General features: G+C 38.7%; 3 protein-coding genes and 1 long non-coding RNA gene across 4 annotated transcripts; all 4 read right to left on the bottom strand.

Annotated features, from left to right (window-relative positions):
* Positions 1-24,343: 24,343 nt before the first annotated feature.
* Positions 24,344-25,590, bottom strand: LOC132036852 (uncharacterized). Its single transcript, XR_009409690.1, has 2 exons — positions 25,195-25,590; positions 24,344-24,567 (listed from the first exon to the last, which is right to left on the bottom strand). It is a non-coding gene; the product is annotated as an uncharacterized LOC132036852 (long non-coding RNA).
* Positions 25,591-26,027: 437 nt separating this feature from the next.
* LOC132038576 (uncharacterized) lies at positions 26,028-26,411 on the bottom strand. The gene has a single exon (XM_059429229.1). The coding sequence runs from the start codon at positions 26,409-26,411 to the stop codon at positions 26,028-26,030; it is 384 nt and encodes a 127-aa protein (XP_059285212.1).
* Positions 26,412-26,428: 17 nt separating this feature from the next.
* Positions 26,429-28,382, bottom strand: LOC132038575 (uncharacterized). Its single transcript, XM_059429228.1, has 3 exons — positions 28,057-28,382; positions 27,393-27,753; positions 26,429-26,635 (listed from the first exon to the last, which is right to left on the bottom strand). The coding sequence occupies exons 1-3, from the start codon at positions 28,380-28,382 to the stop codon at positions 26,429-26,431; spliced, it is 894 nt and encodes a 297-aa protein (XP_059285211.1).
* Positions 28,383-56,562: 28,180 nt separating this feature from the next.
* Positions 56,563-57,210, bottom strand: LOC132038574 (uncharacterized). The gene has a single exon (XM_059429227.1). The coding sequence runs from the start codon at positions 57,208-57,210 to the stop codon at positions 56,563-56,565; it is 648 nt and encodes a 215-aa protein (XP_059285210.1).
* Between the last annotated feature and the right edge of the window lie 6,983 nt (positions 57,211-64,193).

The raw sequence follows: 64,193 nt of genomic DNA, 5'->3' as shown, positions 1-64,193 counted from the left end.
ATCAAGATTTGCGGTCGCTATCGCATGGTCTATTTCAAGTTAACGTAATCATGGTTCGGGGATAGTGGAAGTCATGAGAAAGGCTCCGCGATTGAATATGCATGGTTAACTTGAAAATTCGACCAAATGTTGTAATCCCTGGATACAGAGGTTAGTAGTCATCATGAAAGGAATATGATACTGCACTCTGCTGTGTAGTCTACATTTGGGTATTTTTGACTATAGGTGATGTTAGACCAACTGGTATACCGCGGTCACCGTATGCGGATAACGGGACATGCAACACTAGATTTGGACAGCCATCGCGATATGCAAACATGATGTGATGCCAAATTTTCGAGGGTAGCGGACGTCGTGAGAAACAAAAATGGCCCCGCACAAGAAAACATGGGTTTCATGATTGACATATCGACTTACGAAAATGACAACCGGATTGGGGTGTGTAGGTTCGCAGAAATGCGGTATAGCCCGACCCATATCCTAACAGAAGTTATCATTGAATGATGGAAACATCTGAAAATGACAAAAAAAGAAAAGCCGATCAAAGTATCGTGATTATTATCCATAGTAGATAAAAAAAACACATGAAAAGCACTCACTTACAGGAGAAACGAAAGAAGGCGGACAAGCATCTGCGAAAAGACGGACATAATGTCAGAAGATGACTTCAATATCAACAAAACGACAAAATACCGCTCAGGTATGACTACATTAAAATCAAAATTTTCAAAAAGACTAACACGCAGGACTCAGCATTTGGAAACGAGTTAGAAGCCAGCGAAGATGAAAGCAAAAGCTGGATTCAAAACATACGGAACATACGTGGAACTTTTTCTTGGGCAATGGGTCAAAAATCGTGTACCAGAGTCAAGCTGTCTACACCAGGGATTGGAGATCACTTCAAGCATCAACACTAATTAGTCCTTTCCAAAAACTGCCTCCGGTTCGGATTTTCAACCGGAAATATCCAAACGGGTTCCCACGTAAAGGGATATTCCTTTTCGGGCTATCGAGTCGAACTACAATTGTCCTGATTCCCAAAGCCAGGGATATGTAGCCTACTCAAAATTCGAGGCTCGGCCATATTCCTCTAATTATCTCGAGACATCTCGAGGTAGTTCAAAGAAAACTCTTTATTTTCATAGTCCTCATAGAGTCAGAACTATAAACGGCCTGAATTCTCATTTAGCCTGAGATATGTAGGAAGCCCAGGAACCGAGGTCCGGCCATACTTTCGAAATATTGCGCAAAAAGGGCTGTAATTTCTATTATTCGGTAAAAAATTAGGTTTGTCAAATTCGTAGCTCAAGGATGGCCTTTCCATCCTTGAACTTCAAAGGGGCAATTGTTGACACCTAATTTTCACCTCATAGAACACGCATTTTAATTTTTTAATTTCCCGAGTCCAAGACGGAGTAAGGATTCCCTTAAAAAATTTAAAAAATTAAAAAATCCTGAGAAAATTGCAAAGATTGATGTTTAATTATTATTTTTCTAAAATTTAACAATTACAAGAAATTACGAGTTATTTACTTTCATAAATGTAAGTCAAAAGGAAGATGCGTATCCCACTCCGTCTAAATTCGGGAATTTCAACAATTGAAACGACGTACAAATTACGGTTCATTTTTTACCGCATTTTTCACATCCCTGAAAATTATCCGGAACTATATCAATATTAGGCTCGTTTTGAAGCTAATATTTTAAATTTTTGAGTTTTGTTGACACCTATTTTGTACCTCATAATACACCTATTTTAATTCTCAAAATTCCCAAGCCAAGAAGGAATAAGCATACGCCTTCAAAATGTTAAAACTTTAAGGTCCCGAGAAAATTTGCAAAAACTGACGTTTAATTGTTGAAGTTATGAAATTGACGTTTAATTGTTTAAGTTATGAAACTGACATTTATGAGAAAGTGACGAGTTATTTACTTTAATTTGAAAATAAGATGCGTATCCCGCTCTGTCTAACTCGAAATTTTTTTTTAATTAAAACAACGTACGAATTACGGCTCATTTTGACCGCAATTTTCACATTTTTTAAATATTGCTTGGAACTATGTCAACATTGGGCTCGTTTTAAAGCTCGTATCTTTAAACTGCATATTACGAATTTTATTTCATACAAATAGCATTTCACGAGGGTGTCTTAAGTTAATACGACGGTTTGAAACTATGAATTATTTTAAAATAGAGTATACTACATTTTAAGAAGGGGGAGTTTAAGTTTTAATATCATACTTAAACCCCCCAAACCCTTCTCTTCACAAACAAAAGCATAGCCAAGTAGGCCCTTAACACTTACCCACCAAATGAACTTTCATCTTCTACAACAAAAACACCAAACGACCCTTCTGAATTGAAGAAAAAGATAGTACAACAGTGAACCCAATCGATTTGATTCCATTTTCAAACGTACGAATTCCCCCAACATATACTCCAGCTAGAAATTTCTTGCTGTCGTTGTGTACTATTTTTGCAAGGAATTATGGTTACAATGGGTACACTTCTATACGTTTTGTTGGAATCTTTTCTTTTTATTCATTTTGAATTCGAAATTTGGATAAGGTGGGGAATTTGGGGGGGAAAGAATTGAAAAACGAAAAGTCCCACCTCGTTGGGGGAAGATTTTGAATCATTCTTTTCGTTCTATAGATAGAAACCATATCCCTTCAACTTTAAAAAAAAAAAAAAAAAAAAAAAAAGCAACAATGGCTTTGGGACCAAAATCCTGATTCTCATACCATTAAATGGGTTTTTATAACCCTAAGAGTGAGAACACTCAATTTTGAGGACGCTCTCACTCAAGTATAATTTTTGGAAATCGCTTCCATTCGTCGGATTCAATTAAGGTGAAAGGTAAGTCGCCCCCGTTCGTTGCTCGACAAAAAGGTAATCTTCATCTCCTTTTTAATTTTTCTTGTTTTATTGTTTCCTTATGTATGTTCAATTCCTATTTGTTTGTTTTGGTTTCTTGTTTAGTATAGTGGTTACTATTTATTGGTATGATCTTACGTTAGCTGCTTAGTGGTTTGCCTCTATGTTTGGTTTAATGTTTAAGGTAGTTTGAAGTGTTAGTTTCATGTATGTTTAGGTGCTATTCTTTATCCCATTGTGTCTATGATTCAAATATAGTAGCATAGTTTAGAGCAGCTTGAAGTATTAATCTATTATTTGCTTAGCATGCCTAATTATCATTCTGCAATCTTGATATATGCCTTGAGTTTAATTCAATGATCACTTGGTTTGAGTGCTAGTATGGTGTTAGCTCTATTTATGTGTTAATCCGGTATCTTTGTTCTGACTTAAGTTCAGTATTAGCTTGGATTAGTCAGTGTTAACATGTACTTAACTTCATAGTTCTTCCTGAAATGAAGAGTATTAACCTATGCCTAGATAACTTGATTATTGACTGACTGCTTATGTTTATATAGCTTGTTTAAGGATAAAAATGATAAGTGTTAACTGCTTAAGCTAATTTTTCTTGATTTGTTAAGTGGATCTTGGCTTATCTGTTTCACAATGTGATTAAACGAAATGTCAACATGATTATTTGCCTAAGTTAGTTGTCAAATCGAGTGTTGTCAAAGGCGCGCTTAAGCCCTGAAGCGAGGCTCAAACCATGTTGAGTGCTTCGCCTCGCTTTATGTGCGCTTCAGCTGATCGATGACCGTCGAGTGGTGGCATCAAACTGCTTGATCAGAGCTGACTCTTTGATGGTGGTTTGATGGTGGGGATTGACGGACTGTCGACCATCTATGGTCCATCAAAATGGGCATCGAACTGCCCTGCTGTCACACTCAGTTTCTTTTAATTCAAATTATTCTCAAATCTTTCCGATACTTGTTAGACATAACTTAAACTCTCATACACATAGAGTGAACATGTAGAATCTCTTATGACTTTGACGAAAACTTCACTTTCTAAATCTTCGTCGGCTAACTCATGGCGAAACTCAACATATAAAGTACGGGGTATAACACTCCAATTGTTCAAATGTACCTTTTGGAGATTTCATAGCTGCTAATAAGTGAACTGGCATTGCCAGTAATACATGTTTGATCAAGATTATTCTGCCTCCCATTGATAAAAAAATTTGCATGCCAGGAATGGATTCTCCTTGTAATACCCTGTACCATTTTAAAGAAATAAATGATTTTCATTCTACCTACAAAGAGGGGAAAACCAAGATATTTTATAGGCCATTCTTTCCTCTTTATCTCAGCTAGATGAGTTACTCTACAGATTACTTCTATGCTAGCCTTTGGAGCAAATGCCACACAACTTTTATGCTTATTTATCAGCTGACCTGAAACATTCTCAAACACTATTAGTATCTTCATGACTTTTCTTAAATCAGCAGGTTTACCTGAAGTGAAGAGAATGACATAATCAGCAAATGCCAAGTGTGTGATGTCTAGTCCCTTTTTAGGTATGTAAAAACTTGTATAGTTCTCATCAACAGTAAGATTATTTAATAGTCTAGATAACAATTCTACGCATATTACAAACAAGGCAGGGGAGAAGGGTCTCCCTGTCTTAACCTCCTGTTGGATTTAAAGAAACCATTCCTAGTTCCATTTGGCACAATTGAGTACCAATTATTAGAAATAAGCTTATATATTAAGTCAATCCATACTTCATTGAAACCTAGTGTTCTCATAATCCTACATATATAGGGCCAACATACCCTATGCTTTCGCCATGTCCAATTTGAGAACAATGTTATCATGGAGGTTAGGTTTAGAAATATCTTGAACCAATTCTTATGCAAGCAGTATATTATTAGTTATGGATCTCCCTAGTATAAAACCACTTTGATTTAGGGATATGATATTAGGCAGAATCTTACCAATTCTATATGAAAGAATTTTGGCAATTATTTTACTAAGGATATTAGACAAGCTAATGGGTCTAATATCTAAATAGGGTTGGGGTTGGAGGAATTTTGGGAGCATAAACAAGCAAGTATGAGAGACATACCTGGGTACATGTGCACCTTCAAATAATTCATTCATAGCATTGTGAACATATGTAAAAATTATATCTATGCATACCTGGTAGAATTTTGCTCCAAACCCATCAGGGCCTGCAGCACTTTCAGGATCAATATTTTGAATATCATTTTTTACCTCTTGACTTGTGGGTTTGTCTATCAGCATAGAATTCATATCCTCAGTTACCACTTGGGGCAGATTGTCTAATATGTTAAAGTTTCCCTTGATTTCCTGATAATTGAAGAGATTCTCAAAGTGTTTTATAGTAGCTTTTGCAATATTCTGATGTCCCTCTATTCTGTGTCCTTCATTGTCCATTATGCTATGAAGTACTTTTTCTATCCACCATATACCTTGTATAATCAGCATCAGCATATCTAACTAGGTTGAAGGTTCTTCCTCGTGGGTACCATAGTCCTAATTCACTTGTTCCTTTCAAGTATCTCAAAATCCTTTTCACAACCTTTAGATGGGATTCTTTAGGATTGGATTGAAATATCGCACAAAGTCCCACACTAAATAATATGTCAGGTCTGCTAGCAGTGAGATAAAAGAGAGAGCCAATCATGCCTCTATATAGTTTTTGTTCAACAGCTGGACTGGGTTCATCTAGATCAAGCTTTGTGGCAGTAGCAATAGAAGTGTCAATTGCTTTTGCATCCTCCATTTTGAATCTTTTGAGTAGTTATTTGACATACTTTTGTTGATGGATCATTGTGCCAGTAGAGGTTTACTTAATTTGCAGTCCCAAGAAAAAATTTAGTTCTCGCATCATGCTTCCCATCAGTGCTGCAAATTCTTTGGACAGGGTCTCACTTGTTGCACCAAAAATGATATCATCAACATAGACCTGCATAATTAATAAGTGCTTTCCTTTCACCCTCAATAAAAGTGTGTTATCAATGTTACCTCTTGTGTGACTATGTGCCAGGAGAAACTTGGACAACCTCTCATATCAAGCTCTTGGAGCTTGTTTAAGCCCATAGAGAGCTTTATCCACTTTTGTATACATGATTAGGATATTCAATATCTTCAAATCATGAGGGTTGTTTTACATACACTTCCTCTTTTAAGAACCCATTGAAGAAGACACTTTTCACGTCCATTTGAATAGAGAGTAAACTCCATGTAAGTAGCAAAGGCTATGAGGAGTCTGATTGCTTCTAACCTTGCCACTGGAGCAAAGGTTTCATCATAGTCTATGCCTTCTTCTTGATTATACCCTTGAACCACCAATCGTGCCTTGTTCCATGTGACTATTTCATACTCATCCATCTTGTTCATGAACACCCATTTGGTTCGAATTATTGTTCTATTCTTCGGTCTTTGTTCAAGGCGTCAGACTTTATTTCTTTCAAACTGGTTGAGTTCCTCCTGCATTGCCACAAACCATTTTGTATCCTGCAAAGCTTCGTTAACCTTTTTCGGCTCAATAATAGATAGAAAAGCATTAAAAGCACATAGATTCTTCAAGCCAGATCTTGTTGTTACTTCGGAGTTTAGATCAATTAGGACATTTTCAACAGGATGTGATCCCTGATATTCTTATCCTTTTAGGACTATCCATTGAGCGTTTACAGCAGCTTCAGTTTGTGGATCACTTGGTAGATCAGGATTGTTTAGATTTTCATCAGGTGTTCCCCCTGTCTGTGTGACCAGCTCTTCCCTGGTTGATGAACCCGGTTCATCATGTGAGTTCCCTGTTATATTTTTATTTCTTAACTTCCTGTCTGACTCAGTAGTGTGGTCGAATATGGGATCCTCATCATCATCCTGTACCTATTTCTCATATAAGACACTAGATTCATCAAAAACGACATGCACACTTTCCTCTATTCACATAGTTCTTTGGTTTAGCACCATATAGGCTTTACGGTTGTCAGTATCCTTGTAGGAGTCTGAAGTATCTTGATAATTATGGAAAGAAATCCTGCAAGCTTGTCCGCCAAGTCTTTACCATAACCACAAATCCTACTCACCGTAGGACTCTAAGCTGGAACATGTTCTTGGACTTGGTTCAAGCTCCTGGTTCTTTCACCTCTGAATCTTCTCACTCTCTGAGATGGAACATGTCCATAAACCCGTTTCATTCACCTTTGTCCAGCATCTGTCTGCTCATCAAGCCTGTTTACTTGCCTTGTTTATTTACTTTGTCAATCATCAAAACTCACACGTGCTTATGCCAATAGAGACACATCTTCAGCTAGTTGGTTGTTGTGACTGGACAATAAGGGCGAGGACTGCTATGATCCAATGAGCTGGCACTCATATCCCAACAGGTGATGTCAAGCAAGCTTTGGAACAAATGAAAATGATGCATTGGAGACAATTGCAAAAAGAGGTGGTGTCAGTATTATGGGGGTTAGTGATATACCATGTTTGGAGGGCTACGAATTGAAAGTTGTTTAGAGGTCTTAATGTAAATACTGATACAGTAGTGACACATATTAAAAAGGAATTTGTTAATAGATTAGATTTAGTCAAACTGTCTAGGAAGGTTCAGAGGTGTAATAGATTGATGCCGAGATTTTTGTGTAACTAGAGCTCTGTTGGAAGCCTAACACTCCTTACTAACACCCTTCCTTGAAGGTGGTTATGAGATTAGGTGCTCTTTAGGTGTATTGATTTTTGTTGGTTAGTGGTAATATTTACATTAGTTACCAAAAAAAAGTCTCGTATTAATAAGTTTTAATCCTTAGCCACAAAACATTAAAGTGTGAATAGCTAATTAACTTTTAGCTATGCATGTCACGGAATTTTTTTATTAAGACTGAAGTGTTTAGGTGCGAAACTACTCATATTTAATTACAATGTATTTCATAGATGTATGTGCATAACATTGTATTAATGGCGTGGACAAATTATTAATCTATTTATATAATAATGTTGTGCAATAAGAGAGTGATGTGGCACTCTCTTAGGCCACGATTACCATTTATTTTCTTTCTTAAATTTTTGAGTTTTTTTCCCTTTCTTTTGGTCTAAAAAGTCTGCAAAAAATATTAAAAGTACCTTATTTATCTCTCTCCCCACTCTTATTACAATTTACGGAAAAGGGTCATATATACTGCTGTACTATTTCGAAATAGTTGTATCCATCATCCGTTTATTTTTTCGATGATATATACCCCCGTCGTTAGTATTTTTGAAATATACATCCCTATATCTAACGACCCATTTAACAGGGACACGTGGCAATATCATAACGGCCCAACATTTTTTTATTTTTTATTTAATTTCACTTGAACCCAGCTAACTAATTAAACCAAAAAAAAACCCAACTCTTCTCAGATCCGAGTCTTGACCTTCGACCAAGGAACTTCAATGGCAGCTTCATTTCTTCTTCAATGGAGTTCTATTTTTGGACTCCAAATAGGTAATAAAAAAACAGCAACTAATGGTGTTTCAGATTTCCAATCAAATTGCACAAGAAAAATACGAATAGAACAGTCAGCAACACACAACCAGCGGAACAGTAGGACACTAGAAAATAACACAGGTCACCGAAGTATTGAACGTCCACTTGAAAAAGCCAAAACAGTCATAAGGGAGCCAAAACAATCACAAAAGATCAGTCAAATGCAGAATGATAACAACGAAATGGAGCAACCGAACTGTGGTCACCAGAGAAACACAAATTCCGTCCAAGTAAAACAAAAAATAAAAGAAGCAAACAGAGCAGGTCGCCATTTAACAGTTTCTTCGGCCAAATTCGATGGTCTCCAGCGAGGGCCCAAAACATCAAAACAATCTGGGCTCGTTCTTGTCTCAATCAAGGAACAAGGGAAAGTACAAAAGATGGGAAGAGCAGAATGAAAGCACCAGCGACGTCGTCGGCCGGTGAAGCCACTATGACGACGAAAAGCTGGCGCCAACATTGGTGGCTTCAATTTTTGCTGACGAGTTTATTTTGGTATGGGGCTGGTCAGGTTTAATTAATTAACTGGGTTCAAGTGAAAATTAAATAAAAAATAAAAAAGGTTGGGCCAGCGGGGTATATATTATTAAAAAAGCAAACGGAGGATGGGTACAACTATTTTAAGATAGTACATGGGTATATATGACCCTTTTCCGTACAATTTATTACTTTTCCGTAAATTCCTCTTCCTTCCCTTGCTCCCAACGTTTTCTTCTTCCTATTATTATAACTAATCAACTTGACCACGCTTCGAGGAGTAATAACTGAACTTTAAAATAGTAAAATATTAAAATATATGTTAAAATCAAAAAAACTTGATATTCTTTTTATCTTCAAATTCTAAATAGATTAATATAGGTGAAATTGTTCTCTATTTTTTAATTTAAAAAGCATTTGGAAGGAAGAAGGTGATCTTTTATGTGCATATGTTAATAAATTTAAATACATTGATCTTTTAATTTGAACATTTGATATGTGCATAAAAGTACAAAAAGTTTTGCCGTATCATTAAGAATTAAATTTTATAGGTTTCAGAATTTTCTCTTAATTTAAAATTTAAAGATAAATAAGAATGAAATTTACATTTTTCTGTCCTTTTCCGCCTTCTTTCCTTTCTTACGTCCTCATATAGCCGTTCATTTCTTAATAAAAAATGGCTATTTTGAATTCCCTCTCCTCTTCATCCCTTATCTTCTTGTCACCTTTTCACGAACAACCACCTTTTACTCTAAAATAATTTTATATCATCCTGCATATCATTAAATATATTAAAATATTGCGATATACAAAAATGTACGTATTTCTCTTGAAAGCTCCTCCTAAGAATTCAATGCGCACATAAAAAATAAAAAAAAGGTGAAGAGAATCCACATAAGTTTAGAGAGAAATCTCAAGCTTCAAGCTCTTTAAAAAAATATCTTACTCGTTTATTCACCTAATTAATTTTAACATTAGAATCAGTTAAAAAAAAAAAATAACATAGCTGAGAAAAAAGAGAAAAAAAAAAAAAACAGCAAGAAAATAAAAGATTATGAAAAAATAGTTTATTGAGAAAGGACATAAGATGAGAGGTAGGTAATTAAAAGGCGCAACACAAGAACTATAAAATGGAATAAATTTTTAACTCAATATATACACTCAATTAAAGAAAACTGTTACCATTTTAAATTAACATCATATTGATTATACATTGAATTCAAATAATAGTTTAAGTTTTGTGTGTACAAAACTTTTTATACTATCAGGTAATTTTAAAGGAGGTAAATACAGTATTGAGAGAATAAAGGAAGCAATCATTGGGCTTTTTAATGAAGTTATTGGTAATAACTCAATATTGAGCACTTGTAAAGAAATAGGAGTATCTATTAAAACTACGTGATTGTTATAATTTGTTGTAGTAATTAATATAAATTGTGTGATTTTTTTCCAAAAAATAAAATTACTAACTTAACTTTGTATTAGTTTTTATTTAGTAGAAAACTTACATAAACAGGTATAGTTTCTAGGCTTCTAACCAATCATAGTTACTGTTCTTGTAATTACAATTTGTAGCTATGTTTTACCTGTTTTCGTGTCAGGTGTGTTGAAATACACATTTTCAAAATACAGTCAGCCAAATACATATGCATATAGATCAGTCAAACAACACATACAATCAAATACTCTAATTTGCTAAATTACAGTCAGCGAAATACAAATGTATATAGATCAGTCAAACAACACATATAGTCAAATACATCTAGTTTGCCCAAAAATACATTAAGCCAAATGCATCTACTTTATAGTTACGAGTTGTAAATACAAATACCTTATAGCTACGGCTTGTAATAAAATTAAAGTGTAGTTATTATACTTAAGTACCTCTTATATGTTAGCTGGAGCGGTCACCCTGCCGCTGGAGCGGTCCTGGCCATTTAGGCTTGACCGCTGGGGCGGCGCCGCTGAAGCGGTCTGAGTGACCGCTGAAGCGATGATAGGGCAGTGATTGGGGTATTTAAATGATATAAAACTCCAAGTCTTTTCATTCATTGTTATTCCGAAAGTGGTTTATATTGGGAGCACTTCTAGAGGATTATTGGTGAAGATTCTTCGTGGTAAGCTCTCCTAACCTTCTTACTATTTCATTGTTCCTAATCATCTTAAGGATTCCTCTTTCCCTGTTAGCCCTTAGTAATGGAAGATTAAAAGTGGATTTTGATGAATTTTATATTTAGGCGTATTAATGGCGAAATTGATGGTGTTTATGATAGATTATGATGAATCTAAGGTTGTTAATCATATATCTTCCATTATTAGTGTTGAATTCTTGAATCAAAGAGTTAGGGTTTATACCCAAAATTGGGGGTTTTGCTTGAAATTCGAAATTAGGTGAATCCTTGAGTTAATTTAGCAATTAGTTATTGGGTTTTGATCACCTAGTGCTTAATTTGATATTTTACACCCGAATTTCCCATTTTGACCTTGTGGGCCCCGTTTTTTCAAATTCTAGGGTTGGTTTTGACCTAATTTGAATGATAGTAATATGGGTATCGATTTTTATGATTTCTAATCTAGATTTAGAATATGCCTAGACTTCTTTGATCTTGAGGCTCAGCGGAAGGGCAAGGCTATAGAGTGATTGTTGGTGTTTGTTGTTCGGCCATCCAGGTAGGTTATGGCTTACCCTTGGTGAGACTTCGTGTAGCGAAGAATATATTTAGATGATATTATCGGAGAAAGAAAGTAAACCTTTGGGTATGAAATTGGGTTGGATATTGTCTTAGGTTGGGCCCTGTTACGTGATTAGGGCTAGCCACCCCATTGTGTTGTGACTTGATTGCTCTATTATGTTGGCTTGATGCCACGTATTGTTAGTAGATATTGGAACCTATTGTTCCATCTTGATTGTGATATTGTAGTATCTTACGGGTTGATGCTGATACAAGGATAGAGTTCTAAATAACTTCTGTAGTCTTTTCTGATATTGTTGGCGTACCCATGTTGGTACTTGTGACACTGATATTTTTGGCATACCCATGTTGGTACTTGTGACATTTATATATTATTGGCGTACCCATGTTGGTACCTGTGACATTGATATGTTGTTGGCGTACCCATGTTGGTACTTGTGATATTGATCAGATTATTGATGTTAACACATGCATTGCACGCATTCTCATCCATTCATGATACACTATTGATACTTTGATGATACTTGATGTATGATGGCCGGGCTCAATTTTTACTTGAGTGACGTGAGAGTCCGATATCCAATGTTCGTTCCAAAATCGTGGATTGAGTGAGTTGATACTTGATGAAACACTGTGATGAGCTGGGCTCGGTTTTTACTTGAGTGATGTGAGAGTTCGATATCCGATGTTCGTTCTGAAATCATTGATTGAGTGAGTGTATGGACTCCGCGGGTAGGTTATGGCTTACCCTTGGTGAGACTTCGTGTAGCGAAGAATATATTTAGATGATATTATCGGAGAAAGCAAGTAAACCTTTGGGTATGAAATTGGGTTGGATATTGTCTTAGGTTGGGCCCTGTTACGTGATTAGGGCTAGCCACCCCATTGTGTTGTGACTTGATTGCTCTATTATGTTGGCTTGATGCCACGTATTGTTAGTAGATATTGGAACCTATTGTTCCATCTTGATTGTGATATTGTAGTATCTTACGGGTTGATGCTGATACGAGGATAGAGTTCTAAATAACTTCTGTAGTCTTTTCTGATATTGTTGGCGTACCCATGTTGGTACTTGTGACGATATTTTTGGCATACCCATGTTGGTACTTGTGACATTTATATATTATTGGCGTACCCGTATGTTGGTACCTGTGACATTGATATGTTGTTGGCGTACCCATGTTGGTACTTGTGATATTGATCAGATTATTGATGTTAACACATGCATTGCACGCATTCTCATCCATTCATGATACACTATTGATACTTTGATGATACTTGATGTATGATGAGCTGGGCTCAATTTTTACTTGAGTGACGTGAGAGTCCGATATCCAATGTTCGTTCCAAAATCGTGGATTGAGTGAGTTGATCCTTGATGAAACACTGTGATGAGCTGGGCTCGGTTTTTACTTGAGTGATGTGAGAGTTCGATATCCGATGTTCGTTCCGAAATCATTGATTGAGTGAGTGTATGGACTCCGCGGGTCCCCGTGGTGGTTCCGGTGAGAACCCCCCGTGGGAAAAGATCCGGGGTCTCGTCTGTCAATTGGGCAAATATCCGGGACGAGTGGCACTTAGACTTCGCGAGTCACCTTGGGTTGTGCTACCGAGATATCGATATTTCCGTCCAGACTACATGTGTACATAGCATTACATGGCATTGCATTGCATTCATACATTATTGTGTTTCATTGCATCATGGCTTATATTGAGGTGATTTGGTGTTTTATTAGCGATGTTGGGTTCGGATTGGACATATTGAGACTTGGCACAATTGGGTTTAGATGCTCTACTTAGGTGATGACGTGTACTTGGTTCTGATTATGTTTGGCTTATACTTGTTGATTTATCTGCCTATCCTGCTTTATTGTCTGAATTATGTTAGCTATACTTTGTCGGCCTATGATACCTACCAGTACTGTGGTTTTGTACTAACCTGCACTTGCTGCATTCCTTTATGAATGCAGAGTTCCAGGTTGGGTCTGCTTCCATCTCCCGTGGCTAATAGTCGCCAGCAGCATAGCATCGAGTTTCTAGGGTGAGGACGAATCGTTCACTGCCTTGAAGACTCCTCTTATTATTATGTCTTACTTTCTACTCTGAGACATAGACAAATTGATGTATTATTATATTCCAGACTTGTATAATTTCACTTAGCTGCTCTTGTATGACTTAGACCTGACCCTGGGAGTATTTTCCTTATTTTCGCACTATTTCTATTTATATATTATTGTGAGACTTACGTAATTATTCTTTTCCGCTTGGTTTATTTATTTATTTATGTCTTTACTTATCGTTGGGTTGAGGGTTCGCTTACCGAGGTGAGAAAGGTAAGTGCCCGCACGACTTAGTCGAAATGGGTCGTGACATATGAATTCTTTATCCTTGAATTCTCATAGTGTGTCACGACCCAACCGGCTATGACCGGCACCCACACTAACTCCTAGTGGGCGAACCAACACATAAGTTATCTATTCATTCAAGTCCATTTTTATATTAACCAATTCAATCAGTTATTAACCATTCAAGCACAAGATAATATCAAATTAAGTCATGCCATAAAACAATGAAGTAAATGTGGAAGTCCTAACTATTACAAACCCCAAAAATTTGAAAGTCACCGTACAAGGACTCTAATCTAAAACGTGTCGAAGGAATGTAATCTCTCTAAATAAATAACCAACAATGTCCGGAATAGAAATAGACATCAGAAAAGAAGATCTTCGGGCGACCTGGCATGGAGGAAGCTCACCCTAAATCTGTCAGCAACGGATTCAACGCTAGATATGAGGTCGGATAGCAGTCTCTGGATCACAATCTGTACTCAAAGAATGCAGCAAGGTAGTATCAGTACAAACGCTATGTACCGGTAGATATCATAGGCCGACTAAGATTAGTCTCATGCATACATCATAAAATCAATAAAATAGACAAGCCAGCCAACAACACGAAATCAATAGCCCAACAACAAATCAACCAAGGATATTATGAATTAAGTCACCCAAAGATATCAAAAATCAAATCAACAGAAACACAAACGGGAACAAGTCCACCAACAATAACCATATACTCGTTGTACACACATGCTAATTGATGTCATTGCTTAGTAGTCATGACCTGCAGGAGACCCATGGTGTCCATTTACCACTCGTTCCGGATACTCATCGGACCCGAGCCATAAATCCTCCGCTTCAAAAAGAACCTCAGACACGGTCCACATCATGTACCACTCGTTTCTGGAATAAACCTCAGACCACGAGCCCATAATCTAGGTCACATCCTCACCTCGGTCAATGTGCCTGTTGATACCTAATTTTTACCTCATAAAATGTGTATTTTAATTTTCAAATTTCCTGAGTCCAAGACGAAGTAAGGATGCCCTTAAAAAATTAAAAATTTAAAAATTCCGAGAAAATTGCAAAAATTGACATTTAATTATTATTTTCATAAAAATTAACAATTACAAGAAATTACGAGTTATTTACTTTCACAAATGTGATTTGAAAAGAAGATACATATCCCACTCCGTCTAACTCGGCAAAATTGTTAATTAAAAATGACGTATGAATTACGGCTCATTTTGACCGCATTTTTTCACATTTTTAAATATTGCTCGGAAGTATATCAATATTGGGCCAAATTTTGAAGCTCATATTTTAAAATGACGTATTATAATTTTTATTTCGTCAAAATATTATTTTAGGAGGAGCGTATTAGACTAATTAACCTAAAACTATATAAAAACTATGCTACATTCTTATAAAAAATAAGAAGGGGATTTTATCCATTTGTACCTTTGTTGGTACTATTTGGATAAGGACTTTTTGGGGGGAAAAGTATGGCCAAGTATCCTATTTTTGTCCATAGAATTCTAAATGCTTAGTTGAATAAGGATTTTGGGGGGAAAAAGTATGGCCAAGTGGCCTATTTTTGTCCATAGTATTCTAAATGCTTAGTTGAATGATTTTGGAAATTTGAATAAGGATTTTTGGGGGGAAAAGTATGGCCAAGTGGCCTATTTTTGTCCATAAAATTCTAATTGCTTAGTTGGATGATTTTTGAAAATTTGAATAAGAATTTTGGGGGGAAAGCTATGGCCACATGGCCTATTTTTGTTCATTGAATTCTAAAGTGGAAAATAGAAGGGATGGACATTAAAAAAAGGGGGGATTTTTTTGGGAGGTCACGTTTTTGAGAGAAAAAAAAAAACAAAGGGAATCTTCTTTTTCTATTTTTGGAAAAAAGTGGGGGAAAAAAAAGAAGAAAAGAGAAAAACGAAAAAGAAAGAGTTCAAATTAGGCATCCTAAAAGCTAAAGTTTGATTTATATATTCAAAGCTTAGTAACAAAAGATAAAAATACAAGATATACATATAGAAAAAGAAAAAAAATAAAATAAAAAGGGGTTTAAAGATTTGTGAAGTGTTTGGTGCTTGAAGTAGAATGAACCAATCCTCATTTTGATCTTTAGGTTGCCCCATCAAAAGGTAACCTCTCATTCTATCTTTTATTTCATTTCTAGTTATGATTATATATTTATTATGATACTGGTGTTAGTTAAAAATAATTCTTTGCTAGCTTAGTCTTGTTTGATGATTAAGTGGATATTATGTGAATTTGATACCATTTGAAAAAATGAAAATAAATTAGAAGTTTGATTTAGACAATGTTAAGTGATTTTAGGTTAGTTAAAATTGATATCCTTTATTTCATTTCTAGTTATGATTATATATTTATTATGATATTTGTGTTAGTTAAAAATAATTCTTTGATAGCTTAGTCTTGCTTGATGATTAAGTGGATGTTATGTGAATTTGATTCCATTTGAAAAAAATGAAAATAAATTAGAAGTTTGATTTAGACAATGTTAAGTGATTTTAGGTTAGTTAAATTGATAAAAAAATAAGAAAAAATTCCATCCTTTATTTCATTTTAAGTTATGATTATATATTGTTTATGATGCTTGTGTAGTTGAAAAGGATTAGGTACTAGCCTAACTTTGTTTACATGATTAAGTGAGTATCCTATGGATTTATTACTATTTGAAAAAATGAAAATAAATTAGAAGTTGATTTAGACAACGTTAAGTGATTTTAGGTTAGTTAAATCGATAACAATAAGAAAAAGAGATTCCATCCCTTATTTCAATTTAAGTTATGATTATATGTTATTTATAATGCTTGTGTAGTTGAAAAGGACGATGTGCTAGCCTAACTTTGTTTACATGATTAAGTGAGTATCCTATGGATTTATTACTATTTTTGACAATGTTAAGTGATTTTAGGTTAATCGAAAATTGATAAAAATAAGAAAAATAGTAGCTTAAGTTAGAATTTTTGACATTGTGTTGATAGGCTTAGTGTGATTTATTCATTCTTTTTAGCTTTTGATATATATATATATATATATATATATATATATAAATAAATAAAAAAACCCTTAGTTCTTGTGAGTTTGTTACTAATTCATAGCAACTATTGGGCCTTTTTGCATAAATTGTCCTTTTATTTATAAGTATGATAATTATGGGCTTGGTTTAAAAGTATTGTAATTCATCTTTTTGGGTTTGTAAATTAAATAATTGACCTCGACCTATTACTAATGTTTTGTACACCTATCTTTTGTGACCTCCCAATTTGTTTGTGGATCTTTCGAGGCCCACTAACATTTCTAGATCGAGTCAAACCCTATCATGGAAGGACTAAGGCATTGAAGCATGATTTGGAGCGGAAATATTTATTTATGCATTTTTCTATTGAGCTTGGTCGGCCCAATTCCCTAATCTTTATATTATTTACTTGATTATATATATGTATGCTTGTATATAAATTGGAACCGTGAATGAGATTACCACACCTAAGAGTTGCTAAAATTGATTTTCAAATTATTATTTAAAAAAAAAAAAACCGTTTAGGGAAATTTAGGATTGCGGATAATTTTGAGGATTTTGAATACATTTGATATGATTTTGAACTTATAGGCAAACTTTAGGACTACTATGATTGATTTGAAACTTGAGTTAGAAAAGATGTTTTGTAAACTTGGATTATCATTTTGGGTGAATTGTTTTGACTATTAAAAAGGCTAATGAGTTAACTTTGAGACTTTTTGTAAAGATTAAGACCAAGAATTGGATAAAAGTTCTAAAAATATGGATAACCTATGGAGTATATTAGTATGCCTATAAAAACTATTTTCAAAAACTATTTTCTATACTTAAAAACATTTTTCCTAAAAAACTTTTTTCTAAACTCGGGTGGGCTTATGTAATGTTGTACTTGGGTAAACGTCTTCGGGTTTTAACCTAGGTGTTCTAGTCCGAAATCCAAAAAACGTCCAATTTTGGGCAAAACTCTACCATTTTTCGTTTCTTGAAAAGGAGTGTTTTTGGCATGAATGACTAATTTCTATTTGTGGAAATATGAAACAAAAACTGTTTATATCGCAAGCAATTTATATCTATAAAGGCATACTATTAGAACCGGTAGGTCAACCGTATTTTACGGATCCTTAATACCGGGGTGGCTAACACCTTTCCCAGGGGATCACCGTAACCCTTACCCATACTTTGGTTAGATTAGGTTTCTTTTAAAATTTAACCGTTTTAAATGAACCCTTTTCGAATTGGTTTTCCTAATTTCATCAAAATTAGGTGGCGACTCTAAAACATTATCCATTTAGAGTACCATTACGTAAAGGTATATTTTTCCTTTTTCCTGGTACGATTGACAACCGTACTTCCCCGGGACACTTTCCTTTTTAAATGAGGCAAGTGCAAATGGGAATCGGAAAAAATATCGAACCGCTACAAATGGCGACTCTGCTGGGAAAAATTTAAGGTTCTAACCATAAGGGTTCCAATAATTTGTGTGTTTGTATGATATAAATTGTTTTAAGTGATATAAATTATTTATGTGTTTAAATTTCCGCAAAATATAGCTGTCATTCATGCATGCATACTCCGCCATTCCTTGCATTTATTTTACATTTTTTCTAAGGGTGACGACGCGGGATGAGCTGCGGTCATACCTTCACCAAAAAAACTTTTAGCTATATTCTTTGGAGGTCTCTAAGGTCGAGTGGGCATGCGGTCATCCCACAGCCTTAGAGAGCCCACCCCGCCTTGTCCGCTTGGGTAATCTGTGTCATTTGCTTGAATAACCACTTTAGAATAATTAGCGTAGAGCAAAGCCAAATCGTTACTAATATAGCGCATACTGACCATAGACCAGTTTGGGTATCTCAGACCTACCTGAATCAGACAGGAAGACCGCCCGCATCCAACTATGTGAAAAATTGAAGGATGTACATGCCGTTATAGGAACCTTTTGCCCTTGGGTTTGGGTTTTTACTTTTTAGTTTAGGATTTTTACCCCTGCGCGAGACTGGTATTCTGTATACCCCGTTCCCCTATTATGTATCCCTATTCAATAGTTATCAATGTTGTATATTCAGATAGACAAGACAAAAACGTCAGTTTCGAATTCCGAACTACGTCAGACCTGATTCTTGTTCTAGTAAGATACGTAGGGAATCCTATTTAAGGGTGCGGTCTTCCCACTGTTTCAAGTCACAAACCCCGATAAGGAATCGGGGTACGTCTTTGATCCAGTCTTCAAAAACTTCATTCTTCCACTGTTTCAAAATATGGACTCTCCGAGCAGATCTGGGGTATGTCTTTGAACCCAAGCTATTCAAATTTTCAAGCGCAAACATCTTGAACTAAGTGCCCTAGGACCGGGAAGCCGGGCGACTGGTTCAATACAGTTTGACAATTCTGATATCTTCATTCATTAGATTTGCCCAATCAAACGAACAACTCCTTCCCTTATGAGAATCCAAAATAAGAACGCAAGTGGCTTCTTTCGAACGAACGATTCATCCTTTTATAGAAATAAAAAAAAATGGAATGTGCCTTACGTGACATCCTATATCGGTTATTTAGCCTTCGACTCACTCAATACTTATCCCGGGGATCACAGTCCCGTTTCCTTCAGTCTAGCATGACACGCTCGGTGAGGTCAACACGAGTCAATCACTTTTACTTTAAAGAAATTTTCTTTGAGCACAGGGAGAAGGAAGCTACAAAACAACGAGCTTCAAGTCCACGTCAAGTCCAACCAAAGGCGTTATTGAGCCTACCATCGCCTCAGCTCTATAAGCCAAAACGGCTTCATTTCTAACTCAGCCTTCAAATTGGATTCCTTTCACTTTGTTATGTCCACTGACACTTGCTCTTAGAATATTGCAGGTTACGACATTATGCAAAGTTGAACTCGGGAATCAAGATTATGAGACACTGGCTGGATCCTCACCAATCCACATAAGCCAAGACAGCTTCGTCATTAACGTTTTGCGTTATCCTTATCAAAACAATACTATGATTCCACTGACAATAAAGTCGAATCTTATAGGGATCATGCATCAACACTGCCAAAGACTGGCACATCAAGACTAAAGGATCAACAACGTCACTTGCCCGAGCATAATCATCACTAAACAAGAAAAATAAACATCAAGCCTTCAAAGACGGCCGAAAATCTCAAAAGCCTAGTTCATGGCCCAGGCCGAACGGCGGCTTCTCTAACTCTTCTCCCAATTTTTAAAGGCTACTTTTAACGACTTTGCTTTAAAAAATTTCAGAGTCAACTTCAAGTCATCAATGACTCCCATCGACCCTAAAACGGGACAACTTGCTTAGGAGGAATGCCGAATCTTCCCGAAAAATAGGAGCTCCATATCAGGCTACAAAGTACGGTCGAAGATCGAAAAGGCCGACAGAGAGCAAGGCCTACCCCTACAAAAGCAAGCAATTGCTCAACGGTTTCGTATATCTTTCTAAAGTCCTTTTTAGATTATCTTGACTAAAGTCACTGGTAAAGCGACCACGTAGCTACTAATCATCTTCTTAAAGTGTGTGATTGCCATAAGATTAAGAGGCATCAAAGTAGTGATCGTCCTCAATGTTAAAGGAAACGAGTCAATTGAGCCAAAAGGGCTATAAAAGAACAAAACGCCACAAGGGTGACACAATTGAGCCGAAAGGGCTATAAACAAAATCAAGCAAAAGAAGCGACAAATGGACGAACCGCCATAAGGGCGATGCCATCAAGAAGGGCTATAAGATAGATATAGTGCCATAAAGACAGCATAAAAGAGGCAAAAAGGGCAAAACAACCATCTAACCCAGAGAACCATAGTCCTCGAGGGTTGAGATGACGACAAAGAAGTCAAGAAGGCTACGAAGAACGCCGAGAAAGCCGTGCTTAAGCGATACCAAGAAAGTTATAGCTATAAATCAAAATCCAGGGGTTATAACTACGCGAGAATGGTAGAATAGAAACAAACTTATCTTCGTGACAAAGCAGGGTTGTCCGCCCTAAAAATGTGACAAGCAGGGTCGTTCGCCCTAAAAATGAGACAAACAGGGTCATCCGCCCTAAAAACGTGACACTTACCTCTTAAGTAGACATTGCCTATCTCTAAAGTGGATTGTTATAGGATGATACGCTGGTCTCGAAAATTCGAGATGACATCATAAAAACATTACCACCAATTATGTTTATGACATAATTCCCAAAGTGGGATTACATAGGCTTTTTTTGAGTTTGGTCGCACCAAATGAAAATCGTAGATATCCCTAGATAGAAACTAGGGCAGAAATTTTGAGATCTTTTTGGGAGATCTCAAAACTCGACATGATAGGTCGCCGACGCAGCTTTAACTGGGGCAGAATTTTTGAGAGGATCTCAAAAATTCTTTTGGTATGGCAAGTTTAAGAATTAGTGAATACACTTCTACACTGGGGCAGAAATTTTGAGGAAACCTCAAAATTTTCATTTTTCAAACTCAGAATAACGCCATTGCCAAGCGACATGATACTATCAAAGGCATCAACCAGACAAGAGTCACCACGTCAAACAGTTTCGTATCCAACTTTATCTGTCATACCTTACTAACTTTAGTATAAGGGTTTTACAGGTAACGCCGTCAAACATCGAGGACATGCCCAAAAATGATGAACGAAAGTGGACATCAAATCCGCAACAACGACAAGAAAAATAAAATAAAGCCTCTCGAATGGCGAAACCCAAATGGCTACACTTTGAATTCTCTTCTTCTCTTTTATGAATACATTGTCGTTTCTTTTAACTAGTTTAATGCCTTTTTGCTTCAAGTTTTGCAGAAAGTCACCATCAAGTCATTAACGACTTCCCTTGACCGCAAATAGGAGCAATTTGTTGAAAAGGAATACCAAACTCTTCGGGAAAAGTAGAGATCCTACAAAGTGCGTCAAGGACCACCACAAAGAAAAAGCATGGAAAGCGCGGCCTGCCTCTATAATGAGCAAAAGTTGCTCGATGATTCGTATTTACCGTTAGCCCTTTGCCCAAGTTTCTTTCTTAAGAATTGTTTTAACTACGGTCGCTAGCAAAGCAACAACGTATCTACTAATCATTTTCTTTGAGTACGGGTGGCAGGGCCATCAGAGCGGACTTTGACAATACAATTCAAAATTCAGAAAGGCATTAAGATGATCGCCACATAACAAAGGCTTCAAAGAAAGCAAAGGAGAGCATTTTGGCCACCCACATCGACAATGAGACATAAACCATGTCAAACATATGGTTCTCGGTATCTCAATTTATTTTTACCAAGACAATATTTGCTTATCCACTTTAGAAAGGGACAATATTTGCTTGTCCACCTTAGAAAGGGACAATACTTGCTCGTCCACCTTAGAAAGGGACGTATAGCTGTTTGGCTAGCTCAGAAAGGGACGTATAATTTGTCCACCTTAGGTGAACGTTTATACCGCATTATCTACTGATAAGGTTTTGCAGTTTAAACATACTAAGGAGATGATACATACAGCCAAGAGGGCCATTGGTTCAAATTGCTAAGAGGGCCATTCAGTCAAACAAAATGCCGAGAGGACCATGCATTTAAGACAAAATTCAAAGGAAGAACAACAGAAGCTGCAATTCAACGAAGGAACACCGGAAAGGGTAACAAAGCTATTTAAATAGAGTTTTTTTTCGCTAACTTGTTTGTTCAGTGATTGAGACAGGAAATGGCGCTAGCGGAAGAAAACAAAGCAAAAAAACCAAAGGCGAAACAACAAAAGCTAAAGCAAAGACGAAAAATTCAAGGACAAAGTAATAAAAGCGAGAAGCATCCAAAAAGGGAATAATGATGACGAAGCAAAACGAAGACAAAAACTTAAAGAGATGTGATAAAGCAAAAGCATCCGAGAATGGGTAACTAAATCCTCCCTAAATAAAGTTTGTTTTACACTAACAAGTTTGTTCGTTTTGTAGAGCACGAAGATTTTTACAAAAGAAAATTTTTAAGATTACAAAAAGATATAATCACGATTTACCGAAGTCTGGTCTCAACTAAATAGTATTGTATCAAGGTATTGAGACCCCGGCCTAGACGTCACATGGCTTGCCTTGATACATTGACTGATTAGACGTCATAAAAATCTAAAAATTTAAGATGATGCGTTGATATCGGTATTGAAATGCCATATTCACAATCGAGTCTAGTCCTTTTGGAAGATGTGAACCCTGTCGATGGGTCTTTCCCGGAGTAAAAAAAAGGAAGGTGTTAGCCTTGTCATCGAGGTAAGCTTCATTCCTCAAGATGACGATATGGATTAAATGACTACGTGCCGAAAGGGCTGAGTCGTCATCCATATATATCTAGCAAAAATAGGTAGCATAATTTCGAGGTTGATGTCTATAATCGTTGAAATACGAATGTGATTCCTAGATCAACATTTGCGGTCGCTACTGCAATTTAGTTCAAGTTAACGTAATCATGGTTCAGGGATAGTGGTAGTCATGAGAAAAGGCTCCGCACTTGAATATGCAGTAGTTAACTTAAATATTCTGACTAAATGTTGTAATTCTGGACACAGAGGTTAGTAGTCATCATAAAAGGAATATGATCCTGCACTCTGACGTTCAGTCTTCATTTGGGTATTTTTTTACTATAAGTGATGTGGTCCCGAACTAGTATATTGCAGGCTTCGTATGAGGATAACGATGCAGTCGACACGTATTTGCGACAGTCACCGCATTATGTGAAAATAATGTGAGTCCAAATTTTCAGGGGTGGTGGATGTCATAAGAAACAAAAATGACCCCGCACTTGAAAACATGGTTTTCATTAGGAGCATCTTGCTTGCGAAAACCACAACCGGACTGGGGTGTGTAGTTTTCGCAAAAATGCGGTATAGCCCGACCCAGATCCCAACTGAAGTTATCATTGAACAATGAAAACATCTGAAAATGACTGAAAAAGAGCCGGTCAAAGTATCGTGATTATTATCCAGAGTAGATCTTTTTTTCAAAAAATACACGGAAAACACACACATACAGGAGAAAAGAAAGAAGACGGACAAGCATTTGTGAAGAGGCGAACATAATATTGGAGGATGACTTCAATGTCAACAAAATGGCAAAATTCCATTCAGCTATGACTAAATTAAAATCAAAATTTTCAAAAAACTAACACGCAGGACTCAGCATTTGGAGATGGCTATGTCACGCCCCAAAATACCCGCTAGACGTGATTGGCACCCAGCAAACACCACCCGCCAGGCGAACCATATATCATACTCTTAATCATTTACAAAAGCACTAAAAGAAAATAAGTGCAGGTCCAACAACGTTATTAATGATAAAAATGTGAAATAGTCGCCAACCAAACCATAATCGATTTATGAAAACCAACCAACACTAAGATAAAAAGAATCTCTAGCCCACATCCCACGCTAAGACCATGGAGCATCTAACAGAGTTACATGAGTTTGAGTGTCGGGCATGTAAACCCAAAATAAAAGAAATAACTAGAAATAAACTAGATAAAGCTGAAATGGCTACCTCCACGAACAATGCGGTGGCTCACCTCGGCAACAGAATCCACTCACGAAGTCTTCAATTACCAGCTTCGTTCTCAACGACAGTATCTGCATGGACATGCAGGTAAGGAGTGAGCTATACATAAATATAACCCAGTAAGATCGTCGACTCGCCACTTCAAATACCCCTGGAACGAGTGTTAGAAAATACAAACATACAACAAGCACAAAAATATTATGCACATGAATATATCATTATATAATAGCAACCAAGGTCCAAACCACTGTTTATCAAATATATTATATATCTCAACACAATTTACACTACGAACCGTCATAAGTGGCAGTTAAAGAATTAGTCAACACTATGAATCCACGGCAATATACACAATGTGCCAAATATGTCAGGAAGCATACACAATGCTAAGGGAAGCATACACAATGGCCCAATATCATCAAGAAGCATACACAATGCCCTAATATAATCAAGAAGCATACACAATGCTAAGGGAAGCATACACAATGCCCCAATATCATGGCTCGACTATATCACATCACAAAACAATTTATAAAGAGAGTTTTGGATTATTTGAAAATAAAGTATATGCGGTTGGAGTTAAGGACCACCGATTCTACCAAGTACACGCTCGTCCCAACACATGGACCAAGCAGAGGAAACATATTTTTAAAACGTATTTTGAAAAGCAAGTACCCAAAGCTTAAAGTCTCACTTACCTCAAATTCACAATTCAAGCACACTTCCCAATAAATCAAAACTGCATTCTCGAGTCTCCGGATTGCGTCAAACTACACAAAAATGGATTTAGAATGGTCAAAACCCTTAGGGTAAACCACTTCTATATTTTTAGATGCTTACACGGTTAAAGTTAAATTTTAAAGGACGAAAACGCCCTCTGGTCAATGTGTTCAAAACCCGACAAGACATCGGTTTTCGGGAAGGCCTTAACGAGAGGATTCCAACGATATATAGAAGTTTAAAATCCGACACTATTTGCCCTTCCAAATCAATGATTTAGGTTGAAGAACCCTAGGGCTGAACTTTATCAATTCTTCAAAATATCCCCATGGTTTCATTATAAAAATTTACCCATAATTATGTAATAAACTTAAATAAAGGACTAGAGTAATTACCTTGATGATTTGGGGTGAAAGTTCTTATTTTTCTCCTCTCCTTTCTTCTCTTTTTCTCCCTTTCCTCTTTTTTTTTTTTCCCCTGTTGGTTTTCTCTCCCACTGTTTGCTCGTCCTTTTTTTTTTTTTTTTTTGGTTCCTTCAGATTGTAGTGTTTCGCGTTAGCCATCAGACTTATTAAAGTCTTTTTTTTTTTTTTTCCTTTTCCTTTTTGGGCTTGGCCCACTAATTACTTCTTTTCTATTTTTTTTTTCTTTTTATTTCCTTCTTTATTTAAATTACCAACTAAGCTTAAAAAATATATGGGTTATTACATTCTCCACCACTTAAAATGACGTTCGTCCTCGAACGGATCTAGATCATACCTGTCGCGTCAAATAAATGAGGATATTTATCTCGCATATCCGTCTCAGACTCCTAAGTAGCCTCCTCGGTTGGATGATTACGCCATAACACTTTGACTGAAGCTACCTTCTTCGACCTCAATTGTCGCATTTGCCTATCAAGAATATATATCGGACCCTCCTCATAAGTCAAATTTTCATCGAGCTGCACAGCCTCTGGTTGAATCTTATGGCTATCATCACCAACATATCGTCTTAGCATAGATACGTGAAATACAGGATGAACAGCAGACAATCTCGGAGGTAAAGCAAGTCTATATGCCACCAACCCAATTCGATCCAAAATCTCATAAGGACTAATGTACCTAGGACTTAACTTACCTTTCCGACCGAATCTCATAACTCCTTTCATAGGGGATACATTTAGAAAGACTTTTTCCCCTTTCATGAACTCCATATCACGTACTTTCTTATCTATATAGGACTTTGTCTGCTTTGTGCTGTCTGAAGCCGTTCTCGTATCAATGCAACTTTTTCCAAGGCTTGCTGCACCAAATCTGGACCTAATAGTTGTGCTTCGCCCGGTTCGAACCATCCAACAGGTGAACGACACCTGCGACCATATAGAGCCTCAAACGGCGCCATCTGTAGACTCGATTGGTAGCTGTTATTATAAGCAACCTACAAAGGCAAGGCGATCGTCCCATTGACCACCAAAATCAATCGCGCAAGATCTAAGCATGTCCTCTAAAATCTGAATAACTCGCTCAGACTATCCATCAGTTTGTGGATGAAAAGCTGTACTCAACTCGACTTGTGAACCCAACGACTTCTAAAAAAACTTCCAAAACTCAACAGTAAATTGTGCACCTCCATCAGATATTATAGAAATAGGCACACAATGAAGTCGTACTATCTCACGGAGGTAATTATTTGCTAACTGCTCTGCGGTATGAGTAACCCGAACTAGTATAAAATGAGCAGATTTGGTGAGTCTATCCACATTCACTTGTACCGAGTCATGTTTCTCGAAAGTATTCGGCAAACCAACTACGAAATCCATCGTAATCCTTTCCCACTTCCACTCTGGGATAATCAAGTTTTGCATTACTCCGCCGGGTTTTTGATGTTCATATTTGACCTGTTGACAATTTAAGCAACTTGTCACATGTTTAAAAATATCAGCCTTCATACCTTTCCACCAAAATAATCCACGCAAGTCTTGGTACATCTTCGTAGCACCTGGGTGGATGGAGTATCGCGAGCTATGAGCCTCTTCAAGGATCAGTTGCTTTACATCACCTACCATAGGAATACACAGTCTACCATGACAACGTAACACGCCTTCGCCATCAATAGAGAATGACTTAACGCCCCCATTTTGTACTCGATCTCGCTATCTAGCAAGACGGGGATCTTCATATTGGCAAGCCTTGACCTGCCCCACTAAGGATGATTGTGCCACCATAACTGCAAGTAACACCCCGTATCTTGTATGATCAATCCGAACTCCCGCGGTTGGCAAATGCCCTCGAATATCCTTAGCCATAGGTCGTTCTTCAGCAGTAAATCGGTCCAAGCTTCCCATAGACTTTCTACTCAAGGCGTCTGCCACCACATTCGCCTTACCAGGATAATACAAAATAGTAAGATCATAATCTTTAAGTAACTCTAACCACCGTCGCTGTCTCAAATTCAGATCTCTTTGCTTGAATATGTATTGCAAACTCTTGTGATCAAGATAGATTTCACACCGCTCACCATAAAGATAGTGACGCGTATCTTGAGCGCAAATACAACTGTGACAATTCTAAATCATGAGTTGGATAATTCTTCTCATGTTTCTTTAGTCGGCCGAGACGCATAAGCTACCACTTTACCATTACGCATCAAGACACCACCCAACCCGCCTCGAGATGCATCACAATAAATGGTGAAACCACCTGCAATTCGCAGGTGGTAAGGTCAAAATTGGAGCCGTAGTCAATGCGTCTTTAATTTCGAAAGCTTTCGAACATTCATCCGACCACCGGAATACCACACCTTTCTCGAGTTAAACGTGTCATTGGAGCGTGCCTATCTTCGAGAAACCCTCCACAAACATTCTGTAATATCCAACTAGTCCCATGAAACTGCGTATCTCTGTGGGAGTAGTGGGTTGAGGCCAATCTCGAACTACTTTAATTTTCTTTGGATCAACTTGAATCCCATCTCGGGACGCCACGTGTCCTAAAAAGGAAACTGTGCTCAACCAGAACTCACATTTTGAGATCTTGGCATAAAGCTTTCGTTCCTTAAGTGTCTGTAGCACAATTCTCAGGTGTTGTCCATGCTCAGCCTCACTCCGAGAGTAGACCAAAATATCATCAATGAACACAATCACAAAATGGTCTAAGTATGGCTTGAATACCGTGTTCATGAGGTCCATAAATGTTGCGGGGGCATTAGTCAGCCCGAATGACATCACCAAAAATTCGAAGTGCCTATATCTTGTCCAAAAAGCTGTCTTGGAGATGTCCTCAGTCTTGATTCATAGCTGATGATGACCTGATCTCAAGTCGATTTTGGAAAAAAGAGTAGCACCCTGCAGCTGATCAAACAAATCCTCAATACGAGGCAATGGATATTTATTCTTAATAGTCGCCTTGTTCAGTTGCCTGTAGTCAATGCACATTCTCATCGTGCCATATTTCTTCTTCACAAATAACATAGGTGCACCCCAAGGCGATACACTAGGCCTAATAAACCCCTTATCAAGTAGCTCTTGGAGTTGAGCCTTCAGTTCTCTCAAATCAGCTGGAGCCATACGATATGGAGGAATAGAGATAGGTTGGGTCCCTGGAACTAAATCAATGCTGAACTCGATTTCTCTCATCGGGGGTAGGCCGGGTAAATCTTCAGAAAACATCCGCAAATTCGCGAACAACGGGAACACTATCAATAGTAATATTCTGCGCTCGAGTATCATGAACGGTGGCAATAAAACCCAAACACCCATGATTAATCATTCGGCGTGCCTTTACATAAGATATTATTTTTTCTTGAGTCACAGGAGTCATGCCTTTCCACACTAAAGGTTCTCCAGGAAATTTAAAACGTATAAGCTTATCATAGCAATCAACCGATGCTTAACATGATGCCAACCAATCCATGCCCATAATCATATCGAAAGCGGACATCGGTAACACACATAGATCAACTACGTTGTCCTTGCCCTGAACAGATATCACACAATCTCTATAAACTCTATCAACTAATATACTCTCCCCCACTGGGGTTTCTACCACATATGGCACATTAATAGACTCGACTCCCCGTTCTAAGAATATAGCAAAAGAAGGAGATACGTACGAATACGTAGAATCGGGATCAATAAAGCATATGCACCATGAGAGCCAACGGTAATAATACCCGTGACTCTTGCATTAGATGCCTCGACATCTGTCCGGTCATAGCAAAGAATCTCGGTGGTCCGCCCCTCCCGAGCAACTTTGTGCACCCCGTCATCCCAGCCTACGAGCACCACGTGCGCCGGTCCTGGCCGGCTGAATCGACCATATGTTGTAGTAGTTACCGCGGCTGTGTAGTAGCTCGGCTAGCACCGAAATTTCCTTTAGAACGATTTAGCAATATGCCCCTTTTCGCCACAAGTAAAACAAGCCCGTCGCCCCAAAGTAACGACCACTCGATTTCTACCACGGTTAGAACACCTCGGATGATAACACAACCGGATATGAGCTATTACCCTTTCTCGCATCTGCTATTGCGCATGTCTAGCGGAATAACCGCTAGGCCCACCTTTAATTCGTCGGCGGTAGATCCGGGCCCACGATAAAAACCACTCTTGCCCCGGATGGAGCACCACTAAAACCCACCCGTGTTACGTGGATTTTTGCTTTCACGCTCAACTTTGTCCATTTCTAGATAGGACTCGTAACGGAAACGATGTGTCAACTACATACGAATAGGTACCATATCACACATCTCGTACCACGGGACCACGATAGCGATGCTCAAGTCCATCCACAAATCGTCTCACCTTCTCTCTCGGATCCTCTGCCAAAATAAGGTACATACCGGATAAATGCGTAAACTTGGCCTCGTATTCGTAACGGTCATAGTTCCTGCCATGCATCATTGAACCGACGTCTCTCATGTCATCTTGCTTGCTTAATGGAATAAACCCGTCCTTAAACGGTGCTAAAAATTTTGACCAAGTAATAGGTGGTAACCATGCTTGTCTACCGCTGCGAATCGAAATCCGACACTCTGGACCCACGAGAATACAGAAAGTGGCAAATTCCACACCACGAGTCTCCTTTGCCCAACGTAGTCAATATCGTTTCCATGACGATCAATGACTTCGAGGTTCAATAGAAGTTGGTGAAGCGTCAAACTCGGTGGCTTAAGATCTATGAAATTCTTAAACTCCTTAGATTGCCTACCGGACGGGACAACTTTGTTGAGGGCCAATCGAGGTGTCCGATTAGTCGCAACATTCGGTGAACTTGAGCTTGTGCTTGTCAAGTAGCTCCTCGAGGACCTGGAATTCCCTTATGATTAGGCGCTAATGCCTCAACACATTCAATAATCTGGTCTGCAATCCGCGGGCATAGCAATAGTAGGGAGCGGCGGTGCTTGGTGGAGTATTATGAACTACTTGTTCCCCGCACTTGCTCGACGTAACTCGGGGACCCCATTCACGACTTCGGTCCGAGGAGTGGCACGGAGTCCTGGTCCGAGCTCTAGTCGATGAGCACTAGCTTGTCTACCACCGCGGGTAGCACTGCGTCGCACCACGTTTGAGATGAAGACGCGCGTTTCTTAGCCATCGAAATAAATATTTCAAGGTTAGACTTAATTCAACTCACGCACGAACGAGGAATGAAAGAAAGGAAAACTTCCTAGATATAAGGTAGCCTCAAGGTCATAAGTATAGGCGCCTACATACCCATGAACAAGACTCTACTAAACATTGCTCCATGACCCGGGACTTAAAGCCTAGGCTCTGATACCAACTTTGTCACGTCCCAAAATACCGCTAGACGTGATTGGCACCCGACAAACACCACCCCACAGGCGAACCATATATCATACTCTTAATCATTTACAAAAGCACTAAAAGAAAATAAGTGCAGGTCCAACAACGTTATTAATGATAAAAATGCGAAATAGTCGCCAACCAAATCCATAATCGATTTATGAAAACCAACCAACGCTAAGATAAAAAGAATCTCACACTAAGACCATGGAGCATCTAACAGAGTTACATGAGTTTGAGTGTCGGGCATGTAAACCCAAAATAAAAAGAAATAACTATAAATAAACTAGATAAAGTGAAATGGTCTCCTCCACGAATGCGGTGGCTCGCCAATGACTGCATCCACTCACGAAGTCTTCAATTACCAAAATACCTCGTTCTCAACGACGGTATACGCATGGACATGCGGGTAAGGAGTGAGTTATACATAAATATAACCCTTGATGAATCCTCGACCCGCCACTTCAAAATACTTCGGAACGAGTGTTAGAAAATACAAACACACGAGCAAGCACAAAAATATTATGCACATGAATATATCATTATATAATAGCAACCAAGGTCCAAACCACTCGTTTATCAAATATATTATATATCTCAACATAATTTACACTACAAACCATCATAAGTGGCAGTTAAAGAATTAGTCAACACTATGAATCCACGGCATACACAATGTGCCAAATATGTCGAAGCATACATAATGCCCAATATCATCAAGAAGCATACACAATGCTAAGGTAAGAATACACGATGCCCCCGATATAATCAAGAAGCATACACAATGCTAAGGGAAGCATACACAATTCCCCAATATCATGGCTCACAACTATATCACATCACAAAACAATTTATAAAGAGAGTTTTGGATTATTTGAAAATAAATTATATGCGGTTGGCCTTAAGGACCACTGATTCTTCCAGGCACACCGCTCGCCCCAACACATGGACCAGGCAGAGAAAACATATTTTTAAAATGGATTTTGAAAAGCAAGTACCCGAAGTTTAAAGTCTCGCCCCACAAATTCTGATTCAAGCACACTTCCCAATAAATCAAAAATGCGTTCTCAAGTCTTCGGATTGCCTCAAACTACACAAAAACGGATTTAGAATCGTCAAAACCCTTTGGGTAAACCACCTCTATATTTTTAGAGGCTTAGACGATTAAAGTCAAATTTTAAAGGACGAAAACGCCCTACGGTCAATGTGTTCAAAACCCGACAAGACATCGGTTTTCGGGAAGGCCTTAACGAAGGATTCCAACGATATATAGAAGTTTAAAATCCGACACTATTTGCCCTTCCAAATCAATGATTTAGGTTGAAGAACCACTAGAATTTGAACTTTCTCAATTCCTCAAAAATATCCCCATGGTTTCATCATAAAAATTTACCCATAATTATGTAATAAACTTAAATAAAGGACTAGAGTAATTACCTTGATGATTTGGGGTGAAAGTTCTTATTTTTCTCCTCTCCTTTCTTCTCTTTTTCTCCCTCTCTTTTCTTTCTTTCTTTTTTCCCTGCTGGTTTTCTCTCCCTCTGTTTGCTCGTCCTTTTTTTTTTTTTTGGTTCCTTCAGATTGTAGTGTTTCACATTAGCCTAAGTAGCCTCCTCGGTTGGATGATTACGCCACAACACTTTGACTGAAGCTACCTTCTTCGACCTCAATTGTCGCACTTGCCTATCAAGAATAGATATCGGACCCTCACTGCATAAGTCAAATTTTCATCGAGCTCCATGACCCTACGGTTAAATCTTATGGCTATCATCACCAACATATTGTCTTAGCATAGACACGTGAAATACAAGATGAACAGCAGACAATCTCGGAGGTAAAGCAAGTCTATATGCCACCAACCCAATTCGATCCAAAATCTCATAAGGACCAATGTACCTAGGACTTAACTTACCTTTCCGACCGAATCTCAACTCCTTTCATAGGGGATACTTTTAGAAAGACTTTTCCCCCTTCATGAACTCCATATCACGTACTTTCTTATCGGCATAGGACTTTTTTTGTCTTTGTCCGAAGCCGTTCTCGTATCAATGCAACTTTTTCCAAGGCTTGCTGCACCAAATGTGGACCTAATAGTTGTGCTTCGCCCGATTCGAACCATCCAACTGGTGAACGAGACCTGTGACCATATAAAGTTTCAAACGGTGCCATCTGTATACTCGATTGGTAGCTGTTATTATAAGCAAACTCTACCAAAGGCAACTGATCGTCCCATTGACCACCAAAATCAATCGCGCAAGCTTTAAGCATGTCCTCTAAAATCATAATAACTCGCTCAAACTGTCCATCAGTTTGTGGATGAAAATTTGTACTCAACTCGACCTGTGAACCCAACGACTTCTGAAAAGACTTCCAAAACTTCGAGCAGTAAATTGTGCACCCTCGATCAGATATTATAGAAATAGGCACGCCATGAAGTCGTACAATCTCACGGAGGTAAATATTTGCTAACTGCTCTGCGGTATGAGTAATCCGAACTGGTATAAAATGAGCAAATTTGGTGAGTCTATCCACAATCACCCAGACTGAGTCATGTTTCTTGAAAGTATTCGGCAAACCAACTACGAAATCCATCGTAATCCTTTCCCACTTCCACTCTGGGATAATCAAGTTTTGCATTACTCCACTGGGTTTTTGATGTTCATATTTGACCTGCTAACAATTTAAGCAACTTGTCACATGTTTAAAAATATCAGCCTTCATACCTTTCCACCAATATAATCCACGCAAGTCTTGGTACATCTTCGTAGCACCTGGGTGGATGGAGTATCGCGAGCTATGAGCCTCTTCAAGGATTAGTTGCTTCACATCACCCACCATAGGAATACACAGTCTACCATGACAACGTAACACGCCTTCGCCATCAATAGAGAATGACTTAACGCCCCTATTTTGCACTCGATCTCGCTATCTAGCAAGACGGGGATCTTCATATTGGCAAGCCTTGACCTGCCCCACTAAGGACGATTGTGCCACCATGGCAAGTAACACCGCCCTGTCTTCGTATGATCAATCCGAACTCCGCGATTGGCTAATGCTTGAATATCCTTAGCCATAGGTCGATCTTCGCGTAAATCGCTGTTGCCCGTAGACTTTCTACTCAAGGCGTACGCCACCACCCGCCTTACCAGATGATACAAAATAGTAAGATCATAATCGTTAAGTAACTCTAACCACCGTCGTATCTCAAATTCAGATCTCTTTGCTTGAATATGTATTGCAAACTCTTGTGATCGATATAGATTTCACACTCGCTCACCATAAAGATAGTGACGCCGGATCTTGAGTGCAAATACAGCTAATCGTTAACCAATTCTAAATCATGAGTTGGATAATTCGTCTCATATTTCTTTAGTCGCCGAGAAGCATAAGCTACCACTTTATCAATCTGCATCAAGACACAACCCAACCCGACTCGAGATGCATCACAACAAATGGTGAAACCACCCTCATCAGTAGGTAAGGTCAAAATCGGAGCCGTAGTCAATGCGGTCTTTAATTTAAAGCTTTCGAACATTCATCGACCACCGGAATACCACACCTTTCGAGTTAAACGTGTCAATGGAGCGACTATCTTCGAGAAACCCACCACAAACCTTCTCGTAATATCCTTGCCTAGTCCCATGAAACCGCGTATCTACGCGGGAGTAGTGGGTCGAGGCAATCTCGAACTACTTCAATTTTCTTTGGATCAACTTGAATCCTATATCGGGACACCACGTGTCCTAAAAAGGAAACTGTGCTCAATCAGAACTCACATTTTGAGAACTTGGCATAAAGCTTTCGTTCCTTAAGTGTCTGTAGCACAATTCTCAAGTGTTGTCCATGCTCAGCCTCACTTCGAGAGTAGACCAAAATATCATCAATGAACACAATCACAAAATGGTTTAAGTATGGCTTGAATACCCTGTTCATGAGGTCCATAAATGTTGCGGGGGCACCAAAAATTCGAAGTGCCTATATCTTGTCCGAAAAGCTGTCTTGGAGATGTCCTCAGTCTTGATTCTTAGCTGATGATGACCTGATCTCAAGTTGATTTTGGAAAAATGAGTAGCACCCAGCAGCTGATCAAACAAATCTTTAATACGAGGAAATGGATACTTATTCTTGATAGTCGCCTTGTTCAGTTGCCTGTAGTCAATGCACATTCTCATCGTGCCATCTTTCTTCTTCACAAATAACATAGGTGCACCCCAAGGCGATACACTAGGCCTAATAAACCCCTTATCAAGTAGCTCGGGAGTTGAGCCTTCGATTCTCTCAAATCGGTGGAGCCATACGATATGGAGGAATAGAGATAGGTTGGGTCCACGGAACTAAATCAATGCTGAACTCGATTTCTCTCACCTGGGGTAGGCGGGTAAATCTTCGGGAAAAACATCCGCAAATTCGCGAACAACAGAACGAACACTATCAATAGTAATATTCTGCTCGAGTATCATGAACGGTGGCAATAAAACCCAAACACCCATGATTAATCATTCGGCGTGCCTTTACATAAGATATTATTTTTCCTTGAGTCACAGGAGTCATGCCTTTCAACACTAAAGGTTCTCCAGGAAATTTAAAATGTATAAGCTTATCATAGCAATCAACTGATGCTTAACATGATGCCAACCAATCCATGCCCATAATCACACCGAAAGCGGACATCGGTAACACACATAGATCAACTACGGTGTCCCTGCCCTGAACAGATATCACACAATCTCTATAAACTCTATCAACTAATATACTCTCCCCCACTGGGGTTTCTACCACATATGGCACATTAATAGACTCAACTCCCCGTTCTAAGAATATAGCAAAAGAAGGAGATACATACGAATACGTAGAACTGGGATTAATAAGAGCATATGCACCATGAGAACCAATAGTAATAATACATGTGACTACTTTATTAGATGCCTCGACATCCTGTCTGGTCATAGCAAAGAATCTCGACGGTTCACCCCTCACCGAGCAACGTGCACCCCGTCGTCCACGTCCTCACGAGCACCCCGTGCGCCGGTCTGGGCCGAACCGACCTGTGTAGCAGCGTAGTAGTTCACCGCGTCTGTGTAGTAGCTCTACTAGCTCCAGAATTTCCTTTAGGACAGTATTTAGCAATATGCCCCTTTTCACCACAAGTAAACAAGCCCCATCCGCCCCAAAGCAACAGTCGACAATCGTGATTTCTACCACGTTAGAACACCTCGGATGATAACTCGACCGATATGAGCTATTACCCTTCCTCTGCATCCGTCGTTGGCCCCGTCTCTAGCGGAATAACCACTAGAAGACTGTACCACCTCATTACCACCGAGTAGATCCGGGATCGCCCACGATAAAACCACTCTTTTGCCCCGGATGGAGCACCACTAAACCCACCCGTGTTACGTGACTTTATGCTTTCACGCTCAACTTTGTCCATTTCTAGATAGGACTCGTAACGGAGAGCAAAAAGTGGTCAACTACATCTGAATAGGTACCATATCGCACATCTCGTACCACAGGACCACGATAGCAATGCTCAAGTTCATCCACAAATCGTCTCACCTTCTCTCTCGGATCCACTACCAAATAAGGTACATACCTGGATAAATCTGTAAACTTAGCCTCATATTCTGTAACGGTCATAGTTCCCTACCGCAGATCATTGAACTGACGTCTCATGTCATCTTGCTTGCTTAATGGAATAAACATGTCCTTAAACAGTGCTAAAAATTCTGACCAAGTAATAGGTGGTAACCACCGCTTGTCTACCTCTCGAATCGAAATCCACCAACACTCTGCCCGGACCCGAGAATAAGAAAGTGGCAAATTCCACACCACGAGTCTCCTTCAGCCCCAACGTAGTCAATATCTTTTCCCAATGATCAATGAACTTCTGAGGTTCAATAGAAGTTGGTGAAGCATCAAACTCTGGTGGCTTAAGATCTATGAAATTCTTAAACTCCTTAGATTGCCTTGCAGACGGGACAACCTGTTGAGGGGCCAACTGAGGTGTCTGATTAGCTGCAACATTCAACTGAACTTGAGCTTGTGCTTGTGAAGTAGCCTAAGGACCTAGAATTCCACCATGATTGGCGCCCAATGCCTCCAACACATTCAATAATGCGGTCACCACATACGCGGGCATAGCAATAGTAGGGGCAAAGAATCGGTGCGGGAGTATTCTCGAACCACTTGTTCCCGCACTTGCTCTGACGCAACTCGAGGCTGACCCCCATTCACAACTTCAGGCTGAGGAATGGCCTGAGTCCTAGTCTGAGCTCTAGTCTGATGAGCACTAGCTTGTCTACCACCGCGGGTAACACTCTATCCAGCACCACGTTTAGCAGATGAAGATGCGCGTTTCTTAGCCATCTGCGAAATAAATATTTCAAGGTTAGACTTAATTCAACTCACGCACGAACGAGAAAACCGAGATAGGAAGCAAAAGCCAGATTCAGAACATGCGGAGCGTACGCGAAACTTTTCTTGGGCAACCGGTCAAAAACCGTGTACGTGAGTCAAGCTTTCTACACCGGGGATTGGAGATCACTTCAAGCATCAACACTAATAAATCATTTCCAAAAATCGCCTCCGGTTCGAAATTTCAACCGTAAGTAGCCAAAGGGATTCCCACATAAAGGGATATTCCTTTTCGGGCTATCGAGTCGAACTGCAATTGGTCTGATTCCCAAAGCCAGGGATATGTAGGCTACTCAAGTTTTGAGGATCGAGCATATTCCTATAATTATCTCGAGATACCTCGAGATAGTTTAAAGAAAACTCTTATTTTTAATTGTCCTCATAGAGTCAGAACTACAAACGGCCTGAATTCTCATGTGGCCTGAGATATGCAGAAAGCCCAGAGACCGGGGTCCGACCATACTTTCAAAATTTTGCACAAAAGAAGGCTGTAATTTCTTTTATTCGGTGAAAATTAGGTTTGTCAAATTCGCAGCTCAAGGATGGCCTTGCCATCCTCGAATTCCGAAGGAACAGCTGTTGACACCTAATTTTCACCTCATACAACGCGTATTTTAATTTACAAATTTCCCGAGTCCAAGACGGCGTAAGGATTCCCTTAAAAAATTAAAAAATTAAAAATCCCGAGAAAATTACAAAAATTGACGTTTAATTATTATTTTCATAAAAATTAACAATTATAAGAAATTACGAGTTATTTACTTTCACAAATGTGATTTGAAAAGAAGATACACATCCCGCTCCGTCTAACTCGGAAAAATTGTTAATTAGGCGTAGGAATTACGGCTAATTTTGACCACATTTTTCACATTTTTAAATATTGCTCGGAAGTATATCAATATTGGGTTCGTTTTGAAGCTCGTATTTTAAAACGACGTAGTATAATTTTTATTTCATCAAAATATTATTTTACGAGGGGCGTATTAGACTAATTAACCTAAAGCTATACAAAAACTATACTACATTCTTATAAAAAATAATAATGGGATTTCATCCATTTGTACCTTTGTTGGTACTACTTGGATAAGGTTTTTTTGGGGGGAAAAGTACGGCCAAGTGGCCTATTTTTGTCCATAGAATTCTAAATGCTTAGTTGAATAAGGATTTTGGGGGGAAAAGTATGGCCAAGTGGCCTATTTTTATCCATAGAATTTTAAATACTTAGTTAGATGATTTTGGAAATTTCAATAAGGATTATTGGGGGGGAAAGTATGGCCAAGTGGCCTATTTTTGTCCATAGGATTCTAATTTCTTAGTTGGATGATTTTTGAAAATTTGAATAAGGATTTTGGGGGGAAAGGCTATGGCCACATGGCCAATTTTTGACAATGGAATTCTAAATTGGAAAATAGAAAGGATGGACATTAAGAAAAGGGGGGATATTTTTTTGAGAGGATTTTTTTTGGGAGGTCACGTTTTTTGGAGGAAAAAAAGGGGGGGGGGGGGAATCTTCTTTTTCTATTTTTGGAAAAAAGTGGAAAAAAAAAAGAAAAAGAGAAAAACAAAAAAAAGAAAGAGTTCAAATTTGGCATCCTAAAAGCTAAAGTTTGATTTATATATTCAAAGCTTAGCAACAAAAGATAAAAATACAAGATATACATATAGAAAAAGAAAAAATAATTAAAAGAAAAAGGGGTTTAAAGATTTGTGAAGTGTTTAGTGCTTGAAGTAGAATGAACCAATCCTCATTTTGATTTTTAGGTTGCCCTATCAAAAGCTAACCTCTCATTCTATCATTTATTTCATTTCTAGTTATGATTATATATTTATTATGATACTGGTGTTAGTTAAAAATAATTCTTTGCTAGCTTAGTCTTGTTTGATGATTAAGTGGATATTATGTGAATTTGATACCATTTGAAAAAATGAAAATAAATTAGAAGTTTGATTTAGACAATGTTAAGTGATTTTAGGTTAGTTAAATTGATATCCTTTATTTCATTTCTAGTTATGATTATATATTTATTATGATATTTGTGTTAGTTAAAAATAATTCTTTGCTAGCTTAGTCTTGCTTGATGATTAAGTGGATGTTATGTGAATTTGATACCATTTGAAAAAATGAAAATAAATTAGAAGTTTGATTTAGACAATATTAAGTGATTTTAGGTTAGTTAAATTGATAAAAAATAAGAAAAAATTCCATCCTTTATTTCATTTTAAGTTATGATTATATATTGTTTATGATGCTTGTGTAGTTGAAAAGGATTAGGTACTAGACTAACTTTGTTTACATGATTAAGTGAGTATCCTATGGATTTATTACTATTTGAAAAAATGAAAATAAATTAGAAGTTGATTTAGACAACGTTAAGTGATTTTAGGTTAGTTAAATCGATAACAATAAGAAAAAGAGATTCCATCCCTTATTTCAATTTAAGTTATGATTATATGTTATTTATGATGCTTGTGCAGTTGAAAAGGACTATGTGCTAGTCAAACTTTGTTTACATGATTACGTGAGTATCCTATGGATTTATTACTATTTTTGATAATGTAAAGTGATTTTAGGTTAATTAAAATTGATAAAAATAAGAAAAATAGTAGCTTAAGTTAGAATTTTTGACATTGTGTTGATAGGTTTAGTGTGATTTATTCATTCTTGTTAGCTTTTGATATTTATAAAAAATTAAAAAACCCTTAGTTCTTGTGAGTTTGTTACTAATTCATAGCAATTATTGGGCCTTTTTGCATAAATTGTCCTTTTATTTATAAGTATGATAATTATGGGCTTGGTTTAAAAGTATTGTAATTCATCTTTTTGGGTTTGTAAATTAAATAATTGACCTCGGCCTATTACTAATGTTTTGTACACCTATCTTTTGTGACCTCCCCAATTTGTTGGTGGATCTATCGAGGCCCACTAACATTTCTAGATCGAGTCAACCCCTATCATGGAAGGACTAAGGCATTGGAGCATAATTGGGAGAGGAAATATTTATTTATGCATTTTTCTATTGGGCTTGGTCGGCCCAATTCCCTACTCTTTATATTATTTACTTGATTATATATATGTATGCTTGTATATAAATTGGAACCGTGAATGAGATTATCACGCCTAAGAGTTGCTAAAATTGATTTTCAAATTGATTAAAAAAAATAAAAAATAAAAACCCCGTTTAGGTAAATTTAGGATTGCGGTTGATTTTGAGGATTTTAGATACCTTTGATGTGATTTTGAACTTATAGGCAAACTTTAGGACTACTATGATTGATTTGAAACTTGAGTTGGAAAAGATGTTTTGTAAACTTGGATTATCATTTTGGGTGAACTGTTTTGACTATTAAAAAGGCTAATGAATTAACTTTGAGCCTTTTTGTAAAGATTAAGACCAAGAATTGGATAAAAGTTCAAAAAATACGGCTAACCTATGGAGTATATTAGTATGCCTATAAAAATTATTTTCAAAAACTATTTTCTATACTTCAAATTTTTTTTTTCTAAAAAACTTTTTTCTAAACTCGGGTGGGCTTATGTAGTGTTGTACTTGGGTAAACGCCTTCGGGTTTTAACTTAGGTGTTCTAGTCCGAAATCCAAAAAACGCTCAATTTTGGGAAAAACTCTACCATTTTTCATTTCTTGAAAAGGAGTGTTTTTGGCATGAATGACTAATTTCTATTTGTGGAAATATGAAACAAAAACTGTTTATATCACAAGCAATTTATATCTATAAAGGCATACTATTAGAACCGGTAGGTCAACCGTATTTACGGATCCATATACCGGGGTGGCTAACACCTTTCCCAGGGGATCACCGTAACCCTTACCCATACTTAGGTTAGATTAGGTTTCTTTTAAAATTTAACCGTTTTAAACGAACCCTTTTCGAATTAGTTTTCCTAATTTCCTCAAAATTAGGTGGCGACTCTAAAACATTATCCATTTAGAGTACCATTACGTAGAGGTATATTTTTCCTTTTTCCTTTTTCATATATCTATATATATATATATACACACACACACACACACACACACACACACACACACATTAGTATTTCTTGTCCTCTTGTTTTCAATACTCTAAGCATCATTTTGTATCACAATTTCACCGAGAAGATCATATTAACTTCTCATCACAACAACATCAAGCGTAGGTCCAAAGACAATGAATAGTGGCACGAAGCCCACACAGTCACTCAATCAATTGCATATAGGAGTTCAACCACACACACATCATGTTTGAAGACTAGACATGCTTTCTCCTATCGATTTTACAACACATATAATCAACTAATCAAAGTCTAACTCAAGTAGACCGTAACCTACCTCAAACGTAGAGCTGGAACAATACGAATCACTCCACAACTGCTTTTCCCTTCCGTAAAGCCTCAGAACGCTTAAAGTCTAGAAATTAGAATGCTCAATGAATCATAATTACTCTAGTCACAAAATCAATTCAATAACACCCTTCCCTTTAGCCCCATTCCCATGGGTGAATGATTTCTAGGTGTAAAACAATCTAACAATGGCCTTAGTAACTACCAATCATCAATTTATAAAGATATCTAATCAAAACATCAATTACAATTAGTTTCCATGATCAAGCTACCATTTTTATGAAACCCTAAGTCTCAATTCACTTAGTTCGTGGCTCTAATGGTTCAATTAATGATTAAAAGGAGTTAACCCAAGCCATTAGACGATAAACACATGATAACAATCATAACCCATCAATTATAGAAGGTCTATTAGGTTCTAGGGTTACTATTACTAATTCACCATTGGAGACCCATAAAAGGGATGATAATCATGAAGATGATAACGTAATGATTGAAAGGGATGGTTGAAAATTACCTCTCAAGAATATTCTTGTCCTAGCTTGGAAGTTCGCCCTAGGTGCTTGTGGGGAACTGTTTTGGAGTTTTATCAATAAAGAATTCAGAACTAAGTGTTTAAAAATCAAGATTCTACCCCCGTTGACCGCTGGGGCAGTCAAATCACCGCTGCAGCGGTCTCGCTATAGCGGCCAAGTGCCCGCAATAGCAGACCATAGAGAAACTGACCTCTGCTATGGCAGGCCATATCCCGCTATAGCGACCTTACTATAGCGGGCCATTGCCCTCCACAGCGGACACAACAAATATCGACTGACCGCTTGCAGCGAGGAGCTCACCGCTATAGCGGTTCTGCCTTAGCGGTACCTACCCCGCCGCAGTGGTACCACTGAGGCAGTAAGCTCACAATTTTTTTTCCAGTTTTTCACTCTACTACCCAACATTTCATCCGAGGCCTCGCATACACAAACAAAACATGCACGTAGACATGAAAATACCATATGATCCCACCCGTGGCCTCGGAATTTCCAACGGAGTTCTAATTTCCTACGTCACCTCCCGATGGACTCAACATAATCAAACAATAATCACAAACAAGTCAGTTTTCGGTCCTTAGACTTATACAATCGAGTTTCTATTAGCTCGTTCTACCCTTGGAAAGGTTCTATTTGGTGGGGTGATCTATACTCTCTATAACGACCGGGAGGGTTGTTACACCAGATACCAATTAAAACACCGTTAGTCTTGAATGAACAATGATGAGGAATCTAGGAAAAGTTACCTGACTCGGCGAAAAGCTGAGGATACTTGCTACGCATATTTGATTCTATTTCCCAAGTAGCTTCCTCCACCGGGCGATTCTTCCACTGAACTTTCACGGAGCCTATGTCCTTGGACCTCAACTTGCGAACATCCCTATCTGAGATAGCAATAGGATCTTCCTCATATGTCAAGTTCTCATCTAGCAAAACCGAATCCCAATGGATTATGTATGAACTATCGCCGTGGTCCCTCTTCAGCATCGAAACGTGAAACACCGGATGAACGTCTAAAAGACCTGGAGGTAAAGCCAACTCATAAGCTACCTCTCTGACACGCTTGAGAATCTCGAACGGCCCAATGTAACTCGGGCTAAGCTTTCCCTTCTTCCCAAACCTCATCACACCCTTCATGGGTGAGACCTTTATCAATACTTGCTCTCTCTCTCCAAACTCATGATCTCGGACCTTACTGTCTGCATACTCCTTTTGCCTACTCTATGCGACCAGAAGCTTAGCTTGAATCACCTTCACCTTCTCTAAGGACTCTCTCAGGAGGTCCATACTCTAAGGTCTTACCTCAAACGCATCAAACCACCCAATAGGAGACCTACACCTCCTTCCATACAACGCCTCAAACGGAGCCATGTCAATGCTCGAGTGGTAGCTATTATTATATGCAAACTCGACCAATGGTAAGAACTGATCCCAATAACCACCAAAGTCTATCACACAAGCCCGAAGCATATCTTCAAGAACCTGAATGGTCCGCTCGGACTGCTCGTCAGTCTGAGGGTGGAAAGCTGTACTAAGGTCCAACCTAGTACCCAATTCCTCATGCAAATGCTCCTAAAATCTTGATGTGAATGTTGTACCCCTGTCGGACACAATGGAGATAGGAACCCCATGAAGCCTAACCACCTTACGAACGTAGATCTTAGCTAATTTCTCTGTATCATAAGTTATTTGCACCGAAATAAAGTGGGAAGACTTAGTCAACCTGTCAATAATAACCCAGATAGAATCAAACTTCCCCAACGTCTTCGGAAGACCAACCACGAAATTCATTGCTATTCTTTCCCACTTCCACTCAGGAATGGGCATCCTCTAAAGTGTACCCCAGGTTTCTGATGTTCATACTTTACCCATTGGCAGTTCAGACACTGAGCAACAAACTCCACTATATCACGCTTCATCCTAGTCCACCAGTATTGTTGTCTCAAATCGCGATACATCTTAGTAATGCCAGGATGAATAGAATACCTTGAACTATGAGCCTATGTCAGAATAGTCTTAATCAAATCACCCACACGTGGCACGCAAACTCGCCCTTTAATTCGCAGCACCCTCTCTTCATCAATCAAGGCCTCTTTGGCCTCACCACACAATACCTTGTCACAAATTTTGCACAACTTAGCATCCTCAAACTGCTTAGCCTTAATATGCTCTAGAAATGATGACCGATCCTCAACACAAGTCAACACCCTGCCCATGTTAGAAATATCCAGCCTTATAAAACTGTTAGCCAGAGTCTGAACCTCTCTAGCTAACGGACGCTCCGAAGAAATCAACCGAGCCAAACTTCCCATACTAGGCGACTTTCTGCTCAACACGTCAGCCACTACTTTTGCTTTACTAGGATGATACAGAATGGTGATGTCATAATCCTTCAGCAGTTCCATCCATCTCTCGCTAGAGTTCAGATCCCTCTGAGTGAACACATGCTGCAAGCTGCGGTGGTCAGTGTACACCTCACAGTGGACACCATACAAGTAGTCCTCCATATTTTTAACGTGAACACCACTGCTGCCAATTCTAAGCCATGAATAGGATAGTTCTTCTCATGCACTTTCAATTATCGAGAAGCATAAGCAATCCCCTTCCTTTCCTGCATCAAAACAGCACCAAAACTACAACGTGAAACATCACGATAAATAAAAAAAATCCTTGCCCTCCACGAGCAATGCTAGAATAGGCGTTGTAGTCAACAATGTCTTGAGCTTTTGGAAGCTCTCCTCATACTCGTCGGACCATTGAAACGGTACCTCTTTCTGAGTCAAGCGAGTCAAATGAGAAGAAATAGAGGTGAACCCTTTCACAAACCGATGATAATAGCTAGCTAGACCCGCGAAACTATAGATCTCGATCACTGATGTGGGCCTAGCCCATTCCCTGACTGCCTGAATTTTCTGTGGATCCACCCTAATACCCTCCCTTGAAATTACATGCCCCAAAAAGGACACAGAAGACAACAAAAATTCACACTTGGAGAATTTAGCATACAGTTGTTTCTCCCGCTATACCCCAAGAGCAATCCTCAAATGTTTATCATGCTCCTCCTTACTTCTAGAATATACCAGGATATCATCAATGAATACTATTATAAAGGAGTCTAGAAAAGGCTTAAATACACTGTTCATAAGATCCATGAACGCAGCTGGGGCATTAGTAAGCCCGAAAGACATAACCATGAACTCATCTTTGTCTATACCTGGTCCTGAAAGCAGTTTTAGGAACATCCTCTACCCGAATCTTGAACTGGTGATACCCTGACCTTAAGTCAATTTTAGAGAACACAGAAGCTCCCTGTAACTAATCAAACAAGTCATCAATACGGGGAATGGGATACTTGTTTCAGATAGTTACCTTATTCAACTGACGATAATCAATACACATACGCATAGACCTATCCTTCTTTTTAACAAAAAATATAGGAGCACCCCAAAGAGAGCACTCGGGCGAATAAACCCTTTACTTAAAAGATTTTGCAACTGTTCTTTCAATTCCCTGAGTTCTGCTGGTGCCATTCTAAAGGTGGAATAGAGATAGGACGAGTCCCTGGGTCTAAATCAATCCGAAAATCAATGTCACGGTCAGGTGGCATACCCGGCAAGTCCACAGGAAACACATCCGTAAACTCGTGTACTACTGGAACTAAATCAATAGATGGAGTATCTGCACTGGTGTCACGGATATGTGCCAAATAAGCTAGACAACCCTTCTTCACTAGCTTCCTAGAACGAACGAAGGATATGACTTTCTTAGGGAGGGGACTAAGGTTACCCTTGCACTCAAGTCTAGGTGCCCTGGTCATAGCTAAGGTAACGGTCTTAGGGTGACAATCAAGGATGGCATAATGCGGGGACAACCAACTTATGCCCAAAAAGACATCGAAATCTACCATATCTAGGATCATCGAATCCGCCCAAGTACTATATCCCGTGAATGTAATCGCGCAAGAAGGGTAGACGCTATCTACCACCACCGAATCCCTAACCGGAGTAGATACATAAATAGGGGCATCAAGAGTATCACACATCATATCCAAACCCACAGCAAAATATGCAGACACATAAGAAAAAGTAGAGCCCGGATCAAATAAAACAGAAGTCATCCGGTCATAAACTGAGATAGTTCCTGTGATGACAGCATCGGAGGCCTCAGCCTCAGGTTTACTGGGAAAGCGTACAAATGACCGCATCCTCCTGTAGCCTGTGAACCACCATGATTACCCTGTCCAGTCTGAGCCCCGCCCCTGTCGGGCTGCTGTCTGCCTTTGCCTGCCTGAGGACCGCCTCTGTTAGGCTGAGCGCCACCCCTACCCACGGTGTGGCCGCCCCGCCCTGCCTGTGCACTGTCATTACCCCCTCTATCTAGTGTAAATGGAGCTCGAGGAGCCTGATACTGAGTCCCTTGTCCACCCTGTCTGAGTCTGGGGCAATACCTCTTAATATGCCCTACCTCACCACACTCGTAACATGCACGGTCTAGCGTAGGTTGCTGAACAAAAGCTGATGAAGCAGTATAACCCCCATGCTGACCGGAAGCCTGATAATTTTCCTCTGATGGGCCCCCAGCAGACACCTGCATAGCATCGAACTGGACGTCATGAATACACTTATGAACTCTGACCGCTTGAGAAGGAGTTGCTGAAATTCCCACCCCTTCGGGCCTTCTTCTATATCTTCTTTGCATGACTCTCCTGTCTAATCCCCTCAACAACACGGACGTGCTCCACTACCTCCTGATATAAAGCCCAGTGGCTACAAGCTGAAGAGCTGATAGCTGAAGTCTAGTGTTCAACCCTTTCACGAAACGCCTGATCCTCTCCCCATCAGTAGGCAGCAACTGAAGAGCATATCAAGACAAGGAAAGGGAACGGGACTCGTACATAGCAACGGAATAATTCCCCTGATCAATACTACCAAACTCATCCTGCCTTCGGTCCCTCAAAGTACGCGGGGCATAATTATCTAAGAACACTGAATAGAACTGAACCCAAGTCAATGGAGGTGACCCAGCTGGCCTGCACTCCACATATGCCTGTTACGGTTCGCTTTTACACGAGTTAAGGCTTAAAAGTTACTACGAGGTTGTTGGTGCTCTAAATGAATTTTAGTGTTTTAAGAGTCGCCACCTAATTTATACAAAGGAAAACTAGGAAAACCGGATAAAAGATTTTTCAAGCAAGAGAGAAATCTTGTGGTACCAAAGTTTGAGGTAAGAGTTCTGGTGATCCCCTAGGGAAGGTTTTTCGCACTCTAGTATTAAAGATCCGTAAAATATGGTTGTCTTATAGGCTTCAATGTGTGATTAATGTACTTATTTGTTTAAAAGTGTTTTTTTTTTCCGCAAAATGTCATTCATATCCATATCATAATTTCAAGAAAAAATTTTGACCAAAATTCCCCTTAAAAAAGGGGGTTTTGGGTTTTAAAAATCCACGTAAGTGTTCAACTCACTTTATTGTCGGACTAGGACACACCCGGAATTTCTCCCAAGTAGAGTCGCTACTATTCTAGTCCTAATGAGATGAGTTTAGTTCTTACGGATTTTTATGTTTTATAAGAAAATATGGAGTGTGTATATATATATATATATATGTGTGTGTGTGTGTGTGTGTGTGTGTAAAAAAGAACATCCCTTTAGGTCCAAAATTTATCTCTTTGAAGCCCATAAAGTCTAACTGCTTCCACAGTCCAAAATCCATCATACCTCCATTTGGTCCAAGTATAATTCTCTTTATTTTTTATCCATTTGGTGTTGGGCTTCCAGGCCTAAATCAACCCTTTTTCTTTTTAGATTCTTAAACTCACCGCCCATTTTTAGTTTTTAAAACGTACCCAATTTTTATCTTTCAAACGTCCAAACCAAAAAAAAAAAAAAAAAACAACTCCTCGAGTTTTGCCAAGAACTGTTTCCACACGGTTTTAATTCCCCAAAGTGTCAAATAGCTTCCTTTTAGAATCACAAAATGATGTACCAAAGTTTCACTACTTTACAATTTTTTTGAAGAAAACATTAGGCATTACTCCTTTTCCTTGAACTTAACAGAAAAATCCCATTTTTACACTCCTTGCTACAAACAGTGTTACTTAAAACAATTTTGAAAAAATTATCTAAGTTTGATTTACCACGTGAAAATTGCTTTTTATCCCATTTTTAGAAAAAAAGGTTTGACGACTTTCCTAAGGCACTAAACGTTGATTTCCTAGGTTCTACACGTGCATAGGGTTCCAATATTTTTGCAACGGTTTGACAAATACACATACATGAACAGATATGAAAAATAAAGGAAGAAACTCAGGCTGGTGGGCCTACCAAGCCCACCAGTAGACTATTTTCACCCATAGTTGGGCCTTCAAACAATTTAGCCTCCCTTCCTATCTTATTTTGACGGACTCGATCAAGAATGGGTCATAGGGCCCTCGGCCCAATGGTTTTATGCAAATGGAAGTCGCCCAAGCCAAGACATTTCATGTAAGCAAGAATAAAAAGGGAATAAGGATTAGGACGTGTCTAAGTTGAGAATTGCAATTAAAAGCAGACTAGTAATACATATAGGGATAAGGCATGCCATTCGTTATTTAGTAGGATAAGAACCTGACCAGTAGGCCCAAAATTTGCGAGTAACCCCAAGGCCCATATGGATCAAGATAACATAGAAATAGACCCAAACATTTGAGAGCAAATAGAAAAGCCCACAAGACCATTTCTCTTAAAATAAAAAGTAGGCAATGCCATACAAATATACACAACTTCAAACCAATATACCATGGACATACACACCCATAGAGATACATAAATAGACCAAAAAGAAAAGCTTTCACGTTCTTGTTCCTGATGCCGCATAAGATCCAAGGGGTTTCTAGGAACCCCAGGCATGGCAGACACCAAGAAAGGCTTAAGCTTAATCCTTGAGTGCTACTAAGCATCTCCATTTATGTGCTAAGCTTATGGTATACAAGAGAGAAAGCATCAATATTTGTATGCACTTTCCATAAAAACTAGCTATAGCATACACATAATACACAACCAATCGAATGCATTACAAAAATTAATAGTGTAACACATTTGAAAGACAATCAGGCCCAAGTTAAATAATAGTGAGAAAGAACCTTAAGCACAAGTAGTATTACTTATCAAAAATACAACAAACTGGGCTAACCATAAATCACACTAAGTTATTAGGGAAGGCCCAACCATTAATTAATACCATATTAATTAATGCCAACAGGATTATAGTAATGATATACATCATATATACTGGATATACCAACCTCTATACACTTGTGAGATGTATAGAGTTTGAGTATACCTTGTATATCCAGGTATATCCCTTCATCCATTTGAGAGAAAACAAACAACCATACAAAACAGATGGTAAAAAAAAAAAAAAAAAAAAGGTGACAGACTTTCAAATATAGAGGTTTCAACCAAGCAAAATCTAGCTTAGTCTTTCAATTCCATGATCACACATCCACTATACGCTAACCTTAAATCCACTTTTTGCAAACAATTCTTTTAATCAGACACAGACAGAGGGAAACAAATATACAGAACTGTAAGACAAGAGCAGAGACAAGCAGGACAACAAGTTTTAAAGTTATTTTAAAACCAAATAACAATGACAATGCTATAGCTGTTGCAAGTTAAGACATGCCCTACACAGGACTATTTCATCAAGCAACTTGCAACAGGTTCAAAAGATCAAACATCTCATTCTTTCAATCACATCTCACCAAACACAAGATTCTTAACTGTTATCATGAGTCCCACAGACCATGATTGCAAGTTTTAAGAAAAATACTAAATATGGATTCTAACACTTAGAACTCATTCTGGGACTTTTAACTTGAAACCATTTAATCAACTCGATGGCATAAGCCTCATAATTATCTAGGGGAGCATATAAAGATCTTAGTCACCATAGATAAGTCATTTTAGTCTTTAAAGGTGCAATCCCTGCCTAAACAAAACCTCAAAGAAATTCATGTACCTTTTTAATTTTTTAAGTTCATTAAGAGTGGTGTACAGGCAGTTTCAAATCAAGCAAAGTAATAGACAAACACCATTATTAACTTAAGCAAAAGACTCTTAATTTCAGGCAAAGTGCAAAGATTAAACAAGTTGTTCTTCACATTGATCTATCTTGAGCAAAACCAAACATGACATCTTAATGTACCAAATTTAGTAGAAGTTACATAAGGTAGGAGTAATGAATTTAAACATGGTCTAACTCAACAAGATCAACCAAAAAAAAAGTTTCCCATACTTAATATTATTGCAGTGTTACCCATCAAACATGAGACCATTGGGCCAAACAAAACCAAACTTACTTAGGGCAGTTATAGCAAAACAGTCAAGCCAATATTTAATCTCATTAACATGGTTCAAGCCAACAATATCTAACAATCATCTAACCAACTCCCCATAAGGTAATAATACACACATTGTTTAAGCAACACAATACATGTTTGGACATGAATAAATTTAGGCATGAAATAACTAGAAGAAGGGCATATTTGACCACATAGGTCAGACTTGAAGAGTCTATGCCTAACTAAGTCAAGACAAACAACTCATGATATGGCTAGTTTGGTTTAAACAATACATAAGCACCCTTTCTTTGCCATATTAAGACTAAACTATAGAATCCTGCTTTCATTACAAACAGGCTAGACTAACAAATGAAGCATGTTTGATTAGAATTAATCAGGTTATTAAAGCCAAAATCAATATGTGGCATACTTTGACTAAGCTATATTATCTAAATATGTTAAGTAGACTCAGTTATTGAAGGTAAAATTAATGTTTATCTAATCAACACTCTTTAAATCTAACTCATCTAATCATATCTACTTCAACTAAAATCAAACTAAGTAAATATACAACCTCACAAACCTAATTAACTGGGCTAATCCCACACAGATAGATTAAGCTACATTACTTAAGTAACAAAACACACTAACTCTACCAAAGACAATAGATAAACTAGCACAGAACAAATTAAGGAAAAAATAGGAAATAGAAAGAAATTTAAAGGAAGATTACCTCCTTTTTGTGCAGCCCTTTGATCGAGATTCGAACTTGGAGACGTCAATTGTTCGCCCAAATGCTCAGAATCACACAGAAACCACACAACCACAACAAATAGACTTTTAAAATTCTTAAAATAGGTAAAAAATTAAAGGTCTCAGGCAAACAAGCTAAGAACCCTAGGTATTCAACCTTTATATATGCAAATGAAAGTATTCAAATGCCCATATCTCCAAAGTCTTCTCTAAACGTAGTTTGGGGGTTCGATTTATAGAACCCAAAACTTGTAAACAAAACCCTCAATTCCCCAATGTGGGACAAGCTTGAATACTTCGAACAAGCCTTGCTCCTCAACATATCAAGGGTCAACATTCACCTATAAATGCATCAAGGGCCAAAACTGACCCAAAATTAATCAAATCTGCTCAAATCCTCTTGTACCAATGAAAATACTAGATTCAAATTGTGTGCAAACAAAATCCATTAAGGATTTCAGTCATGCCCTTTGCAAAAATGCAAAAAAAATAAAAAGGATACGAAATAAAACCTTGTTTGCACAAGATTCGATGAAAATGGCTGAGAGATGGCAGAGCAATAAATGCTCTTGCCATTCTCAGCCTTACAAAGGTAGTACCACGAACATGTACCCACAAAATTACCAAATCCGGCAACATGACGAGGAAAGAGAGGGAAAGGAATGGAGGCGGCTAGGGTTTCCCATCGTTCCTTTTCACTTTGAGTCAAATAAGACCCCTAGGGTCTGTTGTGCGTGCATGTATGTGTGTGTATAAGGAAGCAGTGGGCTGGATTAGTCTATTTGGATTGGGCCCGACAAAATTTAAAGAAAGGGGGGAGGCCAATATTTCACATATAGACGCGATATACACGCGTATATGTATACATGAGTGTATATCCGTGTATATGCGTATATAGGGAGGGTAAAAATAAAATAAAAATCAACCTTAATAAATGGCCAAAATTAAAACATGTCCATAAATTGGAGAATAATTAAAAAAAAAAAAATACAACCCCATTTAAGCTAATTTTGTCTAAAAAAGGAAAATAACAAAATTAGTGAAATAATAAAATAAAAAAATAAAAGGAAATAAACCTTGTCACAGACTTCAATTAAATTTGACTAATTTAAATTATTGCCATAATTTGCTAATAATTTATTATTTTAATTATAGCCGCTTAATGGCAATTCAAAATTCATTACAATTAAAACTCAATTAATTATGATAAAAATCCAAATTTGGTTAAATAAGAGATGAGGGGTAAAAATGGTCAATTTTACTTAATTAATCATTTTCCCTTGAATTAAACAGAGCCAAACACTTTGCAAATTGCTATTTTAACAGTTTAGACAATTAAGTGAAATAATCATGGAAAATTATCACTTTCTTCTTGGTTAATTTTAACAAAAGTATAGTAATTGTGAAAAATACTTAAATTAATTCATAATATTATAGAAATTATCTTAACAAACAAAATTGGCAAAAATATAGCCTTAATAAATTTTAGAAAATTATTTTGATTTTCTAAAAACATATTTCCCTCTGTCTAATATTTCAAGGACTCTGGATAATTAAAGAAAATTATGGGAGGTCAAAAATTAGGTGTCAACAACTGCGCCTTTCGTGTTCGGGGATGATGGGATCATCTCCGAGCAATGAAATTTGACTAACCCCGATTTTTGGATCGACCAACTATATCCCCTCATTTTCATGCATTTTCAAAATATATGCCGGACCCCGGTTTTTGAATTATCCTACATATCTCAGGCTTTATGAGAATTCAAGTCTTTTGTAGTTCGACTCAATTATGACTTCTAAATGCAAATTTAAAGAAATCTCAGATTTTTCGGGTTATTAAACTAGGAAATCTGGAGTGATTGGTTGGAGCTATGACTGACTCTCTGGTATTGAGTCCGCCTACATATCCCTTTCCTTGGGAATCAAGTCACTTGTAGTTCGACTCTATCGGAGGAAAAGGTCATCCTTTATACGGGAGTGTCTTGTGCGTGCCGGTGTGTGTCTGATCGGTTGCGGAATAATAAATAAATAAATAAACACCTAAGAAAATAAGAAATATTGTGTGGCTGAGTATGGTGGGGAGTGGTCTTCCAAGCCCTGGCTGGAGAGATTGACTCTCATGATCACCCTATCTCGACCGGCTGCGTAAGAAAAAGTTCCACATTTGCTCTGCAATCTGTCTGGATTTGATTTGATCAACCTTCTCTGTTTAGCGGCTACAAATCTTCTTCCATCTGCTGAGTAACACTGATTTTTTAGATGACGAATACTGCGGTCATCTAACCGAATTTATGTCGTCTTGTCTTTTGAGCGAATATTGTTGTCTCCTGACCGGTTTTACATCACTTTGTCTTTTTAGGGGGCGAATACTACGGTCTCATGACCGATTTTACATCGCTTTTGTCGCCTTTCTATAGCCAGTAATTTATATGCATAGCCTTCTTGGCAATTGAAATAAATGCCCTCTTGGCATGTTGCATCGGCATGTTTGTATGAATGGCCCTCTTGGCATGTTTGTATGAATGACCCTCTTTGCATGCTTGTATGAATGACTCTCTTGGAATGTTTGTATGAACGGCCCTCTTGGCATGTTTGTATGAACGACCCTCTTGGCATGTTTGTATGAACGGCCCTCTTGGTATGTTTGTATGAATGGCCCTCTTTGTATGTTTGTATGAATGTCCCTCTTAGCAAATAAGAAGAAGTGATGGTACAGAAATAGATATGCAATGGACTTTGGCAAAAGAAGAAGTGATGACCCTTTGGCAATAAGAAGAAGTCTCGGCGAAGAAAATAGATATGCAATGCCCTTTTGGAAAATAAGAAGAAGTGATGGGAAAGTAGATATGCAATGGCCCTCTTAGCAAATAAGAAAAAGTGATGCAAATGAAAAATATGGCCCTTTCGGCTAAATCGTCTTTCTTTCATCCTTTATGTTGGTTGTGACCCTCTTGGTCAGATATGCCGTATTATTTTACTGCGACCATTTTGGCCAAACATTTGCCCATTGTGGCACTTTCAGTTCTTTTGTAGTCTTTATGGGCTTAATATTTTGGCTTTGTGGCATTTTTTCATCCTTTCATAGCCCTTATGGCTAGATATTCGCCCTTTTGGCATTCAAAACCTTATTGCCCTTGCGGCTGGATAGTTTGCCCTTATGGCATTCTGGTCTTTTATAGCCTTTGTGGCTAGATATTTGCCCTTTTGGCATTCAAAACCTTATGGCCCTTGTGGCTGGATATATTTTTGAAAATTGATTCCTTTATAGCCCTCGTGGCTAGATATTTTTTCCAAAAACTTGATCTTAGCAGCAATCTTGACCTTCTTTGGCGAACCGCTTCCTGCACATAAAAAAAGTTAGAAAAAGGATCATCATCCGACGTCCTGGAACCTGCATCAGAAATGAATTAGTTTTTTCCTATTTAAAGTTGATTCGTGTCGCTGGCGCTGTTGCATCTTCGGCTTTTTGGACCCAAAAACCCCTTCGGCTCTGGTATTCGAAAGATAAATATATTTTCACTATGCAGAAAATCATTTGACAAAGTTACCATAGAAGTATCTATGTGTAGGAAAATAAATGCATTATTTTGAAAGCAGTAAGATTAATTGTCATGACATGTGCTTTGAATGAGGGAGCTCCCTTCTTCCGTGACTGGGGTTCTTCGCTTCCTCACGCGGAATTTTTGAGACCTTTTCTCAAAAATTCTGCCCCAGTTTAAATTTTTGATCGACGAATTCTCATGCCGAATCTTCCAGGAAATTTTGAGGTCTCCTCAAAATTTTTGCTCCAGTTTAGTATTGAGTATATGAGGAATTTTGAGAGCTTTTCTCTCTATTTTTGACCCAGTTTGAAACTGCAGGTTTAGCTGACTCTTTGTAGCAGATTGTCGGCGTGAATTTTTGAGATCTTCTCAAAAATTCTGCCACAGTTGGGCATGCAGCAATCCTTGCTCCTTTGTGAAGTCTTCATTCTGAGGTTTCCAAGGGATTTCTTGGTTTTTCTTTTGGTGCGACCAAGCTCAAAGAGCGCCTACGTATCCTGTCGCAATAGGAATTCGGGTCGAACGTAGTTTAGAACAAAAATAATGGACTTTTGGTTTTTACTAATAAAGCGATCGGGTCCCAAACGGACTGCCTACGTATCCCACTGCGAGAAAATCAAGTCATTGCATAGTTCATATTACAAAGATGTTTTGTTTTGCCTATCTATTACAAAATGATTACAAGCAAAAAGAAATAACTAATACAAGCAAAATAGAATAATGCGCAAAGAGTACTTTACAAGCGAGAGCCTATCTTCATGCATAGTAGCGCTTGATTGCATCTGAGTTGATTGGCTTAGGCCACTCTTGTTCGTCCATTTCTGCCAATACTACTGCTCCTCTGGAGAGTACTCTGCGGTCCACATAAGGACCTTTCCAGTTGGGAGCTAGCTTCCCTTTGTATTTATCTTGATGTGGAAAAATCCTTTTGAGCACCATCTGCCCAATCTGAAAAAGTCTGGTTCAGACTCATTTGTTGAAAGCTCTTGCCATCCTTTGTCGGTACAATTGACCATGACACACGGCAACCATCCTTCACTCATTAATTAGAGCCAATTGTTCATATCGAGCTCGGACCCACTCAGCATTGTCTAATTCTGCTTCCTGAATGATTCTCAAGGAAGGTATCTCAACTTCAACAGGTATGACTGCTTCAGTTCCATAGACCAGCAAGTATGGAGTTGCTCCTGTTGAAGTTCTGGCTGTAGTACGGTATCCCAATAAGGCATAAGGCAACTGCACATGCCAACCTTTATGATTATCAGTCATTTTTCTCAATATCCTCTTGATATTTTTGTTGGCTACTTCTACGGCTCTGTTCATTTGTGGCCGGTAGGCTATCGAGTTTCGGTGGGTGATCTTGAATTGGTCATAGATATCCTTCATCAGATGGCTATTCAGATTAGCTCCATTGTCTGTTATGATGGACTCGGGTATACCAAATCGGCATATGATGTGGTTTCGCACGAAGTCAGCTACCACTTTCGTTGTTCCTGATTTGTGAGATGTTGCTTCCAGGTAAAGTAGTCAATGGAAACTAAGATGAACCGGTGGCCATTTGAAGCCGCGAGTTCAATGGGTCCAATAACATCCATGCCCCAAGCAACGAAAGACCATGGCGAGCTCATATCATTAAGCTCACTTGGAGGGACCTTGATCAGATCACCGTGGATTTGGCATTGATGGACATATTTGCAGCAATCGCTTTCCATGGTCATCCAATAGTAACTTGCCGGTAGAATCTCTTTTTACTAGTACAAATCCATTCATATGGGACACACATGTCCCAACATGTGCTTCTTCCAGAAGTTTGGTGGCTTCATCGGTATCTACACATATAAGTCGACCCAGATCCGATGTCCATTTGTATAACACTTCTTTGTTTAGGAAGAAGCCATTTGCCATTCTTCGGATGGTCTTCTTTTGTCCACTTGTGATGTTTTTGGGATATTCCCGTCTTTCTAGATACATCTTAATGTCGATGTACCATGGCTCGCCATCTAGCTCAGCTTCCACATGGCAAAAGTGGGCATGCTCTTCTTTCAGACTTATCCTTAGCGGGTCGATAAGACTGCTTTCAGGATGCTTGCTCATTGATGCTATTATGGCCAGTGCATCAGTAAATTCATTTTGGGCCCTTGGCGTATGTCGAAATTCGATCTTTCTGAATTTCTTGCAAAATCTTTGTGCCAAGTTCACATTTGGTAAGATCTTTTCATTCTTGGTGGCCCATTCGCCTTGTACTTGATAAATCAGCAGGTCGGAATCTCTAATGACCAATAATTCGTCGATGTCCATATCCAGTGCCATTCTGAGACCTAGGATGTAGGCTTCGTATTCGGCCATGTTGTTGGTATAGCGGAATTTGAGCTTGGTGGCCATGGGGTAGTGTTGCCCATTTTCTGATTCAAGACCGCTCCGATTCCGGAACCTTTGTAATTCACTGCTCCGTCAAAGAATAGTTTTCGGCCAGTATAAGATTCTGTTGCTCCTTCTTCTATGGTTAATACTCTTTCGTCTGGGAAATGGGTGCGAAGCGGCTCAAGATCTTCGTCCACCGGGCTTGCAGCTAGTAGGTCAGCCAAAGCCTGCCCTTTGTCGGCTTTCTGGGCTATGTACACGATGTCAAATTCGCGTAACAGCATCTGCCATTTAGCCAACTTCCCGATGGGCATGAGTTGGCGGAATATGTACCTCAACGGATCCATTTTGGATATGAGGTGAGTAGTGTATGAAGACAAGTAATGCCTCAATTTCTGAGCCACCCAAGTTAGAGCACAACAGGTTTTCTCCACTAGCGTGTATCTCACCTCATAGGCTGTGAACTTCTTGCTCAGGTAGATGATGGCATGCTCCTTTTTCCCTTTTTCATCTTGTTGCCCTAATGCGCAACTAAAGGCTTTTTCAGCAACTGAGAAGTATAGCAACAGCGGACTCCCGGGCCTTAGTGGTACCAAGGCTGGTGGTTTGGACAAGTATCTCTTGATAGTGTCGAATGCCTCTTGGCATTCCTCTGTCCATTTTGTAGGAGCGTCCTTTTTCAAAAGCTTGAGAATGGGGCTCCACAATGATGGTGGATTGAGCTATGAATCGCCCAATATAATTCAGCCTTCCCAAGAAACTCATGACTTCTTTCTTAGTTTGGGGAGGAGGTAATTCTTGGATTGCTTTGATCTTTGTTAGGTCTAGCTCTATGCCCCTTCGGCTGACTATGAACCCCAGTAATTTTCCAGCGGGTACTCCAAACGCACATTTGATCAGGCTTAATTTTAAGTTAAACTTTTAGAGCCTGTAGAACAATTTCCTCAAATGTGTGGTCTGCTCTAAAATTTCCCTTGACTTGATAATGACATCGTCCACATAGACTTCAATTTCTTTATTGATCATGTCGTGGAAAATGGTGGTCATGGCTCTCATATAGGTTGTGCCGGCATTCTTGAGGCCAAAGGGCATTACCCTGTAATGGTACACCCCCCATGGGGTGATGAAGGCTGTTTTTTCAGCATTCTCTCTATCTTTTAGGATCTGGTGATAGCCGACGAAACAATCCACAAATGATTGTAGCTCGTGCTTGGCACAATTATCTATGAGTATGTGAATGTTCGGGAGTGGAAAATTATCCTTTGGGATAGCCTTGTTAAGATCTCGGTAATCCACACAGATTCTTATCTTGCCGTCCTTCTTGGGTACCAGAACTATATTGGCCAGCCACATGGGGTATGATATCACTTCCACCACTCTTGACTCAATCTGTTTCTCCACTTCATCTTTGATTCGGATACTAAGATCTAGTTTGAATTGTCAGGTCTTCTACTTTACTGGAGTAAAACCCTCATTGATGGGTAGCCTGTGGGATACTATGCTGGTGCTTAGCCCTAGCATGTCGGTGTATGACCATGCGAAGATATCGTCGTACTCCCTCAGCAAACTTATCAATTCTTCTTTTAAAGGAGTATCTAGGTGCGCACTTATCCTTGTTTCTTTGACATCCTCTTCATTACCTAGATTTATGACTTCTGTTTCGTCCAGGTTCGGTTTCTGCTCATTCTCTAATTGTTCTACTTCTTCCGCGAGACCCTCGGGTAGCATTGTGGTCTCATCGTATTCCTCATACTCTTCCTCCACTATGTTGCCTGACTCATTCGTTTCGCAACATGTTATGACTTTTAAGGTTTCTTTATTATTTTTATTACTGAAAAGAAATTCAAGGTAAAATATGTTAGTATAAAACATGCATGAAACAAATAAATAAAACAGTTTTGGTAAACCGAGGCTTTTATTGATTTAAAATACTTAGAAGTACAAACTGTGGTCCTGGCTTAGATCAAGCCATTTTCGTTTTTGAAAACATTATGAGGTATGTAAGTGACAAAAGGGTGAGCAATCGGGCCTCGATCGATTCTCCCCGTTTTCAAAATAAATTCATCTTTATCTACCGAAGAGCCAGTAGCGGGGTAGAGGTCCAGTTGGACAGCTGCTCGCCTGGTTCTGCCTCTCTGATGGTGGGCACTTCAGTACATTCTTCCAGGATCACAGAGAAGTCTTCTTCTTGGAATAACATCCTTATCCACTCTTCAATGTCAGCATTTTTAGGCATAGGCAATCTGTAGGGAAATGACTGGTACAGATTTGGGATTGGTTTGCGAAGATCCACAACCCCTCATTTCTTCTTGGTCGGTATCTCTTCCTCTGCTGGGATGTAACCAAGTCCAAAGCGAAAATTGTCTGAGAGGATGGGAATTGGCTCGGTGAAGCCTTACAAATTCTCCCCCAAACCTTTTCCGGGTTCAAACCCGTTTAGGATCATAGTAGAAGCAATCATTTTATAAACTGCCGGCATACGAGCTTCCAGGGAATCTACCTTGTGGGCAGCTCCCACTAACTCCATGACATGGAAATCTGTTCCTTTAGGTGCAGCTCCAATGACAGGTACAGAATTTTCTGGATAATTGTGCATGCTAGCTTCTCCGTGGATCACCACTTCTTCCCCTTCCTAGACAAACTTTACAGATTGATGAAGCGAAGATGGGACTGCCCCTACCATGTGGATCTATGGTCTTACCAGAAGGAAATTGTAATTGGCGGGTATTCCCATGACCTGGAATTCAGTTGTGAACTCCGCGGGTCCTATTTGAATATCCAAATCAACTACTCCAGTGGCATCACAACTTCCTCCGTCAAATGCTCTTATGTTATTGTGGCTTTAACGAACCTTTCCAAGGTCATATCCCAGCTGAGTCAGGGTAGACTCGGGAAAAATGTTAAGTCCCGCTCTATTACCAATTAATACTCGAGTTACGACCTTATTGCAGCAGATGATAGTGATGTGCAACACTTTGTTGTGATTTATGCCTTCCTTGGGCAGCTCTTTCTCTGTGAAGGCAATTTGATGTTCCTCCATAACATGAGCGACCATTTTGACCAGATTTTGACTGTTTGTCCTAGCCGGGACGTGAGCTTCTTCTAACACCTTCATTAAGCCCAGGCGGTGTTGAGGTGAACTTTGCAGCAAGGCCAGTACCGAGATTTGGGCCGGCATTTTCTTTAAATGCTCAATAATGGAGTATTCTTTTGGCTGCATTCGGCATCAAAAATCTTTAGTTTCTCCTTCGGTGATAGTCCTTTTCTGATTTACCTCCCTTCGGGGTGCCCCTTGGACCCGGTCCTCAGGAGTGTAGCATCTCCCTAACCTTATGATGCCATGTGCGGCAGTAACTTAGACTACAAACTCTTTGCGGGGTGGCGCCGGAGTTATTTGAGCAATGTGTGCTGTCACCGGTGCATGGATTAATGCCTTAAATTATAGGCATTCATGCAAAGACAGCGACGCTACTGTGCGTTCAAGCTCTTTCACAGAATCCCGAATTGTGGGCCTTCCCATACCCAATCTTCTTCTCTTTCAATCATGTGAATCACATTGTTGCCATGGTTTGGCAAAGGGTTGGTGTTCACATTTGGAGGGTCCGTTTGGAGTACGAATTCCTTCCGGTCAATTAAGTCCTGTATCTTGTACTTGAGGTTAATGCAATCCTCAGTACTGTGTCCTATGCCATTGGAATGATAGGCACATGTTTGGTCAGCTCGGTAACATCGATTCTTTTGGGTCGACGACCTTTGGAGGAAGCACCTGGATCATCCCAGCTGCACTCAATCTTTTGAATAAATTAGTCCGAGATTCCATCAGCTGAGTGAATACCCGAAGGGGTTTCTTCTCAAAATTCGGACGTGGCGCATTATAAGCATTTGGTGGTGGTTGATTTTGGTAGGTATTAGGTTGGTTATTTTGTGGGGTACGGTAAATGGGTGGGGGAGTTTGATAATTTGGCTGTGGAGCTTGGTAATTTGGGGGAGAGTATTGGAAGGCATTTGGTGGAGCTTGGTAATTTTGGGGTGCTGATTGGAAGGTTGGCTGCGCGTAATATACAGGCACCGTGTTGTAAGAGGTGGGAATATAGGTATTTTGGGGAGGTGAAGCGTATGCTTCCATCGAGAAATCTTCCCTTCTTTTGGCTTTAGGAGTGTGGGATATGCTAGCCACGTCTTCCTTCTTCTTGCGTACGAACCCGATTGAGCTTGAACCAAATGCAACCTTTAATAAATGGCCAAAATTAAAACATGTCCATAAATTAGATAATAATTAAAAAAAAAAAAAAAAAAAACCCCCATTTAAGCTAATTTTGCCTAAAAAAGGAAAATAACAAAATTAGTGAAATAATAAAATAAAAAAATCAAAGGAAATAAACCTTGTAACAGACTTCAATTAAATTTGACTATTTTAAATTATTGCCAGAATTTGATAATAATTAATTATTTTAATTATAGCCGCTTAATGGAAATTCAAAATTCATTACAATTAAAACTCAATTAATTATGATAAAAATCCAAATTTGGTTAAATAAGAGATGAGGGGTAAAAATGGTCAATTTTACTTAATTAATAAGTTTCCCTTGAAATAAACAGAGCCAAATACTTTGCAAATTGCTAGTTTAACAATTTAGACAATTAAATGAAATAATCATGGAAAACTATCACTTTCTTCTTGGTTAATTTTAACAGAAGTGTAGTAATTGTAAAAAAATACTTAAATTAATTCATAATATTATAGAAATTATCTTATCAAACAAAATTGGCAAAAATATAGCCTTAATGAATTTGAGATTTTTTTTTTTTTTTGATTTTTAAAAACATATTTCCCTCTGTCTAATATTTCAAGGACTCTGGATAATTAAAGAAAATTATGGGAGGTAAAAAATTAGGTGTCAACAATGCCCTCCACCATAACTTGGCATCACCCAAGAACTGGAAGGTCACAAACTCCACACCGTACTTGTCCACAGCCCCCATCTTATGGAGCCTCTCGTGACAATCTATGATGAACTCGTACGCATCCTCTGACTCAGTACCATAGAAAACCGGAGGCTTCATTTTAGTGAAACTCCAAAACAAATCATGCTCCTCCCCAGTCAGTACCGACCCTGCAACTGGCCTCGGACAAGCCTCAAAACCCGGAACTTCATCCAAGCGAGGTGCCACTGCTGCGGCATGCTGAACTCCCGGAGCCTGAACTCTATCCGGACCTGGGGCTGCTATCCCTGCGCCCCTACCTGCTGGAACGGCTGGTATAGCCCCGGCCTGTGCTAACCCATGCAACCAATTCAGCACCTGTGCCATCGCATCAGGTATGCCGGGCATTTGCGGCCCCGGTGAACCGTCGCCATTGGCCGAGTCGGGTGCAACTGCATCTCCCGCAGCCTCATTAGGAGCCACTGGAGACTCGAGTCAACTACTGGGACTCCGCCCCCAGCCGGTGCCGCCCCTCTACTAGCTCCTCTTCCTCCACCTCTGCCTATGGCTGCTGCCGTGCGTGTTCTCGCCATCTGCGAGAGAATGAAGGATAGCCAGATACCAATTGGAATCAAGTAGCAGGAAAGAAATAAAGAAAAGGGAATTTTCCTAGTGTCCGGTAGCCTCTCGAAGATAAGTACAGACATCTCCGTATCGATCCGCAAGACTCTACTAGACATGTCCTTGTACAACGAGATCGACGAACATAAGGCTCTGATACCAACTCTGTCACGACCCAACCCACCATGACCAGCACCCACACTAACTCCTAGTGGGCGAACCAACACATAAGTAATCTATTCATTCAAGTCCATTTTTATATTAACCAATTCAATCAGTTATTAACCATTCAAGCACAAGATAAAATAAAATTAAGTCATGCCATAAAACAGTGAAGCAAATGCAGAAGTCCTAACTATTACAAACCCCAAAAATCCGAAAGTCACCGTACAAGGACTCTAATCTAAAACATGTCTAAGGAATTTAATCTGTCTAAATAAATAACCAACAATGTTCGAAATAGAAATAGACATCATGAAAGAAGATCTTCGGGCGGCCTGGCATAGATAGAAGCTCACCCTAAATCTGTCAGCAACGGCCTCAACGCTAGATATGAGGTCGGGTAGCATTCTCTAGATCACAATTTGCACTCAAAGAATGCAGAAAGGTCGTATCAGTACAAACACTATGTACCGGTAGATATCATAGGCAGACTAAGATTAGTATCATACATACATCATAAAATCAATAAAATAGACAAGCCAGCCAACAACGCAAAATCAATAGCCCAACAACAAATCAACCAAAGATATTATGAATCAATTCACCCAAAGATATCAAAAATAAAATCAACAGAAACACAAACACAAACGGGAACAAGTCCACCAATAATAACCATATACTCGCTGTACACACATGCTAACTGATGTCATTGCTCAGAAGTCATGACCTGCAGGGGACCCATGGTGTCCATGTACCATTCGTTCTGGATACTCATCGGACTCAAGCCATAAATCCTCCGCTCCGGAAAGAACCTCGGACGCGGTCCACATCATGTACCACTCATTTTTGGAATGAACCTCAGACCACGAGCCCATAATCTAGGTCACATCCTCACCTCGGTCAATGTGCCTTTTTCATATATATATATATATATATATATACATTAGTATTTCTTGTCCTCTTGTTTTCAATACTCGAATCATCATTTTATATCACAATTTCACTGAGAAGATCATATTAACTTCTCGTCACAACAACATCAAACTGTAGGTCCAGCACAATGAATAGTGGCACGAAGCCCACACAATCACTCAATCAATTGCATATAGGAGTTCAACCACACACACATCATGTTTGAAGACTAGACATGCTTTCCCCTATCGATTTCGCAACACATACAATCAACTAATCAAAGTCTAACTCAAGTAGACCGTAACCTACCTCAA

This window comes from Lycium ferocissimum, chromosome 11 (genome assembly GCF_029784015.1).
Source record: "Lycium ferocissimum isolate CSIRO_LF1 chromosome 11, AGI_CSIRO_Lferr_CH_V1, whole genome shotgun sequence".
Taxonomy (NCBI): Eukaryota; Viridiplantae; Streptophyta; class Magnoliopsida; order Solanales; family Solanaceae; genus Lycium; species Lycium ferocissimum.
Note: the sequence above shows the minus strand (reverse complement) of the source record. Positions and strands in the feature narration are given on the sequence as shown.

What these genes read in the sequence shown, in the direction of transcription:
- LOC132038575 (XM_059429228.1), bottom strand. Translation starts at nt 28,382, where the DNA reads ATGGACCTCATGAACACGGTATTCAAGCCATACTTAGACCATTTTGTG. An exon ending in CTAGTTGGATATTACAGAAT is followed by an intron (nt 27,754 to 28,056) that starts GTTTGTGGAGGG and finishes GAATTGTCACAG; the next exon opens with TTGTATTTGCGCTCAAGATA. An exon ending in AATCATCCTTAGTGGGGCAG is followed by an intron (nt 26,636 to 27,392) that starts GTCAAGGCTTGC and finishes TTGCCTTTGTAG; the next exon opens with GTTGCTTATAATAACAGCTA.
- LOC132038574 (XM_059429227.1), bottom strand. Translation starts at nt 57,210, where the DNA reads ATGGCACTGGATATGGACATCGACGAATTATTGGTCATTAGAGATTCC.
- LOC132038576 (XM_059429229.1), bottom strand. Translation starts at nt 26,411, where the DNA reads ATGGAGTTCATGAAAGGGGAAAAAGTCTTTCTAAATGTATCCCCTATG.